This window comes from Adelges cooleyi, unplaced genomic scaffold, assembly GCF_023614345.1.
Source record: "Adelges cooleyi isolate 19-005CV unplaced genomic scaffold, UGA_ACOO_1.1 ACOO_flye_CR_arks_rails_tigmint_CR_PRNA_108, whole genome shotgun sequence".
Taxonomy (NCBI): Eukaryota; Metazoa; Arthropoda; class Insecta; order Hemiptera; family Adelgidae; genus Adelges; species Adelges cooleyi.
Window position 1 is genome coordinate 11,446,150 of NW_026095761.1, and position 72,089 is coordinate 11,518,238.

The 72,089-nt window shown below is 33.5% G+C and overlaps 2 protein-coding genes and 1 long non-coding RNA gene across 10 annotated transcripts in view; 1 reads left to right on the forward strand and 2 right to left on the reverse strand.

The window, feature by feature from the left end:
* Positions 1 to 13,756: 13,756 nt before the first annotated feature.
* Positions 13,757 to 42,729, reverse strand: LOC126838048 (beta-3 adrenergic receptor). Of its 2 annotated transcripts, none has more exons than XM_050572154.1 (4): positions 42,276 to 42,729; positions 20,722 to 20,867; positions 16,435 to 17,127; positions 13,757 to 14,344 (listed from the first exon to the last, which is right to left on the reverse strand). In XM_050572154.1, exons 2-4 carry the CDS (start codon positions 20,847 to 20,849, stop codon positions 13,783 to 13,785), a joined length of 1,383 nt encoding a protein of 460 aa, XP_050428111.1. In that variant the 5' UTR covers positions 20,850 to 20,867; positions 42,276 to 42,729; the 3' UTR covers positions 13,757 to 13,782. The 2 variants fall into 2 exon arrangements, with proteins under 2 accessions (XP_050428111.1, XP_050428102.1); XM_050572145.1 differs by lacking the exon at positions 42,276 to 42,729 and adding an exon at positions 27,604 to 28,065.
* Positions 42,730 to 48,943: 6,214 nt separating this feature from the next.
* LOC126838126 (uncharacterized) lies at positions 48,944 to 53,132 on the forward strand. Of its 4 annotated transcripts, XR_007685666.1 has the most exons (5): positions 49,304 to 49,697; positions 49,844 to 49,932; positions 50,045 to 50,276; positions 50,632 to 50,737; positions 52,954 to 53,132. It is a non-coding gene; the product is annotated as an uncharacterized LOC126838126 (long non-coding RNA). The 4 variants fall into 4 exon arrangements; XR_007685667.1 differs by lacking the exon at positions 49,304 to 49,697 and adding an exon at positions 48,944 to 49,065 and having other exon boundaries at positions 50,632 to 53,132; XR_007685664.1 differs by having other exon boundaries at positions 50,632 to 53,132.
* An 8,907-nt stretch (positions 53,133 to 62,039) lies between these two features.
* LOC126838060 (odorant receptor coreceptor) overlaps positions 62,040 to 72,089 on the reverse strand; it is a 14,008-nt gene continuing 3,958 nt past the window's right edge. For 2 of the 4 annotated variants that reach the window (XM_050572175.1, XM_050572167.1), the window contains exons 3-9: positions 69,915 to 70,155; positions 68,316 to 68,526; positions 65,377 to 65,539; positions 65,185 to 65,284; positions 64,605 to 64,709; positions 63,090 to 63,245; positions 62,040 to 62,290 (exon numbers count right to left, since the gene is read on the reverse strand). In XM_050572175.1, coding sequence (XP_050428132.1) covers positions 62,240 to 62,290; positions 63,090 to 63,245; positions 64,605 to 64,709; positions 65,185 to 65,284; positions 65,377 to 65,539; positions 68,316 to 68,526; positions 69,915 to 70,155 — 1,027 coding nt within the window. In that variant the 3' untranslated portion in view covers positions 62,040 to 62,239. Of the gene's footprint in view, positions 62,291 to 63,089; positions 63,246 to 63,323; positions 63,399 to 64,604; positions 64,710 to 65,184; positions 65,285 to 65,376; positions 65,540 to 68,315; positions 68,527 to 69,914; positions 70,156 to 72,089 lie in introns of those variants that run through there. The other 2 variants (XM_050572182.1, XM_050572190.1) reach the window with 2 other exon arrangements.

Genomic DNA, 72,089 nt, shown 5'->3' on the forward strand with positions numbered 1-72,089 from the left:
CGGCTTGCACAAAATCTGGGTGACACAAGGAACTGCTGATGTGATATCACCGTGTACGGAACGAATAACAAAACGTTTGGCAACATAATAATATATAATACAGGGTGGTCCATCTGATGTAAGCGATCAACGTCTTACTAGACGTTGATCGTTGAACTCTTACACCAGATGGATCATCCTGTAGATCACACACACACGGTCAACGATGAGTCTATACACAAGACGTTTAAAACGACAACGTTCAAGTCACTCTAGATAATAATAATAATAATAATAATAATATGATACAAGTGCGCGAATACGGACTCGGTCATGTCGTGTATACGTACATTAAATGTTGCTCGCATTGTAATCCTGACCTAAATAAATATTGCTCGTGTCTATGCTATACTACATACTCAATGGATATAGTCTATATTATGTGTACACGGGGGTATTATATGCACGTGACCGAGTTGTGTAACGTTATGGTATTTTTATTTTAAGAATAGAGATACACTTTTGAAAAATAAAAAAGCACGGCGGTATATACCTACATAATAATCGTAAGCCGATAATGATATTTATGATTTTTTTGAATAATTCAACGATAGTTTCGACCCCGGTTAAGTCTTTTCCGGTGTCTCGATTTTACACCGATGAAATTGCCAGATGTGTGTGTGTCCATTGTTATTGTCTGTCATTATTACAGCTACAGCTATATTATCACTATATTACACTGAGAGTATTGCACAGCTGCTGCTGCTGTATTGTATCCTTGTTCCTTTGTAAACCCAATCTCGTATAATATCTATGTCACCGGAATGCGCTGAAAATTATTAATCGAACAAAAACAAAACGTATTACATTGTACCCGATATGACGTGTAAATCAGACCGGAATAATATATGTAGCTGCGATTAAAAAAAAAACTATCTACCATTTTGAATATGCATACAAAGTTCAACGAGCGTTTGCTCCATTGTAGCCATTGGTTTACACTAGGTTTACCTACATTGGTGTATGTGAAACAATCATCTTGAGTTAGTTTAGAACATATTATTGTACATTATATACGAACGGTACAGGGATAACAACCAGGAAAGTCACTTTTTTCAATCTAAGAAAAAAATGCTAAAGTGGGGTGCCGTTGAACTCTTTCTTTTATGATGTTTTCAAGTCAAGTAAAAAATGTATAATGTCCAATTTGCTTATTGTTTTTTTTGTACACAAATTGTAAATGTAATTTAGAAGGAAACAAAAAAAAAATACTTAAAAACTTATAAAAAATGTTCAATTTTTGTTTTTAGTCATGTTTAAAAGTAATGCACACAACCGTTTTGATCTAAACGAATTTTTTAACAACAAAATGGCCATTTTTTAAATGTGACTTGTATGTTTTTTTCTCTGTACCCATCATATTATTATTTGGTTAAGTGGGGGCATATGTAATTTTTTTTTATAGAATAAACCAATGATGTTCATAACTGATTTTAGCGTGTACTCTATTAACATATTATAATTAATAGTGTTGAGATAAAATTAAAGAAATTGTCAATTACTTTATTCAAATAATATAATTTACATTTGCCCTATTCCCTATTGGCTTTCACAAATATCCCACTTAAACCCTGTCGGCCTGTATAGTATATAGGGTAAAAGTAAATATAAACTGGCTTCGTTGATTACCAATAAACCGTTGCAATTATGCATATTAGGTTATAAAAAAAACATTTTTAACCACACTTTTAGCATTTATAAAAAAATTGAAAGAGAGAGTCATAAAGAAAAAGGTCATATAATACATATATTACAAAGTCTTCTAAGATTTATCTTGGCGTTTATGCGTGTCCTAGTATTTTTGCACTATACATATCACCGCGGGCTACAAAACAAAAAGATCTAGGTATGCTCAATCAAATACATTGTTATTCCAAAATGAGTTGCTACATTTTTCCACGTGCCTATACCGATTTCTTAATTAGCCCCAAGGCAAACGCGGTATTTTCCTTATTACCAAATCACCACCAAAACAAATATCGTGTGTACCGTGTGATTTGTAATATATGTTCAAAATCGCAGTTGGGACTTCAATGAAAATGTATTTATGTGTGCAGAATTTCGTTCTAGAAAAAATTTAGTGTTTCTATAAAGACATGTTGCACAACTCGCCATTTGTAATACTTTCCTTAATCTTAATCACTATTTGTGACTTGAAATTACAGATAATAATTATTGTATAATCTCCAACCATGGCATGGCCCCGTTGTATGTTAATGGATTTAACCTACATAGTAATATAGCTCAGTCGCATGATCTACAAAGTATCTAAGACCAATGTCAAAAACAACATGCAGTTGTACATAAACGATCCAAGCCAAGTTTTTCTTTAACGACTGGAATCCAAAAGCGGATCAAATTAGTATTATGTAAAATTGTTTACATTTCGAAATGGTTGACATTATAATACGTGAATACATTCTGTTTATTATTTTTTTTTTTTTAAGGAACCAACATGGGAATGCATTACTATTGGAGAGGAACATTCCAAACACTGTAAGTTACTAAATATTCACAAAAGAAACGGATTAACATTTATACCACGGCCACAACCGAAAAACTATTCAAAACAAAATAAAACTATTAACTTGACTACCAACAAAAAACGTGTAACGTCAAAAATAAAATAACAGGTTCTTATTATAATTTTCTCCACTAAATTTTAATTGTAAATTTTATCTAAGTGAATTTTCACAGATGCTATAATCATAACCCGTTATTTTACAATTTACTGACTTTTGTAGTTACCGTTCAGCAAGGCAGAGCATATTACACTGTTTTAATTTGACTAGTTGACTTTTGGTTTAAATTAACTTAACCGTTTTACATTATAGCTTCTCGTTTAACTTGATGAGTAATTAATATCTATCTAATTAATATTTCTGTTCAAAAAAACATACACAGAATTATTATAAAAACGAAGACAAATCCAGTCGTCGTAGTAAAACTATTCTGTTCAAATGACTAAATAAAATAAAATATTAGCTCTTAGGTCGATAAAATTAATTGAAAATAATAATTTTAAACGTTAACTCGATTAATGTTTTAATCGTTAATGGTGTTTAATTTAAACAGGCGTATATAACATAATAATAACATCAGCTTAGCCAACTTTCCAAATTGTTCGTTTACTTATTTACTCGACTAATCATTTCTTATACCTATACCTATGCACCCTATAAAGCACAAATTACAAAATTGTATTTTTTTAAATAATATAAGACAAATGAACTTTGGGACATTCAGTTTCTTCCATTCTTTGCAAACCCCTCTAAAATCTACGATAAAAATATGTTTTTACCTATTATCAGCTATTATCTTAAAATATTAATGATTTTTTTTCAAGATACCGTTATCACTGATATCTATTATCACCTATCGTAATATTGAGAGGCATTTTTATTTTGCTCCTAACTAGGCACACTAACTTAAGTCCTTCTGTTAAAACTACTATGGCCACCACCTGGAGCACAGTGTGATTATTTGTATAACTCTGATGTGTATACAATATTATGTTGTATAATAATTCTATGGAATAATAACGATCATTCTCTCCTCTCTGGACTGACAGACGATTAAATAAAGGCCGACGGGCTACCGGTGTAATTTATATTATAACTGTATACATAGCGTATAGTAATAATAACGATAATAATTGTGCGGATATAATGATATTGTGTATTACTACATAGGCAACGCCAAGTGGGCGTGAAGTCTCCATGTGTAGGCATTCGACATTCCTGTGGGGAATTACTTAAGAAACGCAATACTAATAATAATACCACCACGTCATACTACAAGAGAACAGGTAACTCACTCGGACTGATTCGCAAATATATCAGTGTAGCCGCGTGAATAAAAACAATATGAAATCAATTGGCATCTGTTGGACTGCCTCAGCAACATCGGCTGTTATATATGTGTGTTATGATAAAATTATTATGTCGGACACAAGGTGTTTTTGCTTTCCTCGGTTTGTGCCGGGCAAGGACGTTCGTCTACTCGCACCTTTATAGCATAGTGATAATATTTTTATAACACAATTTTGTACAATAATAATAATAATATCAAACGGTAATTTCGTCCGGTATTCGACGGTCGACCTCTCTCTCCTCGTTTAAGCACCGGATAAGTTAAATAGTAATTTAAATAAAAAATTACACACACCGACCGAACGATGCTGATTATAATATCTATCCATTTTCATATGCTGTTATAGTATAATATGATAATTTTGTGAATTATTATATTTATAATATACATAATATACTCGATCGTCCTTGCATTTTATTATCGTTTTCCCAACTTTGACATTCCAGATTTTATATTATTCTTCTTAAACAATAAAACCGCATACACACATTGCGCCAATTCCTATCTCAATATTACAATGTTATCGCAGCACTTGCATAGTGCAGTTATTGTTATCATCTTTGGCAAGCATTACTATTATTATATCCGAGCTGTTACACGGTTAACGGTTAAGTTAAGCTGTTACACATAATATTATTAAGACACGGCTGGTATTCATTTCGATAACTCCTAAAGTCGTTATAATAATATATTGCAGTGATTAATCGCAAGAAAAATATTATAATTATAGTTAGGTACTTTAAAGGTCAAGGCGGGACCAGTCAATGATTTACCAACCTCATCATCAAGTCCATTAAACAAAAAAAAATGTATAATATTAATTAAATCACAGGTTTTGTTCAATTATATAAGTAATTTTTGCGTTGACTTAGTGTAGGTACTAGTTTTACTAGTTATTGTTATTAGACTTAACATTTAACTATTATGATATACAATTACATAGTTACCTACTTAGCTTAACCCGGTAGTTACAAGTTAATAATAATATATCAGATTAACGTTTAAATTGAGAATAATTACATATTTACATTTTAATAGCAAAATTAATTATGTAGTTATTGAGTCAACCCGGGATCTAAAATGTTAAAATTTGCTAAATCTTGTTCGAGTAGGAAATTAGCATTTATAGTCGAGTTATCTAATTGTTACTTACCGAAAAAAGTAGTTACTTATAGAAATTACTAGATTATCATTAAGACTTAAGTTTGAATAACAGTGGAAATGAAATTATACCACACCACATTTTCTTCGATTGTCTAATAGTAAGATATTTTTCAAAATATACAAACCACTTGTTAAGTAGTTTTTATCAAGCTATCGCGTTTTTTAATTAATATTTGTTTACACTATTTGTGAATTAGCATTCTCGCCCAGGTCATCCAAGACTTTGGCATAGAAACAACGTTTATAACTAAACTCGACGGGCAAATCTGGAACTCATTTTATGACCATGTGCATGGCTAGAGTGTTTGAAAAGAATTCTTTCTTCCTTTGCATTTACAATCGAAGCCCCCGTTGTCAGTGTCTGATCACGGTCGAAGTACAAACGCACGCTATGCGTTCATGCATTATGTTATTATTATTATACATTTATATATCCTCGATACGCGTTTCTGTATAGGTATTATAGTGTATAATATGTGTTTAGGATATTGCAACACCAAAGCCGGAGGTTCCAGAGGCCGTCTGGTCTCCCACTCTAGGTGCCAGTCTGCAACTAAATACATCGACGATGCTCGCCAAAGCTTTATTAGAAAATATATATTTTATAGTATAATATATGTACAGCTGCTGGTTTATCAGTAGATCAACTATTATCTGGTTTCGGTCAGTACGTTAAGTGCGTTCAGTAAGTTTGCACGACACGACAGACGGTTTAATCAAAACTGACAAAACCTGGCGTGGATGAACAAGGGGAGGACTGAAGCCTCTCCTCAATGTACATAATATACATTTTATGCATCTTAAGTGTATAATTATGTTAATTTTTATTATAATATAATAAAATATTAGAAAATGTATTTTAAGGTTACTATGTAAACTTTAACTGCTTATGATATGTATTTGTAATTAATTTTCGACCTAAAACGTCCACTGGCATTAAATAGTTACACACATAATATTACCACAAATTTGATAAAACCAGATGGTGCACTCCTTCCAATGTAATTGCTGAACGAAACCATCCTTAACTCAGAGTAACCACTAATAAGAAAAAAAATTCTTTATGAGAAATATTTGTTTCAGAATCAAGCATCACTGAATTCATAGATTGTTATATCACCGGTACATTATAAAACATTTTTAATAACATATTACAGTAAAATGTTTTGTACAGTAATTTTATTTCTAGAATGTGGTCACGCTGTATTGAGGAGGGTTTCAGCTGTTATCAGAAAAACGACGGAGTTATAGAATAATAATGTGAAGAGATAAACTAACATTTACTAGCTTCTATGCGATAGTGAAGTAAACAGAAGGACCAAAACCAGTATGATGACACATAAAAAAAAGTCCTCATTGTTAAGCGATTGGTACTCTATATGATAAAATAAGTGTTTATCCCTAATCTTAAAATGTTATTTTTTTTTCAAGATACCGTTATCATTGATATATTATCACCACGATATATTGAACGGTATTTTTTTATTTCTTCTTGGACAGACTGACTTTAGTCCTACTGTTTGCGTCACGTTCGAACTACTATACCCACCCCACGTGACTAATTGCACCATCTTGTTTTATCTAATCAGTGATACTACACACGGTTTCGGGTCGATTTCAATAAATGTAAAGATCACCCGGTGGTCTATACGACACTCCGAACGGGACTAACGACCGTTATGGACCGTTCCGGTTGTTGTTTTATTTAAATTAATTTTCAAGATACTGTTTGAACAGCGGTGTCATTGTATTGACTCGGACGTTTGTCTTGCGAACCGGACCTACCGCGATAATGATGCGTTTTCATAATTTTAGCTTCACAAGACCGATCTTAATGTGTATGTGTGTGATTATAGGTATTGTACACAATGTCTAATAGTGTGCTCTGAAGTAACCAAAGCACAAGAGAGCATTCACGCCGGCAAAACCCTCGGCCATTCAGTGATCCGCTCCTCCCAACACCTTTTGTGCGCGTTAACGCATAAGTATTCCCTTGAACGTCTGTCGCGTTTGGGCGCGGACACGCGGAAGTCTGACTTTGACTAATTACATATTTATAAATTTATTTTTGTTTTTTGTCCACCGAACAATAGCCGCTCGACTCGAACACAAGTCATACTTGGCACAATGCGTTTCATAAATGAATCACAAACAACTACAATATGGTATTGCGGTAATGGTACTCTCTGTGGGCGGACCGGCGGACACGAACGTGCATTAATCGTCAGCCCTTAGGCACGACCGCGTATTGTCGATAAATCAACAAAGTATAAGAAAAACCTTAGGCCGACTCGGATCTAAAACAAATAGCAAAAAGGTCAATCTATAATTATACACGCCTCGGAGCGCAAACCAATCTGGTCGACAAGTAAAATACCGTACTATCGTAACAGCGTTTTTTGTTTTGTCGTTTCTGGTCAACCTGTATCGTTAAATAATCAAAGAACAAATTGGGGTCAAAGGTTATTTATTATTTCAAGTATTGTGTCACGGATTAGATAAAACCGTTTCTGAAACCCTCCCTATAATTTAGTGTGATCAAATTTTACAATAATGTGTTATCAAATCATTTTTATAACACATTGGTGATAACAATCGATAAATTCATTGATGCTCGGTTCTGAAACAATACTTTTTCATAGAGAATTTTTTTTTCTACTAGTGGTTACTCTGAGGAGTGTTTTTGATTTGTTGGCGAGACCAGGGATGATTGGGAATGTCATTTAATTTATACTTCAATGTCCAAATAATAATAATAATTGAAGGGCACATAACCGATCTGTTGTGTTTTATTTTTTTTTGTTTTGCATTGTCTCAGTACAATAGCTAATGACTTTGTCGTTTGCCATTTTTTCGGTGAAATTTGTAAATTATATGAAACATCACAAGTGTGAATAATTAAAACGTATAATAAATTATTTATACTTTACTTGTTTAACCAGTAATAATTAACAGTCGTTATAAACAAAAATAACTCAAGTCAATCAATTGGAATAGCTTTTGATCATTTGAATTTAGTACTTCATTCGGAAAATCTTTATTTTGAATTGTGTTGGATACACGTTTATTAAGAGTGATAACGGATGGTTGCGCGAATTTCAACTATACAAACTAACGTAGGTACACCAATATAATATTGTTTTGGAAAGACAGCAAAAAAAAAAAAAATTGCAATAATACTGACAGGTTCAAATTTTGACATTAGCAAAAATAGATTGCCAATCGCTATCGAACGTTATCCGTCGTCGACACAACACTAAACGACACATATTGCTGATTAAGTTCAACTATCAACACAGGCGTGGGCAGACTTTATGCAAAGGTAGTGCTGTTAAAAAAAAATAGCTGGTCCCAGACAGTGATCCATATATTATATTTATGAGCTTATGTTGCAAAATTATGTAAAATTACACGGGTGTAGCAGCCAACTGAAGCCCAAGTCCTAAATTAAGCAGCACAGTCTGCCCTACCCGTACCCACGCCCGTTTGTATCAACCTTACCTGTTCCGGTCTCTAAGCTTAGATTTGATACAAAGGTGTGATACCATACGGCAAATGCTAAACACGGTCCAAAATCTACAACGATAGTGTCGTTTGGATATTGCTGTTGTTTGCAATCCAAACGAATTCAGTCACAGATCAGATAAAACCAGATGGTGGCCTTCGTCGTTTACTGATAACTGAACCCGTATCTTAACCGTTGTAATTTTTATCAGTGTCCCAAGCCTGATACGGCTAATAAGCTCTTTCTTATCACTGAACGACCTGAGAGGCAGCCATTTTGTGTACCGATTTCATAGATAAGACGATGATAATACTGTGATATCACAGACTATTATCATAATATAGTCTCTGTGGTCATATATTTGATAAAATCATATTAGGTTAGGTGATGATAGTATCGAGTACAGTGTTGTACCTTTTGAAACGGTAATAAAAAATACAATAATATTTATGTAAAACGCACCGATCGTTTAGGAATCCGCGTGGAAGGTCTCGTGAGTATAAAAAAAAAAAGAGGCACCTGTTGTTGATCTCCATAAATGCATTCGACGGAGGTCGTTTTCGGATATCAGTCAAAGTCGCACTCCCACCGCCATGGCATCGGTTTGCAAAAAAAAAAAAAAATACTAATAATAATAATCGTGATCTCTATATTATTACTATTATAAGACGGTGTTACGTTGTTATTTTCTTAATCGGCCAACGAGAGTGCACGGTATTTATAGTAATATAAATACATTATATGTGTGTTATAACAACACTTGCGGCGGGTACCGTTATGATAGGACGGCGGGGGCAAGGTCGCCGACTCGTTTTGAAAGTGAATGAAAAAAAATTAATAATAAATCGGATATAAACCCATTATACGACCGTCGTCGTTGGAGCGGTGACTCGAAAACGAGTCGAGCGCACAAACAAATCTTACTTAAAAAAAGCCAAACACAAGCTGCTGTTTACGGTATTCGGCATGACTTAATTGGCGCGGCTTAGGCCCATTGTGATAATTTATTGACACCGCGTCGGTTTCGTCTTGGCGGATGACAATAAGTGTTTACCAGTTGTTTTCTTAGTATTCGTTCACAGCTCAATTGTATTGTCTGACAACACAATGAAAATATTTTCAAATACCTGTTGATTGGTTCAATTACGCACAGCAAACTATACACTGTAATTTCACCCTTTTTGTTTGGGTTTTGGAGTAAAAAACCAAGTTTGCTAACAGATTTCCATCAAAATCGTACATGCTATTGCCCCTCGTTCTTCCAGCCCACCTGTCTGTTAGGATATAGTCCACCTACAGTTGGGATAAATCCGGATTTCGCACAACGCTGCAGAGCTTGTTAGTATGTACCACCGATGATAGAAGAAAGAGATGACCTAAATTTGCTGGCCACAGCCTGTTGTGGGAATAGCGCAGTAGTCCAGTTGGCAGCATTGAGGATGTGAATGTAGAAGATTGTGATTGTATCATAAACGGCAGAGGGCTGTAGTAGCCTTAGAAGCTTTGGAAACCACGCAAGAGGTGACCTGGGATAAGAATGACCATTGTAACATTTATATATTGTGAAGTCCAAATGATTGTGGAGCGATGAAGATGATATTGGGCGTTTGTTCAAGGGAGTAAGCGGTGAAGGTAGATAGTGCATTCGTGACCGAGAGAGAGCAGTAAATTTGCACGAACTTATTATTAGAAGCAATTTAAATTCGAAGGACTCTGATATTCACAATTAAATGGGAGATGTGAGAATTAAAGTAATTGGCATTGGTGATGTACACTCGAGAGTAGAAGCAAATTCGAAAATCATTATTGGTCGAGGAAATGATTCATGTTTGACGTTAAATTTAGCATTTACAAGGTAAACACGGGACAGAATAGGTGTACAATATTGTAGTCGAGGTGCATATTATTTTAATTATAGAATAACGAAAGAGCAGCGACAGGAGGCAATAAGAGCTTTGATGCAACAATAATATAAATTCGAAGAGGTTACTTTGGGTTTTAAAAAATCTCGACTCTTCCATTAAAAACAGTTGCAACTTGGGATCACTTACTCTGGCATATAACTAACTCTACATTGGTTATATTTGAAAAATTACACTTGTTAATTTGGAAACTGCAAAATGCATGTGCTCTTCTCTTGTATGAGTCAGCTTTTCAATTTATCATTCACTGCTCTTCCTCGTTATGTCTCGTTCTATTATTTCTTCTGTCCAATCTTATCCTTCACAGCCAAGCACTGGCTATTGATATTTTAGTCAGAGATTAATGTAACAAGTCAACGTCACCACTCATAGGTACTCGTGGGTAGGTTAGATTGGATAACTCGGCACCGCTAAACACTATACCTACAATTCCTGGTCGATCGTTTCATCTTCTTTTGTGACGAGCTTGTAATTATGCGTTTAACAATATTATTTTTTGTTCAATACAACACTCCCTTCCCAGTGTTTCCGAAGACCGACGCCCTTGCTGTGACCTCCAAGCACCCGCGCCTGTAACTTATATAACCTAACCTTATCTAGACTTATTTGTTGTTTTTTTTTAACAAAAACCATATTTTATTAATGATTAATTTTTCGTGCCACTATTATTGGCAAACGAATTGGTTAAATCCGTTGGAATTTCGGCTGAACGCTGCAACAAGGCAAGAATCGTTCTGAGATAAACTAAGACAAGTTTTTTTGGCTCTGTATTGAATTGATAATTGAATAATTGTTCGTTTCTTATTTTTTTAATTTACGATCTGACAAATTTTAATGCATCAATAATTATGTTTAATAGTTTTACCTTGAAGTCGTGTATCAAACCCGTCGATATGACATTATTGTAATGATAATTATTAAAACGCAATTGACAGCTATCACACCTGTGCCGTGTGATAAACGACAAAAAAAACGGTTTTTTTCTAATGAATGATAGTAATTAACGCGTTACATATACTGTTATCGTGCGACCGCGGTCATCAGATTAGCGTTTAGGTAACACAATCCGTTTAGGTTAAATATTAATTTAAAAAAAAAAAATGAGCACGAAAAATTAAAACCAAAAGCCAACGTAGTAAAAAGTGGAAGCAACGGCTGTCCCAGTTTTGAATTCTAAGTGATAGAACAATTACAGTAGGACTTACATACTGGTGTACTTGTACTTAACTTTTGATCGTCCTAAATTTAGACTACACTAGTTTTTTTATTTGTTTTAAACCAGAAGTCGCAATAAGTGTACCTTGTGGTACAAGACATATTGTTGCCTATCAGCTGTTATAATATTAATATATTTGAAATGTATATATTCATCTGTATAGCTCATTAGGATTATACTATGCGGTGTCTGACAATCTATAAAACAAGTATTTATTTTTGTTTAAAGTGATCACACTGTCGCTCGACTTCTTAATTACTTTTCAGCTGAACACAGGGCATTATATGTTTTTACTTTATGACTGTAATATATTATTATAAACGTTATTAAAATTAATAAACATTATTAGAACGTCTAAAATCTAAAATCACAAATAATTCCATAAGTAAATCTTCGTTTTACTTACCAAACATTTCTAACAATTATACGTTATTATCACCTTCGAATATATTAACGTCTATAGAAAATGCAATGAACCATCAACGTGCCTCCATTAATATGTGCCTTTAAGCTAATTAATATACCCAAATCTTTAATGTAATCACATACACCTTTAAGTCCTAAATGTGTGTACTTGTTTGTTTTTCTCCCCTTTAATTATTTCCATCTCTTCTACACTTTTTCAATGTATTACTGTATCTATATTTAAATTTATAACTGTTTTTGTGCTTGTAAATTAGATTTATTTCGTTAATAAAAAAAGATTATTGATAACGGCTTATCAGTTATAATATTATCATACTATCATATGGAATTTTAATTTATCTTTATATCCTAATAGTTGATAAGGATAATGCCGTGCAAAGTATAATAAACGTATAAAAAAAAAATATTTATTTCAATTAAAAAGTGGCCACACTGTCGCTCGCCTTCTCGTTTACATATTTTTACTCTCGTTTGGTCTATATTGGTCAACCTTTGATCCTTCGAACGTCTTGGACCTCGTTTTCCGACCTAGGAGGAGCCGTTACAGAGAGAAAAATAAAAAAATACACATATCTTAGTAGAATAAAAGCCAAACTATATAAAATACACTGTCAAACTGAACCACAGCTGAATTTGCGATTCGACCGTGGACTACTATACTAGTATAATGTGCAAGTTAGGTACAAAAGCCTTTGTCGACACTCGTTCACGGTTCAATATGGCCTTTGGCCGTCTCGCACGAGATAAGAACTCAGTGTCGTAAGACGTCTCCGTCGAATAGTGTCACAACCGTACATGATCATAGAGACCTTCGCTGTATCCACTCACGGCCACACGTCTCGCCATATTTTGTTTCTTCCACAACCAAACAATGGCGACAAAGGTGTTGGGGAACGAAAAAAAGAACCGCCGTCGTTTAAAAAATAGGAAATTAAATATATTATTAACGTTGTATTTAAGGACTAAGTATAAGTTTCAAAAAAAAAAAGTTTCACACGATGAATGATTATGGTTTGGCTGAACAAAATACAAAAAAAAATTTAAAAAAAGTCAATTTAACAATTTTTACTATTTAACATAATATTTTGCATAAGGTAGGTGTATGTATACATATTATATTATATATAACATATTTGTAACGACAATATTTTATTAGCTTATTCATTATGAAACTATGACTGGCAATAAATAAGTATGTATGTATGTATTTTTTAGCCTTATCTCACTATATTTTATAATCAAAATTTTCATTCACGAATAATTAGCCGGATATTACAAACGTTCGGTTAAAATATACTTAAAGACACGTACGTAAAAAATATAAATATAATTTTTTAACAATAAAAAAAAAAAAAAATTATATTCTTAAAAGATAACAACCGAACTCTCTCTTTTTTTTTTTTTTTTTAAGTACATTTAAATAGGAAAACAACATTGGAGAACCGTTTTATGTATGTACAAACACTCGTCAGGTGGTGGTAGGGATGTGGAGAGGAGAAGGAGGACAGTGTCCCGCGGGACGTGCAGACACCGCCGGCCGAGGGGGGGGGAGAGAAGGGGAGGCGTACCCGTTTAATAACAACTGTTGGCCGTGACTAGAAGGTTTTTGGCGGCGGCGGCGGCGGACAGCCGGGACGTCAGTCCACCGTGATGACGGACGACGCCTGCGTGGTGGCGCTGCCGTTGCTGGAGAACGAGCTGCGGGCCGTCTCGGTGTCGGTGGGCAGCTGGGCGGCGTCGGGCACGGTCAGCGTGGGCACGAGGAACGCGGAGGACGCGGCCGACGGCCGTCCGAACCACCGGCCGAACACGTGCAGCGGCGGCCCATTGCCGGACAGCCGGTCGGCTGGCTTGACGGGCGTCACGGCCGCGGCCACGGTGGCGTTGCGCACGTTGTCGTAGAAGCTGCTGCACCGCTTTCGCCGGCAGAATATCCGGCACAGTTCCCGGTGCACGCGCCTGTTCCGGTGGGCGAACAGTATGGGCGTGATGACGGCGTGCGCGGACAACGAGAGCAGCGCGGCCAGTGGTTCCGGCGACGGCACGTACCCCGTGCCGGCCAGCGGCGGCCACTGCGACAGCTTGTACGCCGCGTACGGCGTCCAGCACGCGGCCGCCGTAACGATGACCAGCACGGAGATCTTGGCGGCACGCGACTCTTCCCGGTACCGGAACATGCTGGCGTTCGATATCCTGTATCTGTAAACAAACGAAACAACACACCGTTAATTTTGTTACAAAATTGGCCTTTAGTCCCCATTGAGAACATGTTAAACTATATAATAACTACAACAAATTGTTGAAATCGGTTCGATAGACATTTCAGAAAGTGACTTCGCTTTTAGACTGTATTTGTAAAAAAAAAATTGATACTTTCCGTTAAGTACATAAACCTGATCTGCCTATAACGGCAACCCAACATGACCTAACCTAACCGACACTCTATTTCCTTCAAGTAATTCCGCAAAATACTCTCCTCGAATACATGGAATGGCCACACTCCTAACCTAACAACACAGGTTTAACGTATTACCGGTTTAACAATGCATAGTTGACCTAACTAACCAACCCAACCTACCTACATCTGATTCTCCCCCCAAAAAATACTTAAATATGTCTAAATTGTTTTTGATCAATATAATATACAAAGCTGTGACTTTGCCTGACTTCTGCAAGGTCAATCTCTTAATCTCGAAATCGAACCTAATAACGATTTATTAATTACAAATATAAACAAAATTCACAAGTTCACAAAACTTTGGACAACGTACAAACTTTACAGCGCGTGTATAGTATTATTATTATCTAATCTAATCTAATATTTAAAATTATGCCTGGCTTCCCGTTTATTCGAAACCGGTATTTTACGGTGTATTAAAATGAAATAATTGTAATTAAAATAATAAATATTAACTGATTACCCAATGGCGTCAATTATAAACCACACACGCACAATATTTATTATAGCGGTGTTGCCGGCAGTTATTTTATGATAATATTATCAACAAAATGTTGTGTGTGTGACGGAGGTTAATAAATTTATATATTTTGCTTATAATACAATATTATAATTATAAACAGCCACGTTAGATTTATAATACGGAACAGTAGTAAAAAATAAATAAACACGAGTAATATTCGTAAATCGTACCTGTACTTGTTATGCGAGTAAATTTTTAATGTAAACTAAAAAAATTAATGGCGTCAAAGTATGGCTTTTTTTTAATAGCTAAATAGCGGTAATCCTTGATGGAAAATTTATTTCAACAAACAAGCGGCTCTATGTAAAAACCGTATCCAAACACCTGTTTACAGTTGTTGTTTATTATTATTATGATATTAACTAGACTGAGCCGACAGGTAGCAAAGTACACGCTGATTTACGATTAAATCGTACGAGTAGAAAACCTAAGCCGGGAAATCCGAAAATAGTGAAAGGGTTGTGCAAAATCCACAGAAGAGTACATTTGTTGCACGTCCATTATGATCGAAAAACATATTGTTATAATATTATAATCGAGCTTATGCTAATGAGATCAATTAAAAACCGATAGTCGCTTTCCCTGGGTAGGTGTTTGTTTTCTTCTTCTTCTACTACTACCGACGGTGATAATTATTATTATCGTCATTGTCCTCTAATTCGCTTTCTACGGTTGCCGCACGCATCCATAATGTATCGATGAGCGATGACCGGGGTAGCGTTTCGCCAACGTTGTTGTCAGATTAACTACCAAAATGCAGGCTCTAAATGGGACGCGTTTGTCTAAAAATGGGTAACTTCGCCTAACTTTTTGAGGAATAACATATAACAGCGCGACCTAGTGGACAACTCCATAAGTTCTTGTGGTATAACATTAGTGATCTAATATGGGAATTTATTCAATAACCCGCTACAGCTGTAAAACGAATGGTTTATCTATAAAACAAATTCTACAATAAGCAATTTCTAAAATTACAAATAAGTAAATTTTACGACATTTTTTAACGCTTCAATCTTATAGGAAAAATAACATGCGTTATTCTTTTCACTGGAGCGTCGAGTATGCTGCGCAAGTTGCAAAGACCCGTTACAAAATAACAAGAACGTTGTAACTTTTGTAACTGTTGAGTTACTCGCGACACTAATAAGGCGCAACGAGTGTCAGTTTTCAAGTAACTCCTCAATGCGCGATTCTCGCCGAGAAATTTTTAAGTAGCTTAGGTTAGGTTAAGTTTGGGATAAATTAGGTCTATCACAACATAACTGATTGTCTAGTTTAGGTTTGCCAGTAAATAAAAATGTAATTTACCTTAAATGGTTTACAATGGAACTGGACGTGCTCTTGAGACTAGCCCTGGTGGACGAATGCTGGAACGGGGGTGGCTTAGGGGTGTCCGGTTCTTGTGCCGGTTGGGTCTCCTCCACAGTTTCGTCGTCTTCTTCTTGTATCGTAGGAACTATGTTATACTCGTTGTTGTTGTTGTTGTTGTTGTTGGGCTGAAGCGGTTGTTGCTGCTGCTGGTGCTGCTGCAGCTGATCGGGCACCGATCCGTTTCTCCTGGCCCGTTCGCTGTTCCGGTGCGCGGCCGTACATATTTTCACGTACACCCAGCACACGGACACGAACGGCACCACGTACAGCAGCGCCACGTAGGCCACCGGAAACGAGTACCGGTAGGCGTCCGGCGCCACCGACAGTTCCCGGACGGCGGACAGCGCGCCGGCCACGGCCGACAGACACCACGTCAGCGCCACGGCCACGGCGCAACTGGCCGCGTTCACAGTCACGTGGTATCGCAACGGGTCGGTAACGGCGTAGTACTGATCGACGGCCACGGCCATCACGGACAGCACGGACTGCGCGTACACGGCGCCCGTCAGGCCGTTCCACACGGACGCCGGCAGCGTAGGCGCCCAGCTAAACGCGCTGCCGTCCCATAACGTCAACGGCACGAGGATCCAGCTGCTGGCCAAATTGGTAACCAGTAAGTTCATCACAAATCTGTGGACAATGCAAAACGTGAACATAATTAATACAGTAGGTACAATAACCGGTAAGCGGTAAGCGTGGAGTAAAAATATACAACCGAGTAATCGAAAAGGCCAACGACAGTGTGACCACTTTATACAAAATAAATACATTTTTTTTAACTGGTTAAACACTGCACAGTAGCAATCCTTATCAAACGTATCATATCGATAGACACATTCCACATGACAGTATAATAATGTGATAAGCAGCAAGTTTACAAATATGTACCAGACAAGTGTAATTTTGTCATTCTGGTCACACTGCAGCTCGCCCTTTTCGCTTTGTTTAAAATATTTAATAATTACGACCCCTTGGCGGTAAGCTATACTGTTCTAAAACCACCTGTCCAATTCCACAGAAAATTGGGATAAAATAAAAGGCCATAAGAGCTTTTAGTCATTTTTGTTTTAAGTAATGTATTCTAATCGCACCAACGTTTATAAAGATTACACAAATGTTTTAATTTGAAGATTTCGGTAAGTACCATCGCCTTGACTGATGAAATATTACATAAAACATAACGATAAAAGATATGGTTTTAAAATTCAATAGAAGACCTTACAAACGCGATAATTGTAGCGATTATAGGCGAGCTCATAATCGGAAACTTTGTTCTAATAAGTTAAATTAAATTGCCTGGTGTGTATACACGATAACCGTTATCGGTCACATATAAATCGTTAAGCGTTCCACAAGCAGCGTACGACAAGGAATAATTGAGAACAATTATTATTAAACAAATACAACAGCTGTCAGCTTACAGGCTTCTTCCGCAATAGTTGATCCTTGAGTGCAATTTAAGAATTTTTAAACGGTATTGTTGAAAATAATATAAACTGCACTATCAGACCAAACCGAGGACCAGACAGTTCGGAGTCTAACTCCAAAACGAACAATACTATTATATTATGTATTTTTTTTATCGTTGCAATGACACGGTTTCCCGATTTTATTACCGTAGCGAATGCCAAAAAACCATATCAAAATAAACATTGTATGCAATCCTAACCCAGTAGACCGCAATACTACCACAGATTAAATAAAACCAGATAGTGCGCTATAAAAATAAAATCGAAAAATCTAAACAAACTTCTCATGTCAGTGTGGCCAAATAATGAAAAAAATAATCCTCCTGTTGTACGGTCAACGAAATATTCTAATCTAACGTGCTGACTAAGACACGGTTCTTCTACCGCAATCAATTACAAGTCATCTGTATCCGATAACAGTTCTAATGTGCAAAAGACTTAACGCGAAGTCGGCCAAAGTGATAAATGGGATTTATTATATTATTCTCTGGCGACCAATCATCGCCAGTACTCAGAATGTAATTATTGATGCAGCTAGGTGTCCAAGTGTAGTGCAATATAAAAGGAAATTGCCTAGAGACCCAATAGTGTATATATTGTAAATTGGACGACCATAAATGTATAACAGTATATACACATATAGAATCATATACCGGAAGTTTATATTATCTTACTTTCCCCGGACCCATATCCCGGCCAATCCTTAACTAACCTATTGTGTATATGAAAAAAAATTAAAAAAAAAAAAAAAACTACACTACAAAGCCGACGAATTAAATTCGCAGATGTTAAACACATGCACAGTACGATTTAGCACGGCCGTTGAGTAATAAGACTAAAAATACTATCATACAAAATGAACTATCTAAAATATCGGATTTGGACACCGGCCAAATGGATACGGCCCAGAAGACGTCTTGTGCAGTAACTAGTAGGTTGATCAATTTTTTTTTTGCACAAAATTTATTTAACGGTTTAACGTTTGACGAGTTTATAACCGTATCGTATCTAAATATACAATCGCTAAACGAGCAATTATTATGTTACAGTCGATACACTAAATCCCAATACAACAGCTGTCATTCGATACCCGTTCTTTTAAGTTTAAGGAAATCCAATAAGTTTTCTGGAAAATTCGTCCGGAAATCGACGGTCGACCACGGTGTGACGGTGTTCGGTCGCGCCAAAAAAATATAAATATTAAATAAAAAACAAAAACCAACGCATCCGCCTCGAGAACGAGCATGACAAATGTGATAACCAGGAAACGATATTGCCGATTAATCAACGGTGCGCGTTTAGTATTCACTATGAGTTATTGCCGCGTTGAACAGGTGTAGGAGATAAAAAAAAATAGAAAAAATGTAATAAAAATCTTGATGAAAATAAAAAAATTATAAAGACCATCGAAAATGTTTTTGGACTTACAATTAGACGATGACCAAAAGCCAAAGTTAACGTTTTTATCAGTCAATGACTTAGAAAAAATTAGAATTATTTTTATTTTTTGTATACTTTCATAGTTACTAGTTAAAATAAAAAACTTAAGTTCTTACGGTTTTAACTAATAACTATAAAAGTATAAAAACAATATATAAATAATTAAAAAAGTTAATATTATAAAATAGTTAACTAATCATCAGGTAAATGGTTGGTAATAAAACAGAACCGGGCAATTACAAAATGATTTAAATCTAGTTACAAAATTACCGATTTCTTTTTTTTTTATTTAACTCGTTATAAATTTTTAGTTACTGTTTATCGAAACTACTTATTAAAACGATTTCTTCGAAACAAAAGGAAATACTTTTGTCAAAATACTACAAGCATTGTCTAAAAGACTATGATTTTTCCTTAAGAAAAACTGTATCGTAGTTCAAGAAAGTAAGTATAATAACTCGACGAGTTTCCGAAATTGAGTAACTCACCCGAGCTTATGTAGTGTAAGCTTTGAACGTGGAAATACTTTGAGTACGGAAATCCTATCATAAGAAGCTCTTTGTCCCGAAAAATAAAAAGCATATAAAAATTGATCATTTTAAGCGTTTTTCGTGGAAGTGGACTAGAAAATGTAAGACACCGTGGCCGTGGATAGGATTTCTTCGTCTCGCCGAGTTAAAATTAAACGTTCCATAAAGTCATCATCTCCGTGTTTTATATTATATTATAATAAACACGCAGATACATATGCATGTGCCTGGCTTCCGCCGGAGGACTCGCATAAATTATCAACACTTACACTTGGCACGGTGACCGCCTTAAAAAGAAACGGTACGTTTCGTAATCGGTTTCCGCTGAATAAATTTTACACGATTTGCTGGCAATTCTTCAACGTTTTCCTTTCGTTTGCGATTGGCTCTATTGTGTGGTATTATACACACAAAAAAACAATTATCACCATTGACCGCTATTATTGGAAGCGGATATACTCTTTGTAACGAAAGCGCATTGACAGTTTCAAAAGACGGCGACCAAATTCGGTCGCCGTCTTTTGAAAGCAAATTCGCTTTCAAACTCGATTTAAAACAAAAGAAAACATTTTTTTTACCGTCAATTCATTACCAGTCAGTTTCGGCGAACAAGTCAACAGCGCAAGAGAGAGCCCTAACAAGCTTCCCCCCATTAACCAACCCGCCCACGTGGTCACACTTGCAAATTACCATAAAAATAAAGTGTTCTACAATTCAATTAAATTGAATCATTAATTGATTGCATAAGCCGCGTTACAAACTTGATGTATTATTATTAGACTTACCTGTTGGATAGGGTGCGAAGACCGGGACGTCGGTAGAACACTAGCAGTAGCAGCGAGTTGCTCGATGTGGACACGATCAAAACGAGCGTCGAGAAGACTTTCAACAGGCCGACTAGCGTTAGGGCCATTCGGCTGCTGAGATCCTTCTGCAAAAAAACAACAACACACTGATAATTATGAATTGTGCGTGCATTTGGCACTTGCCTACTGGGAAACCACATCATAATACTATTTTAATATACATTATACATATATATATATGTTATATATTATTGTGTGATCGGCGGGGAGAGGGGCAAAACGACATTAACACTAAACTGCAGAGTTATCAACAGTTTCGGGCTATTATGTGTACTTAAAAGTGATATATATATGCGCACGTTACTCTCGAGAACAGTTACACACACACACACTTGAGTACAGGGTGATCAAAATTGAAACAAAACACGCTTCACTTCAATATTGTTTTTAGTCGAATAAGTTTCCAGTTTGTTACTTATCGCTGCGCAGAGGGTAGATTTTTCAAAAGTCAAACCAAAATAATGATGATAAAAAACAACGTTTTGTGCGTTACTTCCTTCAACGGGTAAGCACAAAAATAAACATGTGTACAGCCATGTCGATGCGTTAAAAGTTACCCTCTAAAGCTACGCTTTCGGCTATGATGGTATTTTAAAACTGACCATTAGAAACAGTAATTAAACCTGCCGTTTAGCTATAATAATAATAATAATAATAATAATAATAATAATAATATTTTTCCTAAAAAAATTACTATACAATAAAACGTCGATCGCTCTGTACATATACTACATACACTCAGAGCAAATAATATATGCACACCGAATCAAATGATAAGTCTTCGATCCACCACTGCCGTCGCGCCGCCTCGTACTTTGAGGTTAGATAAACAGACGTTTAAAAAAGATAATATAATAGTATATTTCATGTGCAAATATCATCACAACGTTATTATTGAAATTAAGACACACACACACGTTGCTGTATTATCGGTAATTATTATTATGATGATTTTTAGCTTACGAAAGTCGTTGGAATTTTTCCTAATCTTTTTTTAAAAACTTGACATCAAGATATTATCAAGGAGTCAAAAAAAAAAAAGAAACTATTAATTTTCAAAGTTATCCGACAATTACCGACAACCGCGGTTTTTTTTTTTTTAATGTTTTTCTTAGCTTTTTTTCGATGTCGTTAAATTGAATTAGCGAGCACGCCCGTCGAGAACGTGAACACAAAATATAATATAGGCCATTCCTTAAATGGTTTCTTCGATGAATTGCAATATAATATAATATAATATACTCGAACGTCCTCGGCCACAGTTTATTGCTCATATTACTTAATTACATTTAATCTATAAAGTCTTTCTCTCCCTTTCTACGGTTTATTTTTTAGGAATTTTCTACTACCAAATAATATGATTTATTAACGACATTCAATTCGTTACGGATTAAGCCGTTTGGCAATAATTATTAACTGAAAATGATTAATAACCGACCCCGGCAATATCGAAACAATTTATAAACCTAATTCGTTATCGCTCGGGTTAAAAATTAAATTGATCAACTCCGAAATATAGTATAAAATATAACAAGTAACGCGCTTTAAGTTGTGATTTATTAATTTTTTTGACTTAAAACATTTTAATTTATTCAGGTCTTTAAATATGATCGATTTTTGCAGAGTCCAGAGTTGTAACTAGTAACAAAGTTACAAGCTAGTTATAAAGTTACAAGTTAGTTACAAAAGACGGCAGTTACTTAACGAGTTATCGAAATGATAATAACTCACTCAAGTTTTTACATTCACACACACACACACTACTAATTATTATTTAGGAGAAGTCGAGTGACCAACAGTTTCTCACGTTGATTATTAACTAATTATTGACACTCGTTTGAGTCCCGATCGAAAACAATTTGTTTTTGTTTATCTTGAGAGAAATGCAAAAAAAAAAATGTGTTTCTTATGACTTGTAAAATGATGGGCGACAGAGAAAAAACATAGATGATATTATATAATTGAAAACCGCACACTTAAGAAAACAGTAGCAATCGAAAAATACAATTATTTTCTCACGTGTCCTTTGCAACTCACGTGACAGCATTTAAATTTATAGCTGATAAACAACAATAGTGTTGCGTTTGTTTGGGTTTATTCCACAATGTATTTGTCGTAAATATGTATAGGTATTAGCTGTTAATTACAATAATATGGCAAGAATGTGACAAACATGTGATCGAATCAACAACGTTCTTATAAAACACTTTTAATCTGTTACACGATTACACACGTTATAGTAGTATTAAGTATAGGCACAAATATACGGTAAGAATGTATGTATGAATAAGGTGAAAAATATGCATATTTTAATGTACACAATATTAAAATAATCGACGTCGTGACCGATAATGAAAAACCATAGTCAGTTTAATGAATAATTACGTTTAATCCACGGTGAAGGATTTTCCGCCATAAAGCCCATCACGTTCTTCGTGGATGTCATATGTGGACGGGGGTACCTACAGCGTAAAACCGAGAAACACATTCTCTATCATCTTGGAAATTATATAGACTATAACATTAGTTAGCACGAGTGTGCCGGTGTGAAACGTCCATAAATTAACTGTGAACTTGGTAGTTAGCTGTGAGTTTTCATCACTGTGCCACGCACGTTTCTTAACGATCAAAATATTTACACGCCCATTACTGTAATAATGTAATATAATATACATACTGCGTGGTAGGCGAAAAATTTAAAAATTACAACCCATCGTGTAAAGCATGTATTATAGTAGTAAAAAAAAACCTTAACGACCGCCTTGACGATGGTTATCTTCGTCTTAGAAAAAAAAAATTACCAAACGCCAACGATGCAAATATTATTTTTGTAGTTTTACGTTTTTTTTTTATGAAGGTAATGTGTATATAAATTCAAGTTTAAGAAACTCGAAGAAACTAAGTAATTACTTAATTGGGTTTTTTTTTTGATAACATAAAAATGTCAACTCGTTGAATTACAAAATTTTTAATTGGGAAAACTTAACGGGAAAGTTGCAATACGTCTGACTTTTGCAACTCTGCAACGAGTTATTGCCATGCCAAACGAATATAATACCTATTTATATGTATATTTTTTTGTTCCCTTCAAAGTATTTAAACGTTATGTTTTTTCTATCTATTTTGTACACGGAAGACGTTTTTTTTCTTGTTAATTGCCTTCATTATAAATATAATATATGGCAACAAAAAAATAAAATGGACCGAATTTTCACTAATTATTTAAAGTGCAGCGCTAACAATTGATTAGATAAGCTCGTGGCACATAAGTATTTTGGTTGAACCGATACACAATAATATGTAACATGTTATCAGTGTATTGACTTGGAAAAAAATCTGATTACATTTAATCGAAAGACATTGCCATTATGCCCCACTTTTAAGAATTCAGAGTCAACGATGCGGTTATCAAACGATGCGGTGAACATACTATTATATTAATATTATATTGTACATGATTATTGTTAGTATAATCGATGTGCTTAAATTAATTTTCTACCATCGTCGAACTTGCAAGAAACACTGTATCATTTGGAACACCATTACAACAACCGAGAAACCATTAAAATACCTAACGAACAATTTTAATGTGCACGTTTGTTTGTGCTATGTAATCGGCGGATCTTATCGATGGTGGTGCACAAAATTTAATATAATATAATATATTACATGTATAATAATATATTACATATGTTGTTAACTGGGATACCATTTGGTCGGGACTTAACCTCTGGGCGCAATGCGATTTCGCACGTACCAAGACGTTATATCGTTATTTTGTCTTCTTGTCTCGTCTTGTCTCACTATTAATATATGCGAGGTCGTTGAGAAGCAAAATTAAAAGCCGTCAGAGACCGTCTTGGCGACGATGACGTTCTTGGTAATACAACACGAGTCTTGTTAAAAATTGCACAAATGATGGATTTTTTTTTTTTTTGACGCTTTTTTGTGAATTTTCTTTTTTCTTTTTTTTTTTTATTAAAATTTAATGAAACCCGCTTGGGAAAATAAACAAACCACACTTTTGAAGCCAACCAACACGCGAAGTCGGACAAGTGTCTGTAGAAAAAAGTAAATAAAAAAGAAAGAAGACGCTACTTTTCTTTTGACCCACACATTTAATGTAACAATTATATACATTTTCGTAACGTTTGGTAGTTTTGAAATAAGTAATCTTAAATTAACATTTTTAATAGTGCCGATGACGGCTGTCTTAACATTTCAGTTTCATTTTAATTGCAAACGGTTCCCAAGACTACGCCGAAAACAAGTTTTGAACGATCATCTAATGAAATTAAATAAATTGATTTTAATTGTATGGAAAAACTACAAAACAATACCCGTCAACATCATAAAACACACAAATAATAATAATATTAATACCGTTCAACGTCATTCGAACATCGAAAAACATTAGTTTATTTATTTAAATTTAATAAAAAATCAGCGTATAACTTATGACCGACAACCTTGTGGCTATTAATAAATTCAGCGTACAACTTATTATTATTAATAGGCCCACCAGCGCCTACCAACCGGTTATCCATTTTTAAGTCACATCTTTCACGTCCATTTCTGATCAATCCGTTTAATTTTTATAAATAAACATGTAGGTATGTACAACCTGAAAACGCACATCTTTTCACTGACACACACCCACAAGATCACCAGCAACAAACTTAAAAGAAGTATGTGAGAAAACTTGTGTCTTATTAATATTCAAATTTCGGTGTCAACCGAACCGAACTGAATCGAGATCTAAGTGCCTACTATAGCAGTGGATTATTAATTCTTTAAATATTTCTCATTGAAAAATCTTTGGGGGCAAGACAACAACATTGGAGCTTTAGTCTTCCTAGTTCCTTGTGCACACTTTTCGTTGGACGCAATTTAAGAAGTTCATTGCCCCTCAATAAATATCGTCGATAATGAAAATAAAAAACGGTACAAGTTTGTATGGCATTTTTTTTTTTTTACTTAATTATCATCTTTGGAAGGCGTCGAGGGTATGCAAATCAACGGTCGTCGCGTGTGGGTGGCACGTGCCTCTCTGCCGGTTATTGCAATCGCCGACCATCACATCATCGTCGGGTCGTTTAATTCAATTAAAACATATTATATTATCGTTAAAACGAGATTATTAGCGAACCGCCTTGTGTCTAAGCTCCCCGGCAGCCTTAAGACGTGTCCCATAATTAAGTACAAAACAAACTGCGGCCGACTGGTTTTTTTTCGGCATGCGAGCCGAGCCGCGCACAATGTAACTGATCTTGGATCTCCTTCTTTGGTAAAAAAAAAAATAAAAAACCTACTATTTACTTATATGTATATAATATGATCCTCTATGAACCAGTTTAACGTTATGGGAGGGGAACAAAACGGTTATGCAATGTTGACACCGCCGTTTGACACACATATAATACTATACGTTGGGCACATACTATAATATACAGCCTCTCACACACACACACATTTGTCACATAATAATAATAATATTTTGTTTACAGTCGACCGCCAAAGTGCAGTTCACTAGGACGTAAGACGATAACACAGTAATATATTTGATAAATCGTGGGAAAAACAATAAGTGCTTTCAATATGGCGGCCTCTGGCTAGTGGACTTTTTCATGAACGGCCGACTACAGGCAATGTATGGAACGCTCTTCTATACATTGAGTTCAGTGATACGGTCAAAGTATTAAAAAAACCCGGTATGAAAAATAAAAACCACCAAACTTTTTTTTTTTACCAAACACACTTAGTGTTCCGCAGCTTAATGATCATTTACCAACAGCTGACCGGCGCGGTCACACCGAACGCGCACACCGCCGGCAGTTTTAAAATCTATTACTCGTTTGGATTTATTATATTAAATAATAATATTGTATGCGTTTCGTTTTTAAAATTTCATAAACAAGATGTTGTCCGACCGTTATTGCGTCAGATCGTTTATTATGCTACTAAATCTTAAGACGACGAGTGACGCGAAGAAACCGCATTATCGATGGAACCGTGACGGTTACAAAAAATTCTGTAACTACCGCGACGATAACGATCGTCTAATTTATACTACTACTAGTCGGTCGAACCGAAAAACAAATACCGTGCTGCACTAGTGGTGTGTACTATAAGACTATTTTCTACATTATGGTACAACCAAACTGAACCAAATGCATCATGGAAAGCGCATTGTGCATGATTTTCCGTATTAAAAAATTGTCTCCTCGTTGTCGGAGGCTACCACTTTGAGAGTCTGATAACGTTGCTGCACTCAGTGAATTTGCACGTTTTAGACATTGGTCTGTTCAAAAAATGACTAACTTTATAACTTATAAATGTCTGAGTTTTCAAAGACAACATTAATATGTATTTTACCTTGTTCGAGCCGGCCCTCGACCGATTACAGAACCGCGACGGTCATTATATACTTTATCACCAGAATGTCGAGAGGCTTTCGAAAAACTTTTAAACCGCTTTTGTCGGAGCCGAGCTATACCTATACATTATATAACTGTTTATACTAAAATTCCAGTGTCTTATCTCTTGAGTAGGTACTATAGTATTGCACTTGCTCGGTCGGCGCGCGTGGTATTTATTAGGGGGGCCGTAAAACAGCAGCTATCTCCTCGAAAAGAATACAAAAAAAATATTATTTTCTCAACGACAACTGCGCGATTGATCTTCGAAAGACAGCGCAAAACCCGACGGTTATTATTAAAAAACTAATTACTATTGTGAACACGACCATCGGTGGTGGCGACGGCGATCGTTTGCTCGCATTGGAAACCTCGTGCTACTTACATTAATTATGTTGTATATATGAGTGGAGATGTAAGTAACGTCGGCCGGATGCATTTCAAAAACCGTACATTTTTCGATCGAATAACACAATGCGCAAAACGCTTGGCAAACACTTGACTAAATAAACAAATTTTTATGTAAAAAACACGCGAAAAAACAAACACACTTCGATCCGAAACCGTTATGAGTATAATATAGTTAAGACTATTGAGTAATAGTCAAGATAATAGTATCAAGAAATTTTACAAAAACCGTAACGTTTTTCTGTCCAAAACTGACAACTTTTCGGATAATCGCAACGGCTGGGTTCGAGTAGCGACGGTAGGCTACATAAAGACATCTTGCCCGCAAACCCAATTATGCTATTTAAGACGTTTTCGACAAGGCGCACTCGGTATTTATTATAATATTATAACGGAATTAAACTCGAAAATCACGAGCACCGAGCACACGGTGGCACCAAGAGTCACTAAACAACAAACAATAAAACGGTTTGCATCTAATATATACACGGTCGATAATGAAAAAAAAATTATTCTCTCTCTCTCACACTTAAAAAAATATACTCATCGTATATCTTTTTCGCATACACTCGGCCAAAGTCTATATTATAATAATATAATAATAATAGGTGTGTAATAAATGTACATATCATTATCTCGGCAAATCCTCGTGTAAACCTGGCCGTTATCTTTTCAGGTATTTCAGATAAAAAAAAACCGCTATATGTTGGTTTGTTTGAACAGTAATAATTATTATTATCGTATATATATATATATATATATATATATATATATATGTAATGTATACAATAAAAAGAAAGAAACATTCGAGTTCAATATTGGTTCTAAGCTCGTTGTCAAGTAAGTACAAAAAACAGTCTTAACCGTTTGTCCTATCGTAGATAGGCGATAAGAGATGAGCCCGACACCGTGTTGTCGAGTGTTCGGCATAATAATAATATATAATATATCATTTCGATATTATAAATTATTCTTAAGATATTATATTGTTGTAAACGATAACAGATACGGCCGACTTGCAAAGGCAACGTGTGTCTCCCGCGTGACTTCCCCCACCCCTTTACCCCCTAAAAAAAAGCCAGTACAGCTAAGAAGGAGGTGTCACAATATGTCTACAAGGCAACTATCACAACCACAGACTATAGGATGAAAATTGTAAAGAGATAGTTTCATTCTGCCGAAATCAAAGAAAATATTTTAAAAAGACCTGATCAAGGCCTCGCAAAGAGATCAGTGTAGCCGCATGAATTAGTACAAAATATTATTGTGCCGATATTTTACAATATTAGTGTACAATCTCCTTATCAAATAATATAATTTAAATGATAACTAACTATATAATAGATGATTTATTTTTATCTAATCTGTGGTATTATTAAGACATTTTATGATTGAGTCTGCGGTCACACTGATTTCATTTTGAGTCATACGCCGTCATGGTTTTTGTTAACATGCCAAGTGAGCTATCTGTTCTCAAATAGTTTGTGTCTAACAACTGAAAGAAGATAAAAATCACTGTATTAAACGGTCTAATTTTTAAACCTAAAACCTTTAAAACTGCATACAAAAGAGGGAAGAAAAAAAAAAGTTTTCACCCCTTCTAGGGGAAAGGGTTTATGATTTTTTTTTTTTTTTTTAGTTTGTCAACATTAGCCGGTAGTAGTACTAGACCTAAAGAATATTCCATTAAAATTTGGAACTGACAAGATGTAAAATGTCATATATTTTTTTTTTATCCACCTTTTGCGACAAATTACAGTCAAACATATTAATGTAAGTCTCAACGAGCTTTGCTTTTCATCTGTTGTAATCTTTATTCAAATAATGTGAATAGCACTTGTATAAATAAGTCAATTAGTCAATAATTTTTAGGAATATATTGTAAATCACAATGGCTCATGATGCCGCGGGTTATATTAAATACAAAATTTAAACAAATTCGGAATTAATTCGACTGTTTAAAAAAAAAAAGTTATAAGTATAGCGTCAATAGGTGGAAAAATATGTTCACATTTTACATTTTTGACCCAAGATATGTAATAATACATTGAATCGTCGAGTAACGCGTTATCCGTTGTTATCAATATTTTTTAGGTTTTTATTTTTTTTTTTCGTCATTTAGACTTTGTTTTCATTAATAAGCGATTTGGAAATGAATAGTAATGATTTCCACTCGGTGCGTCGACCCTACAATTAATATTCATAAATCATTACACTATTATGTATAGTGTACGGTGTACACAGTGAGTTCACAGTCGGCAACGATCGAACGACATCCAAGTACTTGTTGATGTTTTTTTATTAATTAAAAAAAATGTTTTGTTAAATTTAATGTTTTTTTCCTTAACCCTAACCTAACCATAGATTAAAAGAGAATGGCAATAATATTCTGATCTAGTATTTATTTTTCACGGTAGACTAGAGGCAAAATCGCGGCAACTATAGTCGCTGTTAATCATTAAAAAAATAATAATAACAAAATATAATCTAGGAAGTTACGAATGACGAAGGTTGGGGTTAGTTGTGTGTTAAACGTTAAGTCATACTACGCTTTCTTCATTAGTTATCTTGGCGTTTAGTCGGTGTATTTTTCTTTTTTTATAATATGATTAATACGACGTGGGCATTTTTTTTTTTTAAATATAATATTTATATATTTGTTATTTCGTTTGATGTTGATTACATGACCTTTTTAAGTGTTTAGTTATGCGATTGGTTCAAGTCGAGCACTCGAGATACTGCTATAATAAATCAGACAAATCGTTTTTATGTGGTACTATCGATGTTCAATGACAACCGTAGAAAACAACAAAAAGATTAGCCAAAGATCAAATCAAGATGTACCTGCCGTTTGTCATTTCAATTATTTTCATCTAGCTCGGGCTGAATGTAATAATAATTTACACGAGCAGGCGCCACGGGCAACATACATACATTAAGTACCTGTCTAATAAATTATGATATCGTTATTGCGTCGAAATCGTTTGTACTTTGTCATTAGTACCTAAAAATATAGTAGTATTAATTATGTATACTGACTACTATTTATTATAACCCCAGAATGTAGTCGGCGTAGGTACATTATAAGTTATAACATATACCAACACATCATTTTAGCAAACAAAAAAAAAACAGGGTTTCTCGAGAGAACGAAATTATGATATAAGAAAAAAAAAATCTCTAAAAAAACCATATTAAAATACACTTGGGGCATTGCACCCGGTAGAATCGCGGATAACTATTAAAAAACTATAATAATTATTGTACACCCACATCGAATGAGAGTCAACCGAAGGTAGTAATAATAATAATGATTACAGGTAGATCCATCGTGTTAACCGCTTTTATTATTTCCAACACACGCCAACGTCGGATTTGTCGCAATCAAGAAAATATTATACATCTTATTTATGGTCCGTCTCGCGAGAGAACGGTACTGCGCAGAAACCACATAGCATCGCTCCTGTCTGCGCAGTCCCGTTCTGTCGCGAGACAGACTATAAAATGATAAACTGGATAAAACCAATTCAATTTATTATTGTTAATCAGACACCGAAATTACATACATTTAGTATGTTCATACTGAGTGTCATGGCACCGTCACGACTCATGAGGGTTTTGGATATGGGCGTTTCAAATAAAACCGATTTCATGGACCAAATTTTATTGTTGCATATTTGAAGGGGGATTAAGGAAGAATATTTTGTCACAAGTGCTTATAATTTGCATATTTTACACGCCCGTATTAATTAAATTAATATTTCCTTTTAAGTATCTAATTTTTGTATAATGTGTATTTAGACAAAAGCCAAACGTTACCAGTGAAAAAAAGTGATTTTGTTATTCTATTGTATTTTCTAATAAACGCATTACAAATGTGTTATACTTTTTTTTATTTGAAAATCAATATTTTTAACTATTTTTTTTTTTTTTATTTGTTACAAATTTTATTTATGCTTAATCTTGAAAGTTTTTTTCATTTTTACTCTGCATGTTTGCATCATACTAATTATTAGTACGATGTGTTTGGACGACATGAAAATTGGCAGAATCCGAAGAAAATTCAGTGTAGAGCGATGTGCTTTGTCCGTGACCTTATCAACTATTATTATTATTGATAAAAACTGCAACGCATCAAATAAACATAAAAAAGAGGCATCAACAATTTTTAGCGAATACAAAACCAAAAGTGAATTTTCTTTGTTTGAACAATAACTGAAATAATAACAATAACCGGACACAATTGAAAAACAAAATAAAAAATTATCTTTTAATTTGTCGGTCTTATTAAGAACTTACATAATAAAATTATGACGGTTTAATCTTCGAGACAAACGCCGTTTTATTAATACTTACTTAGAACTTAATAAATTTAAAAAATGTGTTATACATTTTTTTTTTCTCGAAATTTCTTTTTTCTACGACTTGGCTCGAGTTATAAAAATAATGCATCGGATTCTAAATATATCACACGGCGATAACACATATAATTATTATCGTAATACGATGTTGAACACATGTTGTGTGCATAATAATAGTAATAATAATATTTGTATAGAATGCAAAATGGGTTTTCTCTCTCTCACGGTGTTATTATATTATTATCATTATGGAATATACGACTCTATTCTACCGTGTTCTATAACTGCTAAATATTATCAATTTGCCAGTTATATGTACACATACAGTGACCATTTGGGCGTCATCGAATTACTGGACCGATTGAACCGGAACGGTTATTATCGAAAAACGTAACAAATGCCTATTTATATATATTTTATCATTAAAAAAAATATAAAAATTAATTATACAATAACTATTGTGTCAATTTATAAATTAATCTATACACACGTGTCCTTCTCTTTCCTCTCTACCGGGTGGTTCTTTTAACGCCGTACATTAGTTTTCTTTTTTATGCAATTCAAAATCTTTTTTATAGCTTTATCAACTTTTGAAACATATATTTTATTAACTTTTTAAATTGTGAATAATTTGCTGAAAATGTTGACTGGTCGATAACCGGTTTTGAATAAATAGTTTTATAATTTAGGACGAAGGGAAAGGTGAAGTGTATAAATTTATTTTTATCATTAATTGCATTCAACCGCCCTACACCGCCCGTCCTAAATTTTAAACTTAATGACTTTAAGTATAATTATTTTTAAAAATGGTAATCGACCAGTCAACATTTTCAACAAACTGTTCTAAAGTTTCAAAAGTTAAAACAGCTCTAGCAAATACCATTAAAAGATACAAATTTCAATATCGTCTAATACTCTACCGGAACGCGAATGAAAATGTTTTCAAAAAGAAACAACAAAAAAATTGCAATTAATTTTAAGAGTAAACTAGTGGTAGGGCGTTAAAAAAATCACCCGATATAACGCGCTAGCTATTATGTAATACAAAATAGTTTTTCAATTTGAAGCGACCCGGTCAAGTGCCTAGTTTATAATTACACCTATATAATATAATATTATATATTATATTTTTTTTTACTTTCTAGCCTGCACAACAGCTATAAGTACTTGTCGGATCCACCGAGTTATTATTAGCCAGGAAATCAATGATAACAAGTCGAATCTAGAACGCGGCCACAACTGTGTTATTTTTTTATTCAACTCTTAATTTGTTTGCTTTTTACATAACACGCCGAGTTTGCGATAGGACGTCTTGTTTAAAAAATATAATGTAAAGGCAGCAGTTAAAAAAAAAAATCGTTATTAACCGAAAATTTGGATTGAAAATAATTATTTAGTTTTTTTTTTTCAATGAGTTGAGCTGATTAAATGATGACAACTTAAACCGTACCCTACCGTACAATATGTATTGTTTTTATGAATATTTTCCATAAATATTGAACATATTTTTGTTCCACTCCAGATTAGGTCATAATGGCAATAGGCCGGTTTATTCGATGGAGATAACGTATCACTTTTTCTCATATATTATATTAGGTAATTTGTATAATAGGAACGCAACCGTCAACAGTTTAAATTATTGTTTTTTTATCAATTTTTTTTTATTCGTACGAACCTTAGACGGCTTGAACGTTATCGAATAAAAAAAACAATAATAAAAACATAAAAAACTTTGATGAGTAAACTCGATGGAATTTTCTTTTTATCCGTCATGATATTCTTTCGTCGGCTCGTCAAGTTTGATATCTTAGTTATATGTAATAATAAAAAGATCTATATTTTGTTGATTAAAATATTACACTCTGGGGGGCAGAAAATGGGTCGCGTGGAATTAGTTTAATATATTTTCTTTTTTTGCAGATTTCTGTTATTTTATCGCGTTGTTCCCGTTTAGTTTTAAAACGAAATCCTTATAAATGGCATTTTGTATTATATCATTTTTTACATCAAACGTAAAACGATATTATAATATTATCTTTCAAAAAACGACCAAAGATCAATGTGACTTTCACATGATCCGCACACGTCGATTAAAATACGGTATTCGCATATGTTCCTGTACAATAATACTTTTTGTACTGATTACACAACAAAATTAATATATTTTTGTACTATAACAACGATGATGGTTAAGTATACATATATATATAAAACGAATAAATATAGAAATAAATTCGCGTTTATATCCATCTATATAGCCGGCGGCACGACCTACGCCATCATAATATGATATATTATAGTGTTGTCGAATGAAGTTCAAGGATTCTTTGTGTTATCATTAAAATTAAAAACACCGTTCTGGCAAGGGCAAAACGACCCCGGACGATGCTCATCGCGATTGTGATCAAGGTGTATTCGTACAAATTCCATTAGACCGTTGTAATACTATAATATTAAGTAGCTATATTCAATCGATGGTGCAACCGGTTTGTCTGGAAAACGAACAAACCGCCAAAAGATAAATATTGAAATTTTTTTAACAACCGTTTGTTCTAATCAAAGTGTACAATACTCGACCCGAGCACGTTTCAGTACTTCTATTCTTAGTATATATTATAAGTCTTCACTCGATCATAAGCTTTGTGCTCGCGGTAAAGATTAAACGTGTCCTGGACTCTGTCCTTGGGCGGTATAAAGTAAAGGGTTTTATGATTAAAAAAAAAGGATGAAATTCCTATGATATAGAGGGGTTATGACCTCTCAACCCCCGTTGGTGTACCTGATCAAATATTATCTCTTGTGGGCCACGTTCCGAAGACGGTCTATTACACGGTCATTAGATAATATAGCTGGTGGTAATATTATAACTAATTCCCGGCATTATAATAGCGTTTATACACACAGCTTTCAATATAATTTAATCTTTCGGATCGGAACGATTGCACAAGTCACAATCCCTTTACACGTGCCGGCGTTGGCCGGCGTTGATTTAATGATATAGATTAGATCATTATAGTGTTCCATGATACATGTATTATAGTATTACAACCGCCAGATGCCAACGGGGTAAACGGCCCCCGGTGTAATCAATCCTTCTGGTCGGGGATGAGACTTGTCGCTATTGCCGGAGCTGCGAATAATACCAAACCACCGTCGTCTCCAGACCGGCTAAAATAGATTGCCATTCTATAATATATCCTTGAAGGCGAATATCTGGCGTCCAGCCGACCGTTGAGAGTAGCCCAAGGACGACCAAAATCCAGGAAATTTAAACATAAAGTGGTTATATAAAATTAAAAAATAAAAACAAAACAAACGCTATGTTTAATACAGCTGTTCTCGGTGAAAACAATTTTTATAGTTTCAATTTTTAATTCCTTCTCTCCGTTCGTTATACAAACTGGGTTATTATGTTTGGCTATAAACAATTTTTTTTCTCTCCAACAAACCGCAACCTTGACTTATATTATTACAAAAAAACACAAATTGCCGGACAAGTCGCGCCAGACGACTGCGGCTTGCAAACTAGTTTTTTTTAATCGTTCGTCTCATGACCGTCGTTTACCCGGGTTAAAAAATCTGTTTCATTATTGCTGTTTTCTTTTTTTTTTGCATTTTGTTATTCCAATCGATCACCTGAACTTTCACGGGTACCCGCCAAATCGTATAACTGTCAATCCGCATTACAAAATATAATATGTCAATATTATAGCCGCGTGTAGTGCAGCAACAGTTCTGAAAAACTCGGTGAAACCGAACAAGACACCACGGTTGTACAATAAAATAATTTATGAAACCGGTTAGGCGCAAACGAAATTTAAAGAAACCGTTTGAATAAAAAGTAATTTAAAAACAAAACAAAATAAAGCTATTGCATAAAATAGCATACAACGAGCCATCGGTTGTAACGTATGCATATCTACAGCACAGAATAGATAAAACCAGATGGTGCACATCATCGTTTACTGGTTACTGAAACCCTCCTCAGCTCAAGTGTGCCCACATTCTAGAAATTAAATGATAGTACAACACGTTATACTGTAATATGTAATCGAATACGATTGCCATAATAAATCGGTGATAACAATCGGTTTTGGTTTGTGAAGCAAAAACAAATTAAATAAGTTCCTAATAATGATTTATATATTGTAAAAGTCATAATAAAATATATTGGTAAAGTAGGTTTTGCTTACATCACTCTATTGCACACAATCCCGTTTTTGATATAGTAATTGTGTTTATGAAAGGAGTTACTTAACACATGTTTATGAAAAGGGTCAAATTCGTTCGAATTAAAAAACTTTTACTGTCGGTTAAAAAATAAATTACAAAAATCGGTATTTACAATTTTAAATAAGTGCCCAGTGCGTAAGAATTAAAAATATTTTTTTATAATTTAAGTAAAATTGTATATGTGAAAAACGGTTATTTTCAATTTCCCGAAAGTTTTTTACTTTTTCGACTAAACCCCTTTCGTAAATAATAGATTCAAATCGTGTTTAGTGCTGAGGGATTGAGTTGAAATCTCGGGATGAACACCGTAGACGAGTTTTTCGGCAACAGACTTCATGCGGGATTCCCGCCGTCAACAGAGGTACCCCGGCCATAGGGTTATTGACGGGCGGACGGTAGACTATGGCGGGGTACCTCGATTGATGGCGGGAATCCCCCACAAAGTCGGTCACCGTTTTCACGCATAGCTTAACGCTCTTATCTATGAACTTTTAAATAAAAGGTAAATGTTGTGAAAACTTGTACTCGTACCGGTACTCGGGAGACACCCTGTAGTGTCGCCCGCCGACCGTGATACCGCGGTTTGAGGTCAAAACCGATTGAGTCACAATCGTGCGATAGCTGGCCAAAAAACTAAACAGCCAAACCAAAACAAACTACTCCGTACGACGTGTCCCCGAGGACGTGCGAAAACGACTATTAAAGCAAAAAAAATTATAAATAAATACATAAAAAATAAATTAAAAAAAGATTGACATTGAACGAGCGACAGGTGCAACAGCCGCCGGAAGACCGTACACGCCGTAGGCGCGACTCGTGGGCTGCGGTGTAGGTCTCAAAGCGCAATACCCTTAGGTCCTGCCAGCCTCTAAGTACGATCATTATAATTTTTTTTTCAACAAACCGCGGGAGCCGAATGTTGAAATTCAACCGTAAGTACTTAACTACTACTCCTCACAGCACACACCCATCGAGTGTATCCCACTCGTCGGCTCTATTCATCGGTGGTAATACTATTCATACCATTTTTTTTTTTTTGGTTAGAAAACCGTTGACTACGTCTAGTTAGATTTTTTATTTTTTAGGTCGCCACCTATCCAAACTCGATACCAATTTTTAAATTCATCCCTTATTTAGGGGATGTGGGAATGAAATGTGGACTTCATTGATATAAATTGTCGTACGAACAGTAAATATTGTAATCTAAATCTTTATCTATATTCCAGAGTTTTGAACCACAACGGATCTACCACTAGAACTGGATACAAAAAAAAAAAATTATTACAAACTGAAACCAAATTTTGGGATATCATACAGTATAACACGTAGGTGCTGTATTATTGGATAAAGATCATTTTTGGTTATATTTTTTTGTATATTTTCCATTAAATAATAACGATATAAAATTGTTTATTTTCAAACATTTCATATTTTTGTATTAATATAATATTGGTAGGTAGTGTTGTAGTAAATATTTTAACATTTCAAAATTGTTATTATTTTATTTTAATTCAAAAAATTTAAATGCTTTTTGTGAAATTTTAAACGCGTTTTTCTCAAAACTACGTTTTCAAAGACGGTGACCACTATATTGTTTTTAAACCAGTGGACGGATTTCAATGAAATGTATATACACCGTACTCTAGGCATGCAGAACTAGTGCTTCATCGAAAGATTTTTTTTTTTTATAAACAAGCGATTTTATCGAAAACCGTTGTTTTTTGGCCTAGGACGAAACCCGAAAAAAAAAACCGTTTCGCAAAATCGATTACTATCGCACTGGTCGGCAATAATTTCACTTCGATACTATTAGGATATATACATTTTTTTTTTTACCTCTTTCTAACCGACTGCAATTACATTCTTAAATAAAAAAAAAGGCAATTGCTCGCCGACCGACGGCCGTAATAACACCGTGATCGTTGCACATTGTTCCCGTTTAGCCATGACAGCGTTATGGTAAAAAAAAAAAAAAATGAAAAAAATATTTTCAAAAAAAAACGTGCCCGGCAAACGTAAACAAACGACTTGCAACAACACTACCATTCATCTCTGCGACACCGCTGAACCGTAACTGGCAGCTCAGTTCAGAAACAGCTGTGCACTTGTATCTATTGCTATTTGGGAGAAACTTATTGAATTTTTTGTAGGGGAAAAAGCTTATGTTATTTTTTTTGGTTTGTCGATGTTTACCGATAGCATCATGTTAAAAGAATATTCTATACAGATTTGGAACTAATTAGACTATTTTATAAAAAGTTTGTACACTTTTTGGAGGTTTTTCTCGATCTTGATGGGAAAGGGATGGATTTTTTAAATGATTTGCCTATCAAAGTACCTTTGAGGTACGTTTTCTGATATACACGAAGGAATCGGTCCAGACCCATAAATAAAAACAAAACCTTCCTTTCTCAGCTCGCATCGAAGCTAAAAAAACAATGATGATAATAATAATAAACAATCGGCACGGCGCAGTATGTGTTGGTTTTAGTGTAAGCACGATTATTATATTATTTTGTATTAAACAGGCGACGGATTGTCAAGAACGTTGACTCGGTTTCGGTGCCAAGGAGATAGGCGTTTTGCTGGGCATCATCGCATTTTATCCCAACCGCCTAGATGTGATAATATTATTATATGCTAGCACAGAATATGCCTAGATAAGTTTTTTATTTTATTATAATTATTATTTTTTTTATACTCCAGCGAAGAAGATAATTATATAATAATATTATAATTGCCGGTGCTATATTATATAAAATTATTATCGGTATACCGATAATTAGAAAATAATAATAAAAAAAGTGATTTTTCAAAAAAAATGTTTGACCTTCTTGGGCCAGGCAATCGCAAATGTAAATCCAGGTATGTTTGGTTTTTTCTACAACGAACTTATGCATTTTCTACCTTTGAAGTCTAGTGTGTGTAGTAACTAGTGTATAAGAATATACTTTACAAATTATTGTATACATTTTTTTTATAGCCTTTATTAATAAAATATGATTGCTCAACAGTTACATAGTATTTTTATCAAAATTTACAAATATAATAATAGTCACATAGAATAAACATAATGGCTTAATAGATACACGGGAATAGCAAAGTGAAGATTACAGTAAAGTAATTTATGTGGAAAAATGAAAGAGTAATAACTGTTACTATTTTTTGCTCTATTTATTGCTAAATAGAGCAACCGGCGCTCATAAGGAAATCAATTAAAGCAGTATGAATTGGAGCAGACTAGGAATTAAGGATAATAACAAGATCAAGATCTGAAATAACATAGGAAATTAAAGATAAGGATCCTGTACGATATGAAGGAAGGACAATCTAACATAAAAAAAAATGAGAGAAGTCGCCAATTATTATAATGTTAATATTGATAATAATAATTAATCGCTGGACCCGGAAGACTAAGTACATACAGAGTGCTCGTGAGATTTCCTTGAACGTGTTTTTTGCATGTTAAAAGATAATGATAAAAATACACTGACCGACTACTCGACCGGGTGAGAAACGCAGTCGGTCCGAAGCGATTACTCTTATTTTTTTTTTTTTATTATTAATTTATTATTGTTGGTCATTTATATTTCTCGTGTACTTTCTAAACGAACGCTTACCCGTCAACATTATTTTTTTATCCTTCCCGTTAGACTGCTCGCGTTCGATTAGAACCCGTTGAATAAAAATGTAGTTTTGTAAATACTGCACTTATACCCTAATTATCAACAAGGGTAGGTACTAATGCTATGGCTTTAATTTTTATAAAATTAAAAAGCTCAAGGTTAAAATCAGAATATTCATAATATAATATTCTTTTTTACGGTAAAATGCCTACAAATGCTTACATTTGTAAGCAATGTTACTTATATTCAGCGCCGAATTTACAATTTTTTTTTCTAGGGGGCTAATATGCTAAAAAATGTTGGCCTTATGCGGCCGGTTCAAAAATGGTGTACTTATTGCTATCTAAGGAACGCTTTGGAGACTATTTCATTTTTGTAGTTTGTTATTTTCCAATTTAAATAAGACTAAAGTACATCTTCAAAAAAGTCTGCTCGATTATCAACGCATTTTTGTCGGATAAAACAAAACATGATTAAAATATAGATGGCCTTACATTTTGTTTTTAAGTATAATATAATCTCTATCTACGGCTAGTAGTTTTCAGTTTTATTTTTAAGTATTATCACTGTATATTGTGTTCATGGGCGCTTCGCGGAGATCTGAGGGAGGCTTGGGATACTACTAAAAACCTTAACACTTTAAATTAGTGCTTTTCAAAACACCTACATTTATTTTTTAGCGAGAGATTTGTTGAAATAAAAATAAATGTAGCACTTTTTTTATTATTCAAAATCCTAAGCCCCCTAATCTCCACCAACGCTGGTGCCTGTTTTATAAATAAATAAAATAACAAATATAACACATTTTTAACATTTTTTTGTGACATTTCGTCCGAAACGGGTGGTGATATATTTAGGGGTTATAATTTATTGTTTTTTAAATAATCTACATTCTATGCTATAATAATCTACCAGGGCAATAGTGTACAGGATAATTAATAATCTTCCAAAAATTATATTTAAAAAATTACATTACCACTAAAAGAAAATGTTGTATCGACCATTTAACAACATTATTTAGAAGGTTTTTTTTAATCTGATTAAAGAAATCCAAATTATAATTATAATTTATTGCGTTACTTAAAGCCATTCGCATTCGGTTTACCGGAGAATAATAACTATAGATCTGTTGGTAAGAGGATGTATAAAATAATTATAATAAATTATTATGTGTTTTATAAAACCTTTTAAGTAATAATATGAACTTTTTTTAATACTTTTTGGCAACTAAATGAAAAAAAAACTATTTTAGTAAATTATTCAATTTTATCATATTGAGTGATCTTTAAACATCAGTTGTAACACCTTTAATGTACATAAACATTGTTTTTGCATAGTTTACTACGACTTTTACAAAAAATATTAGAAGAATATTTTCAAATTTCTAAGAGAATATTAGAATCTTATTATAGCTATTTTAAGAGGATATCATTCCGGCCTAGACACCTGTAAAACGGTTTTTTTGAAGATTTCAAATAAAAAACCCGATAGGTCGACGGCGGCCCGAGTAGGCGTGTTGTGCAATACTATTGTGTAGGTCAAAGTATTTTGCCCGGCCGGTCCACCACCTGTACGCACGCATAATATGCAACTGCAGCAATATTTTATTACCTTACACAAACACACTTGCAGAACTGCACACGATATTGTGTCATTAAGAAAGAGACAATCGAAAACACACATACACACACAAACGGATACCCGTCGATAAGTATAGCGTACCTAGAAATAATAATAATATTATTATTATTATATACCGGTCGACACCGACCGACCTTCCTTGTCTCATATTTGGCCGCGGCGACAGCTGATAACCACACACACACACACACACGGTCGTGTACAATGTACACAATATGATAAATTGGAGATAAACGATAAGATAATATATATTTTGGATTTTTCGCCAGACGACCTGCGGGAGCAACGACACTGCAGAATAGGACACGGTCCGAGCGTTGAAAAGTAAAACGATTTGTAATAATACAAATATATTATCGTACCTATATAGTATATTATACATACATATATACTGATGCATGTATTAACCTAACGTTGTCCGACCGATGGCCGAGGTGACCCATAATATAGTATTATTATATTATATACTTTCACTGCGGTTCGCGCGCTATTTTATAATATACACAACTCAGCTGCTGTACAACGTCACGGCACAGTAGGTATATCTGTGATTTTCATGATTTTTCTAAAATTATGCCAACTCGACTTTATTCTTATCACTATCAAATAGCCGTTTTCAACGAAATGCTTAGAGTTCAAATGAAATCGCCAAAATAGCTTTCGTTCAGCTGAAATTGTAGAATAATATTATACCGTACAGCTGATTACTGCACTACCGCAAACGTATTTTACAAATATATTTTTTTAATTTTTCTTATAAACCAAATAAAATATAATAACGCACTTACCAATTATTGCCAATGTGTCTGGACGATGAACCGTCGTCGAACCGATCCGGCGCTTTGGCGCGATAAATCATTGCTGATGCGACGCGACACCGTGGTCGACACTTACATGGTCGGTCGAGACCGTTTGTGTGCGTAATTATTATAATATATTTATATGTTAATATTGTTATTTTCTTGTAACCGTTTACCGTCGTTTCGGATTAATGAAAACGGTACAGAAAAAAAAAACACTATCGTTATCGGATATCGGCGGTCGTCATACGCGCGGCGAGCGAGAAACAAATTATTATTATTACCGGTCGTCGGGTAGGTAAAACACAAAATTTAGATTTTCAATTTTGAACGGTATTATTCAAAAATATAAAAAAAAAACCGACACGAGTTTACACACATCCAATATTACTATTGCGCTAAAATGCGAGCGCCGGCTCGGTCCAACGCACTGGCATTACTGAACGCCGCGTCGGGCATAACGGCCGGGTCAGCTGCTTCGCCGTCGCCGCCGCCGCGATTTGCTTGCCGGCGGCGGTCAAACGCCCGCGTTCCCCTACTCCTGACGCACCGGGGCGGCCGCCGTCTGCGGTACAGCATCCGCGCGGCCGCGCACGCACGTTCCCGAGACGGGTTTTCCGTCGCGAGGGGTTTCCGCCGGCCGGTGACTCACCGCGTGCTGGCGGGCGCGCGCGCCTCCCGGAAAATCCCTCAAGACGACGCGACGTCGCGACGTGCCGTATCGTTACCGATGTCGTTGTCGCGACGGGACTGCATGGATAGGTTATTGTTATTATAACGGAAAGTGATGAAATCACTTTTAAACAAACGCTTCGATGCGAATCTGCCCGACAGTAGGTGGTTGAAACCAGTACGGTCCAAATCAAGCGCGGTATAAACCAAGGGCGGAAAAAAAAGTATTGTACCGTGAGTGAGTAGTTAGCAGTAGTGACTTGTAAGTAATAGTAAGTAGGTTGTAGTAAGTAGAAGTAGATGAGTTAATAAGTCCCTCGGTAAGTGAGGGAGGTATTGTGTTCACAGTTTAAAATACAAATATCGATAAAACCATTGTACCTAATGACAATTATGTGCTTAAAAGCCACTTTTCAATACTAGGGTGGTTACGATTAGGGTTGATCGTCCGTCTATGAATATTTGTTGCTGTTGTAACCTTTTTGGGGGATTTTCCTCAATAAAAAAAAGTTTGACTAGGTATGAAAATTGTATATGTTATATTTCCGTTCTAGATCTACCTTAGGTCTAATTTCCAGGCGTAAATCCTTGAAACTTTGCTTGAAAAAGTGAAATAAAGAAAACATTTCTATCCTTTCTAGGGTAAATGGTTCGTGATTTTTTTTTATTTTGTCAGTATTGACGTTTAAAAAACACAATTTTTAAAAAAAGTCCAAAATTAAAAGTAGCCGACTTACGGTCACAAACGTGTTACAACAGTGTATTTTTTATGAACTAAAAAAATATCCTTGTCGAAACTAACGACTTTTGTATGAACAATTTTTCGATAAAATACTTTCATTATATAATAATAGTCCATACTTTGTGAGTGTCATCACGTTTCTTAAACTATTTTTAGTCTTTTTATTAACTTGTCGCGTGTGGTATCCGTGGTACTTATTAATACTTTGGTCACAGGTCTACATGAATGATTAATTGATAAAATCACTTTCAAACATGAACGCATCGACACGAAACCGTAGCAGGTAGAATACAAATATCCATAAAAACATTTTAAATACGATAATTTGCTAAAAACCCGTATTTTTAATACCGTGGGTGCGCGTGAAAAGGGAAAATAACATCTTATAATACTTTTAGTTATCATATGACATGTTTTGCAAGAAATCGTCATGTTTCTCTACGTTTAAATTGGCATAAACTTGTTTTTGAGTCTAAAATAAACGATATTTTGCTTTTATTGGCATCTCTCATCAAGAGAAAATCATACGGCGTACAACAGCTAATCTTCGTTAAGAAGTGGACTTTGATTTTAGTCTTAAAAACGAGCGTCAAAGTGCTGAACACGGAGACTCTTATGTAAATAATGTAAATATGTACTACACAAACATTTTTTCAGGTATAACATACATTCATAAAATTATTTTATATAACATTAATTGTGGTAAATACATTTAATAGGTTTGGTCAACAGTGCTCGCTGTTAATTACCAAAAAAAATTAAAGTACATATTTTTGAAAATGAATTATAAGGTTTTTATAAAGTTAAATAATTTATAAACGGCTTTCCTGGCCAAAATAGGCAGATAGATAAATAGATTTTCGGTGTTAGGGAAATGGACTGTTTTATTTATTTGTTAGTTAACAACGATCAGTTTTAAATTTGTGTTTTTAAAAATCTATAAATTTAATTTTTAAGTATTTTTTATGAACATTTAACATAGTCAAGGGGTCTGCGGTAAATCAGTAAGTATATTCCGCGTCAATACAATCAACTTTTGGATAGACTTAATAACTGTCAGTCAGTCTGGGCGGGTAGTACCGTTTCAAAAATGGTGTCCTCAATATTCCACTGGAACTTAAGATTTGCATGGTATTACTGTTGGATCGATGGAATTTAGCAGGAGTTTGGTGGAAGACTGAACAATCTAAATTTCCCCAGTCAGATTTCAGCATGCGAAGAAGCGTAATCGTTTTGCCGGAACAGGAGAACGTGCATTTGAATAATAAGTATATAATGCGAAGTAACGGGTAAGTAACCACTAGCCGATATGTATAGTATTTTCTTCGAACTATTAATTAGTTCAAATAAGTTGTAGGTCCGGAATTAACTCGAGTCGAACTTTATAGTAGAATGTGTTTCTTTCCAAATATTTTACAAGCAAGTGCCGAGTTAACTCCGTACCCTATAGTGCTCGATTCGGGATAAAACAGTACTTTGAAAACATATAAACAAGAAACCACCCTTATTGATAATATAATATGTACTTGTTTCATTCATCATTCATTTAAACAATTAATAACTTATTGCCTATTGTTAAATTTCTTAGATACTACTAATCTCTGACGAACGGTTCGTCCGATGCGTTTCACTTGAACCAAAAAGCCCAAAACATCTGAACGATAATCGATCACCCCTCCTTCTCCTCTCAAGTCGAGCACTACGTGGATTAGGTCTATGTACGATGATGTCACTTAATCGTTTAGGTAAATCGCCAAATTTCCACAACATACCTAACCATTTTGGTCAATTTAACGCATATCTCAAATACATCAATAACATCTATATAATAACACTCTGTCTCACGTGAGAACGGTGCTGCGCTGAAACGCATTACAGACAGGAGTGACGCGTTTGGGTTTCTTTGAACCCATCAAGTGTATGGATTTTTTAAACTTTATTTTATAATCTTACTCCATACTTCATGCCAGCGTATAAGGGTTATAAGTCGAGAGGTCCCGGCATATGCTTTGTGGTGTGCGCGCTTCGTGGGGTACACTCCTGCAGGAACTCGTTTAGATTGACCTCTACGCATCTGCTTTAGGCTGTGCGCGATTCGTGTGGTACACTCATGTAAGAAACCCGTTTAGCTCAAAAGCCGGGCATATTGCTTTAGGTTGTCTGCGATTCGTGTAGTAGGGTACACTCTTGTTGGAACCCATTGATCTTGAACGTCTGGTGGGTATGTGCTTTAGGCTGTGCGCGATTCGTGCGGTGTACTCATGTATGAAACCCGTTTAGCTCAAACGCCGGGCATATGCTTAGGGCTGTTCGCGATTCATGGGGTACACTCCTGCAGGAACTCGTTTAGATTGACCTCTACGCATCTACTTTAGGCTGTGCGCGATTCGTGTGGTACACTCATGTAAGAAACCCGTTTAGCTCAAAAGCCGGGCATATGCTTTAGGTTGTCTGCGATTCGTGTGGTGTAGGTACACTCTTGTTGGAACCCGTTTATCTTGAACGCCTGGTGGGTATATGCTTTAGGCTGTACGCGATTCGTGTGGTATACTCATGTAAGAAACCCGTTTAGCTCAAACAGCGGGCATACGCTTTAGGCTGTTCGCGATTCATGTGGTACACTCTATGCAAGAACCCATTTAGCTTAAACGCCGGGCATATGCACGGCCGGCGTCCGATTATAGAACCAAACTACCCTGTAATGTAGGCCCATGACTTAGGGATGAATATCCAGGCCGCGATTGTAAAGTATTTCATCGGCGGTAAGAAATGGGCCTGGAATGGAGTATGGAATAATATTCTGGGCAAACGATTTATTTAGGTTTCTGCGCAATACCGTTCTACTGCGAGACTGAGTATACTTAATCGTTCTCTCTGCGTGTACAGAGATAACGATCGCAGTTATTCCAATGTAGATAACACTTTGATAACATTTTTTGAATAATATGACGTTTTGAACATGTAAAGTGTATAGATATTTTAAACTTTATTTTATATTCTTACTTCCCTACTTCATGCCAGCGTATAAGGGTTATAAGCCGAGAGGTCCCGGCATATGCTTTGTGCTGTTCGCGATTCGTGTGGTACACTCATGCAGGAACCCGTTTTGCTTGAACGCCGGAAATATGCACGGCTGGCGTCCGATTATAGAACCAAACTACGCTGGAATGCAGGCCCATGACTTAGGGATGAATATCCAGGCCGCGATTGTAATGTATTTCATCGGCGGTAGGAAATGGGCCTGGAATGGAGTACGGAATAATATTCCGGTCAAACGAATTATTTGCTTTAGACACAAACCGCAACATTGGAATAACTAAAAAGGGTGTTTTCTTTTTAATCATCTTTTAATTACAATTTTTTTCTTTTTAATCGACAATACTTTTAACGTCTTTGAGGCCTAAACATTTTTACACGCGTTACTTAAGGGGTATTTTAGTATAAGCGCACAATTTGCGAAACATCATCATACACGGAGATACCACGTTAAAAAAAACGAGCCTGATACTCTACCTCACAGGTGGTTTGGAAAAGAGTATAAACGACACATTATATTTGATAAGTCTCAAAACCAATTTAAAAAAATAGTTTGAGATAAGATGTGGTATATTGTTATTTCATTGAAATAAATGCTGTGCTAGAGTTTATGAAGATCCTGTACAACCAAACCGCTAATGAGGAACGATGAATAAGGTACGGCTCCAACTACCTCAATGGTTAGCATTTAAAGACTATCGGTTGCCATGCTAACGTCATAACCAAAAAAAAAAAAACCTTATCAAATATCTGGGTTTAGAATATCGTGAAAAAAATCAAACCAGTTTACTTATATGCTAAGTGTTCCATTTTCGACAAGACAAGAAAAAATAATAAGATGGTCTTACTGTCATGCCGAAATTCGAAAAACAAATTTTCTGCCTGGGGGAACAAAAAAAAGTAAATAAATATACATTTAAATTTATAAACCGCTGTTGTACTGTGTCTAATAATACTATCTATAATTACATTGCTTATTATCTATTCCATTGCTAATACCTCATATGGCATAATATGTACGATTTTTTTTAATATAAAATGGTATGCCTTTTTTTTCTTTTCGCAGGTGTTTCAATTTTTAGTGAACATAAGTAATTATTACAACAAAGAGCTATTATTTGTTGTAAACAGTTTTCTAAAACATTTTTTTGTGATCACATTTCATCATTACTGATAATTCCTTATGTTTTCCCGCGTTAATTACCTACTGTATCTGGTAATGAAATAATCAATGGTCTTCTTGACGATAAAAATTAACGACACATTTCCTCAGGGTCAAGGGTTGGTTTTTAATGACATATTATTATTGCGTCAAAAATCAAACAAACCAATAATTATGTAAATAATTTGAGATTACCGAGTTTTATCATCATTCCAGTTTTGTGTGGGGCCTTGAATACACCAAATAATGGTTCTTTTACATTGTCACATCACAACCAGGTGTTTTTGGAACTAGACCAATTCATTGCGCTATGTGCAGACTGTGTAATGTTAACTGTAAAAAAATGGGTTAAAGAGATAAAGACAAGCTTGGCAAACGATGGAAAAGCATGTTCAAACTAGTATGTGAGCGTACTTGAAATTGCGCGTTGTGTCAATATTGAATATTAATTTTTTATATTTTGGAATCAATAAACGGGAAACTTAGGACGACACAATTGATAACATAACTGATAATGATTGATAACAGGTGTGCCAACGCGAGGGCTGTTAACCCGGTTCCGACGAACGGTGTGAATGTGTTCTATTTTAAACACAACGAATTGGGTAATTCCAGCGATGTAACTATTTATAACAAGCTTGTACACTATCACGCTGTATTGATTATTGGGCGGTTAAAAGTTTACAACCGTTAAATGTAATTTAAGGGTTGGATTGAAAAAAAAAAAATGATTTCTCAGAGACTAGCAAAATTAACTAAATATAGAGTTGTATGAAATTGTGTTTGACAAGATAAATTGATGCATAATAATAATAGTAATGCAAATAACATGAGACGTCATTGACGTCATTTGCAATTGCCCAAAAAATTAGATTGATCCTATTCGATTCGACGTAGGTAAAAGTGTATATTTGCCAATACTAAATAATAATAATACTCCCACGTGCATATTATGGTGTGACTAATAGCAGTCATTTAACCAGTGGCGCCGACATAGCTTGTTTGCATCTGTAATAATTATTGTGTGTATACACAAGTTTTATGTACATGTGTGAAATTCGGGTGCGGTGGCATTGTTCGTCAAAGGCTAGTGTCATTAAACTGTTTTCAATGTCGAACTACTGTTTTCGAGCCGTTGAGTCATTCACACTCACTTAGCGACAAAGGTAATGTATTAAACTGAACATCTGTCATTTCGAAAAGACATTTTTACGTTCGTGTATAGTTTTCTTTTGTTATTATTTAAATTTAAAAAATAAAAAAAACCCTAGTGGGCAGTCGTTTTGAAATTGAGTTATCACCGTGATCTGACTAATTGTACTTGATTTGTAAGTATGTCGAGTGACATCATACAAATACTACAATAAGTATACTTATACAAGTCCTGCCCAATCGTTACAACACACAAAAGTCAACCAATATTAGTCATCGACACACAATAAACTCCTATTTACAGAGATCAACACATGTATAAACAGACAACGTTGACGTAAATCAATTACAAAAAGGAAAAAAAGCTTAACGCTGATATTAAGTAGACCTAAATGGCGCAGAAGTGTCTCAGGTACTACTTGAGACGTTTTTCGGATATTTTTTTAATTATTTAGATTCCAAAACGTAGGGTGCCAGTTCAACGAATCAATATTTGAATACCAGTCTGGTTCGTGCATTCAAAAGAAAATACATGACTTAATAGCCAAGTGGAAAAAAGCCACTATAGGGAGACTTGCCAAGACTTAATACCATACTAAATATCAGTATAGCATCGTTTAGATAGCAACGGATGAAAAGCCAAAAAGTGAAGATGAAAATTACTTACAAAATTACTTTGCCAATTTTCATTAATAATAGTTGCAATAGATAATAATTTGTTTCAAATAAATTGTTTTGAAAAAAAAACTATTAATTCATAAAAAAGTATTTATATTTATTTTTAATATTCAGACTTTTCCTGAAATTGAAGCCAATGAAGTGATATGCAAATATTCAAAACGAGTGTAGAAGCAATATTAAAGAGGAACGACGAAGTCGTAGTAAATTAAATTTATAATGTTAAATTACTTTTTAGGGAAAAACAACATGTTACTAATTTGTAAGACAGTAAAAAGGAGAGGCGATGTTTAAAATTTGATATTGACTTTACAGAGAAAGTGTTTTAATTGCACCACTCAAATGGTGGTAGAAGAGATTAAAATCATATCAACGAATTAAAATTTGATTGTGACAAGGATTGAAGCAGACATATTGTTTCGTTGGCTATTTGTAGTGTTAATTTCAATAGTAAGAGTAGATCTAACACATGTAACACAGTAAACATATGTATAGCTGTAACATCATAATATAATGCCCTGTGCTCAGCAACTAAGCAATCAAGAAGGTAAGCATTATTTGTGTAGTTCATAGTTCATAGCACAGATTAGATAAAACCTGGCAGTGAACTTTGTCATTTACTGCTTACTGAACTCTGAAACCCTCCTAAACTTAGTAGTTAGTGTGACTACATTCTAGAAATGAAATTATCGTAGACAACATTTTACTCTAATAATATGTTATCAAATACAATTTCCATAACGCAACTGATAACAATCAATAAATTCAATGATGCACTGTTGAGGAGGATTTTGGTTTGTTTACATTTTCAGCAATTATATTTCTTCAATAGGGGGGGGGGGGGGTTGCATCATCTGGTTTTAGCTAATCTGTGGTAATAGTGTATGTGTTGACTTTTTCAGTCTCGACTCGCTTGAAATAAAAAGTGAAAAACGACATAAGAAAACGTTGGCAACACTTCTGCGCTGATGGTTTTACCGACCCCTAATAATATTTGAAAACGTAACGGTGAGTAAAAAACTGTTTACTGAACATCATCATTATACGATACAAGGCCGTGGTTTTATTTTTTTTTTATTAAAAAATATCTATGTTGTGCCTTACTCCAAACGTCTTGTAGGTATTTGTTTCTGTGAGATCAAGCCGCCCACCGTGACCCTAAATTCCTACCGGTCGACCCCGCGATAGGGTTATTCGTCTTATCCGGTATGTTGTTTCGCTCCTCGGCTGCGGGTAGTGTGTACAATGTGTTATTCTTTTATACGATGTGCCTACTATACAACATAATATTCTATAAAGTGGCTCAACAAAAATATAATACACAACGGCTGGCCCGGAGTTAACTCGCCAGACGAATCCCGCATGAATGAATTGAACGCTTTTGAAACACAAAAATACAAATAGGTACTTATTTTTTTTTACACGCTCATTTTTTACAACACCAAAAACCCTACAGGCCATTGTACCGGTCGACGTCGATATAGCCCACAAATTCCTTAAGACATTCTTGTACAGACATTCCGATTGAACACGAACGTCTGACAAAAATAAAAAGCATATTAACGTTAAAACCAAAAATTTTTAAAACAAACATAAGTGATTATTATTTCTAAAACAATTGATCAAACAGCCCAAGTAATTTAATACTGTAAATTGGACAATTATCGCGAGCATGGAGTGCTATACTTATTACAAAAAAAATATATTAAGTACTTGAGTATTTTTTTGTAATTTTTATTAGATAAAGCGAACATCAGACTTTTCTATCAATTGTATCATATTGTTTATCATTTTTATAGAAATCATTTTTGGCGTTGAATTGGTCTCGTTTTTGAACTATAACAGCATAATAGTATACCTGTATAATTTAATAGGGAAACCAAATACTTTTAAATAAAAAAGTTGCATTCATGTTAGTTTTTGAATTTTCTAAATAGCCGTTATAACTTTTAACAACTTTTGTACTGTTATTCGAATTGGTAGATATTTCAATCGATTCACAATTTATTATAATTACTGTCAATATAGTGTTATATGATGACCACGTCATCAATATAGGTTACGTGTTTTTTTAAATAAATGCGGGCAGTGCTTCCGGAGACTTGAGACTGATGACCAAACGATTAAATTAACAATAACGCTGAATTGCAAATTGTAAAACTATATAAAGACAATCAGATTTAATGATATTTTGTCAGTCGACTTTACCAGAGCTATATGTCATCAGTCAAGAGTACTCGGCTGTCGCTGTCCGTCTACAAGGTTTCGTTACAAGTTCGAGAGTTCGTTCATTAACACCTAGTAGTCTATCCTCTTTCCTTGTGCACTTGTCTTGCGATTCGTTCGCACAGTGCACATTCCTTTCTTAAAGTACCCGTGTCTTGCGATTCGTTCGCACCTTATACTTTCCTCTCCACACACACGTGTCTTGCGATTCGTTCGCACCGTGTGTGCTTACATTTCCTTAGGTACTCGTGTCTTGCGATTCGTTCGCACCTTGTACCTATCCTTTCTCATTCTCTAATTCTTTTTAATCCAGTATAAACAACGGCTCTTCGACATCCGCAAAGAACCCGGACAGCAATCCGTTTCGCTCTTGTACCAGTGTTCACCAGTATACATCAAGAGTCTAGAGTGTACACCATCACCTTTCTTTTTGTCTTACGACAATAGGTAATAAAGAAACAGCACTTGTTTTCATTGTACAGCTGTTAATTGCACCATCTCCGTCGTTGGTTGATACAAGTAAAATATACTTACATGTGTGTATTATATGTGTTTTTTACTTATACTTGTATTCGTCGTCAAGTTTTATCCAAATATTTATATACACCGGAAACACCAAATTATTAATCACTGTGTATCGTTCACCGATGAGATAATGTAAAATATTGCTCAGCCTTCCGCCAATGACGCCATAATGGACATAGTTTATTAGTAATAGTGTTACAGTAATTATTATTATACTTAACAACATCGAAAAGCCCTTGAATCGACTGTCGTCTACGCGAACTGACCGCCTCGTTATAATAATTACAGTTCGGTTTAGGTTTAAAATCTATTAAGTACATAATCACAATAATATTGTTTGTCTTAATCACAGTTGTCTAATTGAAGTTTATTAGTTTAATATATTATGCATGTAAAGTGTTACACAACATACGAGGCTCCGGTTATAGAGATGACGTTTTATCTGTGTATCCACTTTCTTATGAATGTTTCAGTTATTTTTAACTCAGAGCCGCGTCTTTGGGTGATCTTTGAACGGCCTACACTGGTTTACTCTTCGAATCACTTTGTATTTTTGTCTTTTTGAAAACGTTTTTGTTTATGTTATACAGAGTGATGCATTAAGGATTAAGGTGACTCATTATCTCCAAGAATAATTTTCTAGTGTTTGAAAAAAATGTTTAATATAAAATATTTACTTTTTTTTTTGTATTTTCCAGAGTTCTATTAATTTTTGAAACTTCAATGGTAACGTATAATTAGTTGGCTTTTTAAATTAAAAATAATTTGTTGAAAATATTGACTGGTCTATAACCGGTTTCGGATAATTTACATAAATTACTTTTAAAGTTATTTAAGTTTAAAATTTAGGTTGGAGGAAGGGTGGAGTGAAGTATTATTTTTATCAGCGCGTCCTAAATGTTAAACTTAGTAACTTTAAAAGTTATTATCCAAAACTGGTTATAAACACTAAAATTAACGTCAGCGCTATAATTTTGATTTTTCAGATTTGACACTACTGTAAACCGAAATTAACTTGGCTAATTGTTTATAAAATGGTTTATTCCAATTATGAACATATTGTAAGTAATTGTAGGATATTTTTTTGCCAGTAACTAATAATCGCCAGACTGCGAGGCGCTCTCAGAGTTAAAGCGATATCGTTCCAATAAAAAATACTCTTGTGCGTGAAGTGGTTTAGAAAGGCGATAAAGTAATTTTTTATTTTACATGTTGTTTTGCTCTACACAGCCAGTTCAGAATCTTTTATCCACACAAACAAGTAGTTAATTAGTCCGCTGAATGATTATTGCTGGTATAATAATAATAATAACAATGACTACATAGGCGCCTATGTAAATTTCATCCTTAAACATGTCATGAGAAATAAATAATTAATAGGATTAAAGGATTTCAGTTATATTGTGTTTTTTTTTTGTTGTTGTTATTAAAAACACAATATTTTCTAATTAAGAAGTTACATAATGATTACCTACATTTAGTTTACAAAATATACAACAATATCACGTTTCTAGTCGAGTCTCTCTTAATCGAGATAGGTAATTTGTTTGTTAATTATTATTATTGTTGTTCAATGTACTTACATATAGCAAAAAAACAAACTGTGCAAAGTGTTTACAACATAAAAAATAATTAATAACTATAATATTATATAAATAAATTGTAATATATTGCTATGTATGATAATAATTAACAAACAGCTAACATTTATGGCTACGACCTCTGAAGTCGAAGCCCATATTATAATAAAAATTAAAATTAAAAATGACCTAATGTCTTTACCTAACCTTATTCAGGATTGCATTTTTTTCTTTTTTACTAGAAACCGCTTCAATACTATTCTGTCATGTATTCTATGTATTATGTCATCCAGTGATTTTTTACTACTATCAGCCTAGAAGGATCACAGGAGGTTAGATAAGATAATCATAGTCGTTCAATGGAATAGACACAAAGAAAATGGCTCAACGCGAATTCGTAGTAAAACTTCTCCAATTACGAAAAAAATTGTCATCGAAGCGTTTACCAAGCAATTTAATCGTTTTTTAAATTAAACATTAACGGGAATTTAAAATATAGAAAAAAAAATACATATTACTTAATTTTTACGATTATTACTAGTTTTTCAACCGTGCTAATCAATAAATATAGGTCTGGTAGCAGATTGTTCGGATAATATTATTACAGCTGGGAACAATCATTCTTAATTTTGAACAATAGTAAATATACTAATTAATAATTTAAAATAAGCTTGAATAACCGTCGGATACAATTAAATCAGCGTAATTATTTTATCTACCTAATTAAAATTAAATGGAGAAAAAACCTGAATACTTATTAAATTATTCACACTTAATTTATAAAAATATACTATAGAAATTACCATACAAATAAATGATTATTTCAACTATTAATATCCAATGTATTTTTTTTTTAAGATAATTTAAATTAATTAAAAATAGCCGAGCAGTGTGTTTGCCCTCACTGTCACCAGTTCGACACTCTGTCATACGGTTCTGATTGATTAGCGGAAACCGTCCAGTGAAAAGTACAAAACAAATTATATATGTACATATTTATATTATATTTTAGACTTGTAGATAAACAGAGGACATTAACAGCCTAAACAACTAATACCATCTCTCTAGTTTTCGCTTTTAATATCGCAATTTCTAATTTTTTCAACAATATGTGTACACCTAGATATATATTAATAAATTTCAAAACGTCTTTTGTCTAATTGACATAATATTGTAATATTATAATTATGCGATGCCACTTATTTTTAATTGTCATTATTGAAATAAGAATTTTGTCCTCAAAGTCATCTCAGTTCCATCGAGAGTGGTTTTCATTCCTGAAATCAACCTCATATCGCCAACGGACAAACCGGTTGTGGATTAATCAATTTTTTCCAACGTCGACCGAAACATAAAAAAACGGTTGTGGTTAATTTGTGACATTTTGTACCTACATAAGGATATTAATTATAAGTAAAAACGCTCACATCTTTCAGTACTTTTTCACCACAATATGCTCGCGGTGTTGGATTGCTTCTCCACCGGCCAGACCAGACATTCCGATATATTATAATGGCATATTATTTATGTGTACTTTTTTTTTTTATGCTCGACATTCCCATAACATTGGCCGTCGGTGTCGCTGACACTACCTATATAGTGCATTTTATCCGTGTCCTTGGAGTGGGCGATTTTATTATACATACAATACAAGGAACAACGAGTTCTGTTGTTGACCCGAGCCAGCCAACGACCGTACACCGTTTCACCACAGACTGAAATATTGTGAAAACGGATAGCTGATTCGGCCAAAAACAAAGGAAACGTTTTAAAAGACTGATTTAGGGACTCGCAAAGATATCAGTGTAGCCGCATGAGTTTGTAGAAATTATTGTGCACATATTTTACAATATTATTGTACAAACTCCTTGTCAATCGTACGATTTTAACGATGACCGACTGTATGATTAGATCATTTATTTTTATCTTTTAACTGTGGTATTTAAACATCAGACATGGTAAAACTGATTTCATTTTGAGTCATGGTTTTTGTGTATATGCCAAGTGAGCTATCTGTTTTCATATAATCTGTGGTCTCAACCCTTTAGTCTTGCCACACAAATCGTTTGGCTGTATGGGTATTATTTTATGGACTTGAGTTTTGGTTTTTACTAAACTCGTTTACACTCTATATAAAATAATTCCTGAAAGACGTTTTTTAACATAACCAAGGTAACCATCGCCTTTTTCCAAAATGGTCTAATTTTCGGTCCCTCACTATGTCCTTGAAGTTTGTTCTCAATTCTCAAAACTTTACATTATTCAGTTAAGTAGGTACTCTAATTTTAAGTATGTATTATGTATTAATACTTCAATAATTGTCTCATTGTACCCTATAAACTATGTGTCCTATGGTTTTTAGTTCAGGACCTTATATTTTTTTTTAAAGTGGCACCGATTCAAAGCTTTCACTTAGAATTGCGTTTTTAATAGTTGGCAACATTGCTTGAACGCCAACAATAAAGGTAACATTGACTGCATTTGGCTTATCTCATTTCTTGATGACTATTAATAAATATTTATAATATTGCTATTGATAATCGAAAAGAAAAACTTCTCCTTTCGTTTCCTGTAAAATTCAATTTTAGGCACATGACACCTTCATCTATTTTGCCCATCTCTGTAAAAGAGGGATTTAAATAGTTTTGTCATGTTGCAAAATGAGTGGAGCAAAAGACATATCGAAGCGCATAAATTGGGAAACTGTGTAGACTAGACATATAAGCCATACGGCTAATGCGAAGGAAAAAATGATTATATTTGTATGTTACAAAGTTAAATAAAAACTATTGGTTGGATTTTGAGTACAAATAAAAAAGGTTTTATGTCTTCCCCGTTTGTTTACAGTCACAACACGATTGATCTTGGTCGTAATTCTGAAAACAGCTAATACACTCAATTACAGAGGCCAGTAAATTTGGCATGGAACATATCTGTATAATGAGCGTGCGAAAACAAAGTTAATAAACCATGTATCGATAACGACACGAAGGAGGTTTAATGGATATTTTTGTTTCATCAATTATTGTATTCACGGGCAATATCCATTATAATGGCGTCATCGGATCTAATCGATTAAGAGTTAAGCTGTTGACATTTGGTTTTTTAGCAAACCGTTCTCGAGTCATTGTGATTTTTAAACTATTTGTAATAAAAATTGTCTCACGCCATCTGGATGATTATGCTTATTTCAAAATAAGATTAGGCAGAACAAACTGTTTAACTGCGGTCATCCAGGAAATCACGCTTACAGTCGTTTGATCCAATCCGTGTTAATTTTAATCAGGACGAGACTCAAATACCGGATGGATCCTTATAAGCACTTCCGGTGCAAGGATCTATTATAGTCTCTGATTTAAAGCTGGTTTATGTTTTCACCTTTTGTTAGACAATATCTTCTATTTAACAGTAACAGTTAACAGTTGTCATAAAACATAAGTATATTATAGTGGTTAACCTTTTTTTTTTTTAATTTCTAAAAATTTGGCAAAAAAAACATCAACTATGTAATTTGTTCGTTTAAAACATCAAACTACGTTAGCAATACCGCTGATAAAAAATATGATGTTTAAGTAAAGTATACATTTTCGTTTGTTATAAAGTGATTAAGAAATATTTGAAATGACTTACATATTAACTCAATAATTAAACTCACCAAACCAGAATAATGGCTATTACATAACAAAATTATGTATTCGTTAAAAAAAAAAACGCTTTTAAAAGACAATTAAATTCAAGTTTAAGTTTATTTTATAATAAAGTAAAGTATAAAAAAAATGACATTAAATATATTAAAGGCACCAACATTTGTAGAATTTAACTCACTTTTCGGTAAATTTCACAATTGATTTGATACACTCATTTTAATAAGCGGTTACTAATCAAAACAAGACAATCCGAATTAAATTTAACAATGTGTATTTGTTATAATTGGCTACATAATTATAAAGTAATAAATTTAGGTTACGAGTTGTAGTTTCTTGTCGGTTGATTGGCAATAAACGAGTATTTTTTTTTTTTTTAATAATTGACAGTTAATTTTCAAATAAAATCATTAAACGTAAATCTGGTATCATTTTATCGCACGTGTGTACGTAAATGTATATTGTAGTTCAAGACTAGCACTAAGAGCCATATAATTTCAGCTACTCCAACTTGTATGAAAAGGTTATATTATCAACAAGCTCGGAATAGGAATTCAAAAAGACACTGACCCCGAATGACCACAATATTACAATTATTTTTATTGATAAAAAAAATTGTTATTTTATTACAATTATTTTGAACAAGTATACAAGTTAACCAAGTTTTTAAACACTAAACTATAGTGTCGTTATCAAAACACGGTATATCAAAAATATACTATACATTTAAATAATTTCATAAGATAATACCTAAGTATTAACTACACTTACCTAATTACAGTCTGGTAAGTATCATTGTCAGTAATTGTGGTTTATAAAAAGTGAGGTATACAGTAAAAAAATTCAAGTGTTAATCTTAAAAAAAACTATATCATTTTCAGGGTAAAAATAATTTTTAAAATGTCATCGCATTAAGATGGTTTGCTTGAATTCGTAATAAATATAAATAGTTTTCAGTGTAATAAAGTTAACTGAACCCATATTTGATATTTTCAAGACAAAAAATCGAATTAATAACGCGAAACTCGAAAAAGTAAAATTATTGCAAATGACTTAGCAGTTTAGTATACTAGTAATAAAAAAACATTTTGGTGTATAGGTGTAATAATAAAAAACTGACTGCTAATAAAACGAATCAACTTGAATTATTACTTGTTAAAAATAATTTGGCAAACGACGAAGAATAAAGATGTAATTTTTTTTTACTTATGCCTTTTAAGCGGTTTGCCAGTAACGACATTATGGTTTTCCAATTTTCGTGTGACTCTACTCCATGTAAAATATCACATTAAACTGAAAAAAGCCAAATTCATGTAAGTAAATTAGGTATATACTTAATGATAATATACACTAATGATTACTATAGTTCCATTAGTTTAAGTACAATTATCTAATTCACGGAAAAGATAATTATTATTTCTGTTATTTATATTTATATTCTTATGTACTATGTGTAATATGTATATAATATAATATTATGTATTCAATTTACTGGTTTTAGTGTGTAAACTTATATTATCCACATTTAAAAGTCTGTATAAATTACCTGCTCTCATTATGACAATCAAATAACTTATACATTCATAACTCAATTAGGCGGGTAATTATAATATAACAATGGGAATTTTATTGTAGCTGTTGTCTGTTAGAAATTGACTACCTAATTAAAAAAAAATGAATTTCAAGTATTATCAAAGTTACGTTTGCCCTGTGTCAATGACCGTCCCTGATACTATAGCCCCTGCGAATGACGGCATATCAGAGGTACCATATTCAGAGAATTTCGCACAACAGTGTTACCAGTGCGGCCAGACTAACGTTCGATTACATCTAATCGCGCTTATTTAAATGTTTTTCCTTTATTTACACATAGGTCAATTACGGGGGCTTAGGGCTGTATTAGCGTCCCCAATCTTAAAATAAGCACCCTCTACTATTTTTCATGTTTATGGAATAATACCTCTGCTTATACAAATGTTTACTATAAACAAAAACAAAAACTTTTTCCAGAGTTGATATTATTCAGTATCATTTATTAATTTCAGGTGGCTCACACACTTCCCATTAGTTCTACATTTTGTGAACTTTTGTTGTTTGCTTTAAGAAAAATAAAGCCTTGTCAATGGAGAAGAACACAGATTTGTCAATATTATACACGAAAAGATATGACAAATTTAATAAACATAAACAAAGTTATAGACACAATTGCAGAACAAGATATGCGTATAACTCTTGTATAAAATACCTGTATATTGTAGTATTGTACTAATTTTTATAGTTTTATCGTTATAAAATTAGAATATTTTTAAACTAAAGTGTTAAATGTTAAATTTCTGTACAATATCCTTGCTCAAAAAATTCATTAATTAAAATTAAAATGCCTGGAAAATACAGATTATAGTCTTTCATCATCGTAATACTTATGAGAACAATACTTATTTTGCACAAAATCTAATCCTAATTTTCAATTGTGTGTGTACACACACACGGAATACAGCTTAGTTATATATAACAGATGTAGGAATAACGAATATGGATAATAAATTAAAAACATCATAAACATTGTGGTCATATTATTTAAATATAAAAAAAAAAATAAAGTGACAAATTAATACAATTTTAACTAGGTATTGATATTTATTATAATATACATATTATGTACAAAAAATATCGTCGTTAAGGTAATTATTTTTTGTAATTTATTAGGCGACTACCGCCGGTTTTAAAACACTATACAAAAATAATGACTACTCGAGTTTTTTATTATGCTGTTATTTTTTAATATCTTCATTAAAAAATTGTTGCTGGTGTAGCAAACTATTCACTATCAAAAACTGGTTGTTTTTATTTAAGAATTTTGTGCGTTTTGTGACCTCATTAGGTTTTTTTTTTCCAAAACCGATCAAACTGTAGTCACCTAAATAAATCATTAATAATTTTCTTGGCACCGTTTTTTATACTCACAATATAAATACAATACAACCGTGGAACTTGTGTAAATGTATGTATTTTCATGTTACAGCTACACCTTTTTTTTTGTCACACATACAATTTGTTATAATTTATATATTGCATCGTTTGGGTTGTCGCCGCTATAATAATAATATATTCCTTGGTTCGGCCTTGCACGAAGAGAGCCTGTGATATTATAAGACGATCAAAATGTCATCTATGTAACTATAAATTTTTAAAATTTTCAAAGCAAATTTCCACCGATAGTCCCTGCCTGTCTCGCTGCTTGCTTTGTCCTTGCATTTACTCGGTTGGATTAAAATACACACATTTACAACATTATCCGGTTACATATAAACTTATTAATAATAACGGGCGCGACGCAAATACAAGACCTTAAGAACGTTGGATTTAAGTCAAGTCGTGCATTAGGCATACTACAAAAATCTGACAACATAACAAGACACTGTTAGGGATATCGATGGCGGTGGCACTATTGCAACACTTTTGGGTTTATAACGAAGCAATATGATATTATGCCATATTTTGTATAACGTCTAAATATTAACCACAGGTATTATGGTACATTTTATCGCACATCGTCCCATGTTTCAAATGTATGGTTTCATTTGGGTAATGCGATTCCACAGTAATAAATAAACAATAAAATAAACCTAAGACAACGTGGAATACAGAGAAACATAAGACGGTCAAGATCGGTTAAACATTGTGAAGTAAGCGAAAAGGCGAGCTGCAGTGTGACCAGAACCACGAAATTACACTTCTCTGGCCTCTGGTACATATTTTTAATTTTATTTCATAACAGCAACCGTGTGATAGCAGGTGTGATTATATTGTGCAGTGTTTTAAAACTTGTAAGAAAAGTATTTATTTTTACTTAAACTATCGCTAGCCTTTTTGATTACTTCGTTGCTGAGAACATGACATTATACAACGTTACAGCTCTATATATTTTTACTCCACGGTGGGGGAATAAAAAGACTACACCATTGGCGGATATCAGGAGAGGCTTGGGATACTGAAAACCTTAAAAGTTAAAGTTATTGTTAAATTTATTTTTATTTCAACAAATCTCTCACTAAAAAATAAATAAAAGTAGGTATTTTGGAAAACACAAATTTTAAGTTTTAAGGTTTTTAGTATCCCAAACTCCCCCCCCCCCTGATGTGCCCGCAAATAGACTTCTTAACGATATAAATGTCCAATACTTATTGTTTTCATATATATTTAAAGGACAACTAGGTGTTTTACTACTTTGTATAGTAAATAACGACGCGGGCGTTTTGACTATTAAAAACCGTTATAATTCAAACGAATATAGTATTTTAAAATGATTAAAATGAATACAATAGTACCTAATAATGTATCGACACAACGAACTATTCGTTTACACACGATTTATATCTACTAACTCAATACAAGAGTGTAAATAGTCAAAGTTACATAAATTGATGTAGTAAGCTAACACGAGTATAACGTGAAACTAAAAACTAAAAAAAAAGTTACATTTTTCATTGTTTTAATTATCATTATTATTGTTATTATAACTACAATGTTTTTTTTTATTTGAGCTGCACCAACACCATGAAGTATGTAACAACAGCTCCCAGAACCTAGATAAATGAGTAAAACACATTATATAGTATAAAAATAAATTTCCATTTAAAGTGTATGCGGGTAAAATTGAGTGTGTTATTTATTTTCTATTCTTTTTAATATAGCAGCTTCTTTCAAGTAAATTCGTTAACTCCTATCCAGGATAACGTTATTTTAATTCAACTAATTACAACACTAACGAGAAAATTATATTGCCTAGTGATCAATACTTCGTAAACAGAGAGTAGACAAGTTCGAGTATTATACATATGGACTCAGTTATGCAAAGCAATGGAGACATTTAAGAAGACGTGGCCGGTAGAATAAAGTGTGAAGGGTTGAGAAATAAAATGTTCGGCAAAACAGTATTTTTTTTTAGAGAGAAAGGAATATTTTTAAGTAGTTTAAGAGTTTTGTCAAAAGTTGGAAAAACTGAAATGGTCTGAGCATGATTGAAGAAGAAAGCGAACCGAAATAGTACAGCGGGTGTGATCGGTTTGGAGTGCTGGAGGAATTGAGAGGTAGATGGAAGACCGGGATATTGTTAAAATAAAGACCCACAGTTTAGGAATGAAATGTAGATAAAGAAAGGACAACGACGAGAGAAGCGTGATGGGAAAGAGTTAAGTAATGGGCGATGCTACTCGTTTGAGAAAAATAGACAAACTATTTGATACAAGAAATTTCATGTCGCCATTTTCGCGTCACACATTCATTTTCAGTAAGAGATAAGAGATTAGCGATTAGAGATAAGAGACAAAATCTGAGTGATAAGAGATATCGTATCCATGATTAATATTGTTTTTTATTCATTACCGAAGCGAATAAATCCAACGAGACGTTGAAAAACTTCGCTCCGGACACGATTAACGGTTTTTGACATTGCTGGCAAACGATTTGCACAAAGGTCTTTGCCTCTTCGGACCCGTCGTACCAGTGGCAACTGTAAGCCGCTTCCATTACCGACGAACTCTAAAAAATAATAACCATCAAAGACACGAATACCTTACCGAAAGCGATAAAGTTAATAAATAATAATCAATCACACACATTGTACATACTTCATTTTAAGATGCGGTAGGACATTAATTGTGCGGTAGGAAATTGTAAACGTGCAATTGATATCTAAAACACGTGCACTTGAGAAATAAGTAAAATATATAAGATATTACAATATAAGCAATACAATTAATTTTGGTTTTGATAATTCTGGAAAATCTTCAAATATCAATTTGTCATTTTCAAACCAGCTGTGTTATTAGTTACATTCAACGCATTTTTTATATGGTTTTGTAGATATAACATAATACATATTATGTATTTATTTTCCACGAATTCGTGAACGTTTTATTATTACAAGACTTTATATATTTAAACTTTGAAATGTTTTGATTTATATTAGTGCTGGGAATACTCGGATTTATCAAAATATACTTTCTGTCAAAATTAACAAATGACCCGGATTATCAAATTTAAAGATTTGAATTTTGTTTTACCCAAATTACCGTTATGTAACGGTAGTTTTATTATTTAACTTGAATTTAAAATAATAAATGAGGAATTAAGTCCCATTCCTAATTTACATTTCAGTAGCCTACTTAACCAAAATAAATTATTTTTTGGGTTACTACACCAAGTCAAAAGCCATTCGATTTTTTAATCAAATTATTCCCACTTTAGTATGAGGTACCTAAAAATATATTGAATAAATAAAATTAAAATTATGTTCTTATAATGTTGAACTACCAAAAGGGAGAACGAAATTTCACCAAACTAAATTACTGAAAAATATTATAACCAAATCGGTTGTAATAATATTAGCGCTCAGGTTTTTCAAGTTAACTGTCAGCTTTATTCAACGAATAATAACTCAAAGTTAACAACATCTTACATAATCGAGTAGGTAAATTTTTTTCGTCGTCCATCGAGTGTAACTTAATTTAAACTTTGATTTGTACACTCCGTCATTAATCACAAAAAACTACCACCGGTTCGTTATATAAAAAAAAATACTAATAATAATAAGCTGTGGAACTAGTACAATAAAACAAGGCGTACTACAATGTAGACTATTCAAATTATAACTACAATAAAACAACCCAATTAATAATAACAGGCATTTCGTCGACAAGGTCAACTTTGATTATATTTTTATTTTATACACATTTTAAAATGCGTTAAAATGTTGTCACCCATTGTGAAAAATTCGTTTGGATTTTCATTAATATAGTTTTTTTTTAAATTAAAAAATGACATTTTTCAAAAAAAAATTATGATTGAATAACTAATTTTGTTATTTGTTACTAGAGTTTTCCTGTACTCCAAGCTCACCTCTTCGATTAATTCGTTGCCGTGTATGCAAAACATGAAAATATGACCAAATGAGTACAACAAATATCCAATAGTAGAAAGTGCAAATACGCTCACTCCTTTTATCTGCAAATAAAACAAATCAAATCAATTGTATAACTGCGCTAGTATTATTTGAAATTTTTTTTTTTTTTTAAATCAATTTAATTCTTAGAAAGTGATAAAATTCTAATAATATTTCGCGCTCTAAGTAGTTAAATATTGCCTAAATTATTGTTTATTCGATGATCTAAAAAACTATTTAAATGAATTCAAAGATGTGATAAGATTGGACCAGAATGCGTCCTTCGAAATTATACAAAATGGGAAGAAGTAGAGAGACTTGGAAGTGGCAGCAATGGACTCCTCCTTAATGAACCGATGGACGGAAGAAGAAAAAGAAGGAAAATAATTATGGAACGAAATGTATTTACCTGCGAAAACTTGGAGAGGAAATTGTTTGTATGTTGGAAATTAACTCAACTCTTTTTTTTTCAAACAACTGACTTTTAAAAGCTAACGGACGATAACATTAAATATTAATATTGTAAAATAAACAAACCTGTGTCGCCTGGTATGCAAGTATAGTGAGTATGACGGTACTCACTAACATGTGCATCAGAAGGGCCGAACCGTAACACTCGGTTATGTAACTAACATATCTAAAAATTTTAAAGGTCATCATAATTAATAGTGTACGATTCAAGTTTTTTTTAAATTTAATTAATAAATGTTTATTTTCGACAACTCTCACTTGACAACATGTTTGTGCCTCTCGACCCAATACTTAATGGCTGATCTTACCAACACTTCTTGGTTGCTCGTTAACTTGTTGGGACCTTTACCGTTCGATCCAGAGCCTATTTTCAAACCGTATTCGGTCGTCTCGTTTATATACGTCTCCTTGTAGTCGCCATCTGCAAAAGGGAAAAAAAGACTTTTGTCTTATGTACTCGGACACCAAAAAAAACCATGTACTTAGGAATACTCCAAAACCGACGTTGTATGTGTAAACAAAAATACAACACACATCGCAATGTTGTAATACATATCATTAAATGTTATAGTTCTATGATGTTCAAATGTACCATCATAATATATTGTCCTGCACTCAGCAACGGAGTAATCGAGAAGCCGATCTACGGTGTGGCCACTTTAAGAAGGCTAGCGATAGTTTAATAGAAATAAATACTTTTTTTTACAAGTTGTTAAACACCGCACAGTATAGCCCTTATCAACTAAATAGATAAACAGATAAATTCTAATTTCGCATGACAATATTATGAATATTACGTAACCCACGGCTGTAGTAATTGAACAACAATAAAAATATGTCCCAGAGAAGTGTAGATTCGTCATTGTGGTCACATTGTAGTTCGCATTTTCGCTTACTTCATAATATTTTACTTATTGCGACCCACTGGTTTTAAGTGCCCCTTATAAGGCCAACTAATACCAAATAGTGTCACAAAATCACAAGTCCATAACAAGGACTTTAGTTATTATTTTTGCAACATTTAAAGATGAAAAAAAAAGTGTTCTATTATTAAGGTCAGGTATTTAAGTATTGGGCGAGTAATCGCTGTAAGGACTTTCCATTTGTATTGTTTTTTTTTTTTATTTAATTATAACCGCTGCAGTGCGATAAATGATGTAATCTTAAACGTCTGACATGTAAGGTTGCATCTCATTGTAATTTGCATTTGTCGTTATTATTATAGTATTGATAACCATAAGTATAACCGTTTCATCATGTAACTAGATCTGGTAAGCGATTTACTTTTAAACGACCATTATTTAACATACTTTTCAAGTTTCATCATAATCGCAGGAATTGTTGGACAGATAGTAACAATATCTGAACTATAATTGTTTAACAGCTAAAAAAAAATATATGTATGTAATCACACATAGCTATACTTATATTGTCTTATGTACTTATGTCACTTGGATGTATTCTGATTACACAAACGGTTATAATTAAATAAAATCATGCTTAATTCTTTAACAAAAAATAAAAAATAAATAAATACGAATTTTATACAATTTGTCTGTAATGTATATGTATTTTAGCTAAAGACGCAAAGCAAATTGTGGACCTGGATAAATATAGCATTTTGTTTTTTACTCGTGTGACAATATAGCTACAACAACATTGACCTATAATAGTGCACATTTCGAAAAACGAATAAGCAATTTCAAAAATAACATGTAAAAATTTTAAAAAATAACTTCATTTAATTTCTATAAAAAGATCAGATAAATTATCAAAAGGCTAAGAAATAATATGATGATTTTAATTTCCAGTGCCAACAATTTTTTTTTTTATTAGTATAACTATGTGTAAAAAATCTAAAATTCATATAATGTAAAATATTTTTGCCATATTTTTGGGTTTTACTTAAAATATTTTTTAAGCGATCCGTCAGGATTTAATTATTGCAATTTTCCATAATCAAGGAATAATTTTTATTTCGGCTAATTTTAACTGGTGTAGTATGAATTTTATATTTAAATCAAATTAATTATCGAAATAATAGTCAAATAATACATTTTACATAACTGAAGATATTTATGTAATTGCAGTCGAAAGACCAAACTGGAGCATTAAATTTGCCGTTCTGGTAACACTGGTACACAATTGTGTTTTGAATCCCTGATTTGTCATCATATACCAAGGTTATTAGATAAAAATAACTTTTATTTTATAATCTTGATCATATGCCACGTTAGTGAGGGCCAACAAGACGGGGTGCATGTGGGTAAATACCTACTTGGAGCATTTTGGATTATAGAGCCGATTTTATAATAAAAGTGTCAAAAAGAAGCCTAATTATAGTTCAAAAATATTTTTCAAAGCGTTTTTTTCCCCCAATTTTTAGAAAATATTTTTATGGAATTTAGCCAATGCGCAGTATCACCAAAAAGTATCGATTTTTGTTTTACCACCCGGTTAAACTGAGTCGTTTCCAATTACTATGAATATTATATATTTTGTACATTATGATGTATCTTATAAATTCAGCTATTATGTTAATGTTGCATCACATTAGACAACAGGGAGATTATAAAGTTTGGCCACATTGGCCAAAAGGTCTTAGAATGAGTAACACGATTCCGCAATTTATAATTATTACACACAGCTATTGTAAGCAATTAGAAATTTGGAAAATAAAAACATAATTTTCTAAAACTTATAAATTGTAACGTATTATTTAATAAACAGTGACAAACACTACAACAATATTGTATATTCTGACCTCATAATTAAGATATTTTTCATCACAACACTTTTAAAAAAAGTGATTAGAAAAAGTAAAGTAGCCAGAAGGTAGTACGTTTACTTATCTTAGTTCGACGATTTTCCATTCCACAATATTGATATTCTATGTTACAAGCAACCACTATAGTTCATAATCAATAAGCTTACATTAAATTTTGTTCTCTCAATTAAATATTTTTTAAGCAACGGTTTAGCTAAAGCGATAAGTTGTTCTGTAGTTGTCTTATACAATATCTTAATTTACACTTGTCAAGAAAGTCAAAGTCAATAACAATACTTGTGTTCGTCGGCAAGGTTGTCCATTGGATTATATTATAATTTTTACTTTAAAATTTGAATTTCGATCCGGGGTGCCAAGTATTACTTAAGTAAACAATAATGTTGTGTACATTTATTTTTTCGAAACTTACCAATAGTGTTTGCTAATTGTTTTTTGGCGGAAGAAGCGCGAAACATATCGGTCGGGTTAGGAGCAGCCGTGTCCAGTGCTGCACTTAACTCGATCAATGGGTTCAGGATCTCCTTTAAATGTTTTAGTTGCTCGCAGGCGTGTATGACAAACGACGAAAACAACACTTCCAACAAGTTAGCGTGACTGAGTGTAAAGAATATAAAATAGAACTAAAACATATTTGAAATAGGTATATTAATATCTAAAAAAATATATTAAAATGTATAATTATTGTCAAAAACACATTCGTATCACAAACATCTTGCAATTCAACTAATAATAATTTATTTCCAACATTCGTCGAACTTCATAGAGGTTCCGACCATAATCTTCTTCTTCCACATGACATGTCTTCTCTCGACCTTAAATTTTCTTCTTTTTGTCTCTCGTCTCGTATCCTATCTTTTTGAGATTGGCCGGTAAAAATAAACGGAAATTTTACATTCTTTAATCTCCAACCTAGCACCACCTTGCCTGACTGCCATGTCTTCCTACTCCTCCCATCTATCTATCTATCTCTGTCCATACATCCTTAAATCTAACCTAACCAGCGCTGATTGTTTCATTTCAGCTGTTGGTTTTCCAATGTGTTTTTATTTTTGATACTATCCTGTTGCCATTTACTGTCATGGAGGTTCATTCGCTGAGACAGTGATCAATGTTCATAGCAGTTCTCTACTTTTAATTCTTATACGGGCCCTCTTAGTTTAACACGGATTAAATAAAACCGGATGGCGCACTTCCTATTCAAACAATGTAATTCCCTAAAATGTAAACAAACCAATACCCTCCTCAAATACGTGTTCCACTGATTAAAACATTTGTCTTAAAGAGAAATTATTGTTTCATAACTACGAATCACTTAATTTGTTGATTGTTAACACAGATATATTTTACAAATTATTTAATAACGTATTCTAGTAAAATGTGTTCTACGGTAATTTCATTCTTCGTATGTGTGGTCACACTGATCTCAGGAGAGATCCAGTTATTAGTAAATTCCGAAGTAACACCCTATGGTTTTATCTAACCTGTGGTTAGGTATGAGTACAAAAATAACCACAATAAAATTTTGATAACATAATGTAAACATTGCCGTCTTACCAAATGGCGACCAAACTTTAGTTTTAAGTATACGTTTAAATGCACAGACTATATGAAAATAGATAACTCACTCGGCCGAAAACGTAGGAAATTAAAAAAAAATATTGATTAGCGACTCGCGACGATATCAGTGTGGCCGCACGGATTAGTATGAATAATTGTGCAGATATTTTACGATATTATTGTACGATCTCTTGTATCAGTCATACGATTTAAACGATAACTGACTGTATGTACCTATTATCACAGATTAGATTAGATTTCTTTTTATCTAATCTGTGATGTTTCCTATGGAATATTCTGCTCGAATCTGCGGTCACACTGATTTCGTTTTTCATTCGTGTGACGTCATTGTTTTTGTTTACATGCCGAGTGTGCTTTTTGATTTCGTATCTGTCTGTGATATTATATTTTATGTCTGTGACACTATTGCACAGTGCTCGTGGTACTTTACCTGATAGACAAAGGCCACGAGATAACCTATCCCGTGAGACGCGTCCCACGGATACCACGAGTTCAACATTAGTCTGGGGATTGGTACGGCCATGGTTTTGTTATAAGATTCGGGATTGGGAACGTCGTAAACGCTTTCGCCAACAAATGTAATCATCGTCCAACTGACGGTGGAAAACACGGTAACCACCGAAACTATAACTAACAGCTGACGCATTCGAGCCAACGACCTCGCGTGAAATCTAAAACAAACAAACAAATCGGTTTTTTTTTCAAACGTTAATTGCCATATTAAACGTTTGTTTTTATGTAATGGTAAATTAATAATAATTATTATAACTGCCTGTGGTTGTTTTCATAGCACATTACGATTTGTATCCATCCAATAGGTACCATCCGATCTATAACCTTTGGTGTTGTCCATTGTGTATAATGATAACACATCTCCGTGATAATAATTATAGCACAGAAATAATAATATTAGCATATTGACAGCAATTATTATTAGGTGACCTATTATTTCGGCATATAAGTATGCAGAGTTGTTATGTTACCCGTTATTCATAAAGACAAACCAAGGCCATCGCGTCGTTCAAAAGGTTGTGACCTCCGAATTCTCAAGATAGCAAAAACGCGAATATCGCTTACTCACATGTCTTGTATAATAATATTATGCCTACTAACATTATAGATAAATACTTAAAAAAAAAATTGAACGTAAACAAACTAAGTACGACGAAATTGTCTGATTACAGCGGGTGATTCATTAAGGAAAAGACATTGATTTGCTCTTAAAATGATTGCAGTTTTTCTTTTTGGAGATGTTTTAAATTATGATACCCATTGTAGTATATTAGACAATGTTCAAATTTTTAACTTTTTCAATATTTTTCAGATTGCTATCGACTTTTGAAACTTAAATAGAAACGTATATACATATTTAAATAACATTTTTAATTAAGAATAATTTGCTAAAAAGCAAATAACAAAAACAAAAATAATAAAATTGCAATAATTTTAAGAGAAAATGAGTGTCATATCCTTAATGAATCGCCCTGTATACGTAACATTATCACATACCCACCTTGTTTTTTTTTTTGATATGCCATTTCAAACATCAATTTATAATAATAGAATATTTAAACTTTAAACGGTCATCTACAAAAGGTGCACAAATGTATATAATAAACGAACTAATTAAAAAAATATAAAAATCCTTAGTGTTCATAGGTGCAAAAAATCGATCATTTTTGCAAGGACTAAAGTCTCTGTCATAAAAATTTAAAGAATAGCCTATGGTTGCTGAATTTGTTTTTTTTTGGGAGGAGGAATTTTTCAAGTGGTCTAAACCCCTTTCAACACTACCCCTACCCCTCTATTTGTGTCACTGTTAGGGCTGACAAAGTGGTAAAAGAAAAAAAACATAGATTCATTGCTAATAATAATTCTTTCAAACCCCTACAATGTTATGTAATATTATGTGTAGTAAGAAATAGCATAGGTATTGTGAAAATAGAGGTTATCTAGTCATATGATAATGATGGTAACTATTATGAGAAAACTCATTTAGATATTATATTATTTTTTTCTTCAAAACTATAATCTTATTTATTTTGAATATAAATGATAGCGAGAAGTCCTAAAAATATACTTGTTGTAAATTATAATTTTAGACCTCGTTAATAAATAATATTGTCTACAATTATTCCGAACTCATCTCATCAGTCATCACAACATATAGTATATAATACTAATACAATCAACTTGGTAAAACAGTAATTTAGACAAATGTAAACAATATTTCGTTAAAATAAGTAGTCGCTAGATTATTTTTTAAGATCCTTTTAACCTTTTTTTTTACGTTGGTTACTATTGATTATCTTTTTTATAACCTTGACACTTAAGTATAGAGTTCTAGCAATCATAAAATATTCATAAAAAAAGTTATAAAATAAGACAAAGGTGGAATATTAGTTATTAAATATCGTTTCTACGAAAAATAAAAACGTTATATCTAATAGCAGGGTAAAGTTTTTAATCGACGTGCTAGCTACATACAACGTAATATAGGTAGTCAAACACTTAAATAACTTAAAAGGTAAATAATTTTATTTTGTGAATAAATACTTAATTATTCTATTGTACTCAAAAAGTAAGTCAGTAATTTTCCCTTTCC

What these genes read in the sequence shown, in the direction of transcription:
- LOC126838048 (XM_050572145.1), bottom strand. Translation starts at nt 27,657, where the DNA reads ATGCATCCGGCCGACGTTACTTACATCTCCACTCATATATACAACATA. An exon ending in ATATATACAACATAATTAAT is followed by an intron (nt 20,868 to 27,603) that starts GTAAGTAGCACG and finishes GTTTTTTTGCAG; the next exon opens with AAGGATCTCAGCAGCCGAAT. An exon ending in CTTCGCACCCTATCCAACAG is followed by an intron (nt 17,128 to 20,721) that starts GTAAGTCTAATA and finishes CATTGTCCACAG; the next exon opens with ATTTGTGATGAACTTACTGG.